The sequence below is a fragment of the Eublepharis macularius genome, chromosome 3, assembly GCF_028583425.1.
Source record: "Eublepharis macularius isolate TG4126 chromosome 3, MPM_Emac_v1.0, whole genome shotgun sequence".
Taxonomy (NCBI): Eukaryota; Metazoa; Chordata; class Lepidosauria; order Squamata; family Eublepharidae; genus Eublepharis; species Eublepharis macularius.
The window spans coordinates 68,434,647-68,487,111 of NC_072792.1; the positions used below are offsets into that span (position 1 = coordinate 68,434,647).

At 40.2% G+C, this 52,465-nt stretch overlaps 2 protein-coding genes across 2 annotated transcripts in view; one reads left to right on the plus strand and one right to left on the minus strand.

The window, feature by feature from the left end:
- Positions 1-444: 444 nt before the first annotated feature.
- Positions 445-33,976, minus strand: CLTRN (collectrin, amino acid transport regulator). Its single transcript, XM_054974382.1, has 7 exons — positions 33,914-33,976; positions 28,836-28,950; positions 28,180-28,238; positions 18,461-18,546; positions 11,765-11,881; positions 6,774-6,968; positions 445-1,592 (listed from the first exon to the last, which is right to left on the minus strand). The coding sequence occupies exons 1-7, from the start codon at positions 33,974-33,976 to the stop codon at positions 1,433-1,435; spliced, it is 795 nt and encodes a 264-aa protein (XP_054830357.1). The 3' UTR covers positions 445-1,432.
- Positions 33,977-41,368: 7,392 nt separating this feature from the next.
- ZRSR2 (zinc finger CCCH-type, RNA binding motif and serine/arginine rich 2) overlaps positions 41,369-52,465 on the plus strand; it is a 14,143-nt gene continuing 3,046 nt past the window's right edge. Inside the window, exons 1-8 of the mRNA XM_054973416.1 lie at positions 41,369-41,442; positions 43,662-43,741; positions 45,909-45,984; positions 46,904-47,012; positions 47,502-47,588; positions 50,156-50,194; positions 51,367-51,482; positions 51,942-52,155. Coding sequence (XP_054829391.1) covers positions 41,378-41,442; positions 43,662-43,741; positions 45,909-45,984; positions 46,904-47,012; positions 47,502-47,588; positions 50,156-50,194; positions 51,367-51,482; positions 51,942-52,155 — 786 coding nt within the window. The 5' untranslated portion in view covers positions 41,369-41,377. The remainder of the gene's footprint in view (positions 41,443-43,661; positions 43,742-45,908; positions 45,985-46,903; positions 47,013-47,501; positions 47,589-50,155; positions 50,195-51,366; positions 51,483-51,941; positions 52,156-52,465) is intronic.

A 52,465-nucleotide genomic window follows, 5' to 3' on the forward strand; every position in this document is an offset into this window, starting at 1 on the left:
GGTCCAATGTAACTGGAGTAGAATGAGCATGCAGGTACAAGAAGCACCCAGGAGATTTTTTTTAAAAAACCCTCATGTGATATGGACCTTCTAATAGCACCAATTCAATAACTTTCAATTTTTCATCTTGTACCCGCCCCCCGCTGGGTACAAGAGTTTCACCCTTTCTAAATTCACTGATGTCAATGGGTTTAGAAGAGTGTAACTCTGTTTAGGACTGTCCTGTTAGCCTTACTTTTTGGTTGTCAGGAAATTACTCTACAACAGTTCTCCGAAAAAGAGGAGTGTGAAATCATCCAATACAGTCACTGGTTTGAAACAGTTTTACAGTGTGATTCTAAGAAGAGTTACATCCTAGAACAGTGTAACTGTGCTTTGGATTGCACTCCCTCCCAATCCCTTGCACAGAAAGAAAAAAAATGCCTACTTGACAATTCAGAAGGCCAAGATGTTATTGTGTATTTTATTTATTTATTGTCCAAAAACATCCAACAAAGACTGTCACATGCTATATGGAAGAGATGATCTTTGTCTGAATAATTTACAGTCTGAAAGGACAAGACATGAAGGGGAACAAATATAAGTAGATTATTTGAGGAGGGTATAGAACATTTTAAAACTTGTGTTCAGTTATTAACCATTCTTTTATTTCCTAAGGGTATTGGCACAAGAGTGGTCACTGCCTCCATTTTCTACCTTTGGTTCCACCTTTGAATATCTTAGAATCAACTTCCACCCATTTAGACTATATGGATACTATCCAATCAGTTCTGATAACAGTCATAGTGAAAGGCTTCCAAGTCAACTGAAGCAGTTAACTGAGAGCTATTTTCTCATTAGATCTTGAAACATATAGAAATCTGTAAAAGCACTATGACCAGAGATGATGGCAGGACATTAAAAAAAAAAGGGAATGCAGAGGTCACACTGACAGCTCTATAATACCACTTATGCTCTCCAAAAAGCTATCCGCTGCCCACTTCTTAAGTGCAACAAATGTTTTTTTTTCAGCCTATAGCAGTCATGCACTATTCTCACAGACCTCAATGAAATGGATAATCTTCCTTATTAGTATAATAATGGAACAAAGTAAGTCATATTTTTTTTCTAGAGAAACTGAAAAGGACAAAGTGTAACTATGTGTTTAAATAGTAACACATCACAAAGTGCTTGATGGAAAATCGCCTTTTCCCCAATCCCTTGGCACACCCAAAGAATATATAACATTGGGTATTATATTTGTTCTTTCCATGATGAACTTTTGATGAAAACTGAATATGGAATATGCATGTTTACCATCTGCCAAAGTGTGTGTGCGGGGGGAGGGGGGGACACATTAGAGTCCTCTTCTTTCTGCTTGATGATCAGCATTATTAGCCAGATAAAACAGGGTGGTGTCTTGAAAAGGAACTAATGAGAACATAGTGACAGTTCATAAGGGTGTGAACCGTTCATCATCTGTTGCTGCATAGACTCCATTAACCTGGCCAGATTTCAAATCCAAGGCATCACAGGGGATTCCATTTTTTACTGTTATGGCAATTTCACATTTCTCCTCTAAAACTTCTGTTTCTTCAAGCTTCTTATTACGTCTAAAGTGGACAGAGCATAAAGCTGTTATTACCATCAACAAACACCACCTAAGAAACATGAAATAAGAATCCATTTGACTCAGTTTAGAACCAAACTACATGTTCAGAAATAATGCATGATGCAGGCCTTTCTGTAGGATCAATTTCTCAATTATCCTATTTCCCGTAGGCAAGATACTAAGACCACATCCTTCCCCATCCTCCCAGTAACTGGCACATAAAATTGCACTGCTGCAGACTATGCAGGTTTTTTAAAGCCATCATGGCGAATAGCTATACAAACCTTCATGCATGATGGAGGCTCACATAATGTACACATTCCCTGATGTAAACCTTCTGGACACAGAAAATAAGCATGTCAAGAGAAAGGTTCTGATCTTTTTATCTGACATGCCCAATTTCTATATGCAAGGGGTATTACCAGGGAATGTTCAGGCGACCTATGGGCTGATGTGGCAAAGTCCCAGGAAGGGCCGTTTTCACACTGCTTACCTTCCCTCACAACAACCCGGGACATTGTGCAAAAAACGCGGAAGAATGCGTTTTCTTGCACGAGATTTGCCCGATGTCGCGCAAATCTCGTGCAAGAAAACGTGATCTTCCATGTTTTTTGCGCGATATTCTGGGTCGTTGCAAGGGAAGGTAAGCAGTGTGAAAATGGCCAAGGTCTGTACTTCATCATGTAGCTCAAGGAAGGTACATGCACTTCAGATGTATGATACAAAGAAAGAAAATTAAAAGCCAACTGAAGAGCGAAATCTGGTACTGACATTACAATTAATGCTCAAATAATGGGCAAACTCCCTGACGAGTGGAATTTGTATCCCAGAATCCTGCAGTCTCACCATCACCACCATACAAAACTGTAATACAACAAAGACTAAAAGGTAAACTAAAAGGAAATAGGGCTATGATGATGAGTGAATTGGTTCTTATGATTAACTGGGTGGCACATTTTTTCCATAATGTAACTATTTTTTTATAATGTAACTATTTTTAATTCAAGTAATACATTTCATAATGTAACTATTTTTAATTCAAGTATCTACCAATGATTCAGGTGCCTGGCACTATCTTATGAGATGCATTCTCCTTTTTTCGTGCTTCTTCAAAGATGACACTCCTACAATATATGCACGTGCTATCTAAAAACAGAGGACGTTTCTTTTTGTTAACAGCTATTATTGTTACTTAAATGAAAATCTATACAGATCCAATCAATTCAAACTCATATGATAAAAGCAGCTTTTTGAAATCAGAGAACCAATTATGGATTTATATCACAATAAGAACTCAAACACACAGATCTCCACGTTGGATCCTATGATGCCATTCCAGTAAAATTGGATTCTATAACTTCCTTCCTCCAACAGAAAAAAGACTTTCTTCAACAAAGACTTCCTTATTTTCCATCAAAGGACAAAACTCTCCATCAGAGGAATATGATTCTCCATTGGAGGGAGCCTTTCTTCCTTGAAAGAATACTTAGCAGTCATAAGACCCAATTTAGCAGAAGGGATTCATAGGATCCATCTTTACCGAAGTGTGTAAACCATATACTAAGTGGAGCCTCCATATCCAGAGACTGTTCACGTCTGAATACCAGATGCTGTAGACAATTTAATAAGGCATGTCAGCTTCTTGTTTATCCACTTCCACTGGCATCTGGCTTGTGCTAAGCAACTTATAATTTCTTTTCAGATTTTGCTTCCTCTCATCGTTAACAAAAACAACCTCTCTGTTTTTGCTTTGTACACTCTGAACCTTCTTGACTGCATCTGCCCGCTACCAAGTCTTCTTTGACACAATTCCTTGCCTAGATTAGCTCATCTCCAATATAATTATAATAAAAGCAGTAATTATTCTACTTGTTGTCCTCAAAGAACTAAAATGAGCAAGGTTTGAGTTCAGCAGCACCTTAAAGACCAACAAGAGTTAGTAAATGCTGGTAAGAACAAGGAAGTGGTTAGAATGAGCAATGATTGTGCTTTTTACATTTTATTTACGGATTGGATCTTGACCTTGACGGCCACTGATTTATAGCCAAAGACTCTCCCATGCCATATATGATGCAGCATCAGCAACTTAGGAAAGATAATGAACTCAAAGGTCAGCAATAGCACTTTTTCAGCTTCACAATACACACTGCAATAACCTGCGTCAGGACTTATATATCAGGAATATTAACAGCCATATAAGTATATTGTCCTCCTGCAGATTCTTGGATGCAGAGATTTGCTAAGAATAAATAAAGGGTGGAGATGAAACTTTCTCCTTGATTACAGTGTTCGTAGCCAGAAAACAGGAGATTTGCACATTCACATCTCTGGAAGACTTGTTCAAATGCCTACCTTTATTATTATCCCCCAGGAACAGTTGTTCACCCAAGATTATCTTCATATGCTTGCTGCAGTTATTATATGATAATTTGAATGCATTGACCTGCATTCAAGTAACTCACTGTTACTTTTTGACATGATAAAATCATCATGAGCTGCTTTCGCCTTGCCAGTTTTTCACTTCTTAGGAATACCAAAGGGTGAAACCTGGCATACAGTATATCAGCAAAAGATTTGAGAAGAGGTGGAGAGGGGACAAGTCTCTGTGTGCAGACCACACTGACACTCATGGCCTCTCCCTACCTTCATAGTTGTCTTATATACATCAGTGGTTCCCACTGAGTCCTATGGACAATGCTTATGAAGCTAGATGGCTATAAAAGGAGGCCAAAACACATCCCACTTCCACCACGTCCCTGACAGCAGCGCCATTCCTTTCTCCCATAGAAGTCTATGGAAGCCATGCAGAGGATGTTTAGTTGGTAGGAAATATGTAGCACATCAAATTAACATGGTTACAACTCTCCAAGATTTTGTCATGAAACAAGGAATGTGCAGATTGGTCCATTATATGTCAAATAGCCAAGCATTATTTGTTATCTCTAGTCACTGTAACAAATTACCTCAAATTAGGGGTTAATTTGTACATCCAATTCACAGCTTTTTCATGTGATGATAATCTCATTAAGTGAGAGCTTACCTCTCGTTAAGGTTTATAGCTTCTGCATGATGAGAAGAGGATAATGTAGAGAGTGTAAATAAAAAGTCAAATAATCAGATCCTCAGTCAAGGCAGTCTTTATATACTATAATACAAGAAGAGGCTGCTGGATCAGACCAATGGCCCACCTAGTCCAGCATCTTGTGTTACCCATCGACTAACCACATGCTTTGTATGGTTTGCAGCAAGAGCATCCAGTCCAAAGCTTCCCCCTTTTGTTGCCTATATTTCTCATGAACTGGTAAAGAAATACTGCCTCTGAACATAAAAACCCATTTAGCTATCATGGCTAATAGCCATTGATGGACGTGTCCTCCAAGACTTCAGGCTAAGAACCTTTAACAGCCATGTCAAGATCAAAATACACATTGCATGTGACACAAGTTAGGTTACCATGTGGGAAACTAAAAGGAGTTTTGAACTGATGGTTTACTGAATTTATGTCTTTTTAAAAATTGACCGTGCTTGACTTTATGCTTTCTTTTAACCAACATGCAATGTTACCCTGCACCCAGTGGAACTGAATTTATGTGTTTCTTATTATTAGCTGATCTTTGTTTTATGGAATGCTAGGTATAAGCATGTGGGTACGTGTAGATGAGTGTGATTGTGTCCACTTGAAGGCCATGCAATGACAAGCTACAAGAAGCGAAGAGTGTCGGTTCCCTTGCTTGCAGCAAATGCAAGCTACAAAAGCAGAAGATACTTTTTTCAGTTTATAGGGAATTCAAGGGACATCGTGTGCAGGACTGCCTCCCCCACCCCCACCCTTCTACACTGGTATCTTGGCTATTATGTAGGCAACCTCTGGCCAATATACTGAAGATGTCCAACCTAGTCTCCAGAATCAGCCCCCTACAATCTTCTGATAAGAAGAGAAAGGAGAAGTTTTCACCAGGCTGTCCTAACAAGAAGGATCTTCTCCCAAGAAAGCCATGGCACCACCCACCTAGATCTGGCTGAATCCCGCCTCATTCCTAGAAAGCAGGAGGGCTCAAATGGATATAAAACCCAGCCAAGGGCAATGGGGTGGGAAAACAGAATCTCTTTCATCAGCTGTCAGAGTTCTCCAATTTGAATTGTATCAGCTGCAACTAAAGCTAGCCTAGGTATGTATGGAGCAACACCTTTGTATGAGTGGAAAACAATGAGGTGCATTTGAATTTCCTTGGTGTGAACTTAATAAACATAATTTCGGTATTCAAGAACTTAATGCCCAGCTTTTTCTCTGCCTCCCTCCCTCAGCCATGGGGGAAAATCCTGCTGGAGAAGAGTGGATTTGTGTGGAGGCCTGATCCTCTTCTAGCTGGTTTGCATTGGGCCTAGGCTTATCATGACCATGACAACGATGTCCAACCCAGCACTCAGTCACATGTTCATGCAGGGACTAACCCTTAAAAATGAGCTACTCCACATGGTGCCAAATGCTACAAGGGAGAAGAAGGGGTTTCAGGCATCCCTCCAGTGCTGTTTTCACCAGTGGAAACAACAGCAGGGGAAGGCTGCTTGCCCCTTTCCCATGGCTCTACCTATCCACCCCAGGATCATTTTGATCCCCCTCTAATGCCTTGATCATTTTGGTTGCTCTTTTCTGTACTTTTCTCGGAATGATGATACCCTTTTGAGATGGAATGATCAGAACTGTTTAATATATTCCAAATAGGGTCACCTCATAGATCTGGTCTATTAAAATGCCTGCAGGCATGACAGGCGTCTTTTCCTCTGGATATCTGTTTACTGTACCTGTTTTAGCTAACAAGAATTACACATACACCAACAGAGAGATCCTACATCACTATCATGACTGCACATTTTGTATGTGTCAAGAAGCAGTAGATCATGCCTCTCATCTCATCTGAAATGATGTGATGCTTGAAAAATCCCTTATGAAATATTTCACTTGGCATTGCAGATACTAAGGCTGTGGCTGGCTGTGCACTTGTGTGCGACTCATTTGCCATCAACCACTGGATATTTGCTTTAACTGTTTGAATAACTGTTGATGGTGAAATCCTGCTCTTACCTTTCTATAATCTCCTAGACTGGCCAGATTACCATTTATGGTTCGTTTTTGCTTTGTAATGCCAGACTGACACAAAACACAAAAGCGTAAGATGCTCACCTCTTGTGTTTCTGGATTCCTGATATAATAAGGAAAACAATTCCAGCCATAATGATGCAAAGAACAATCCCAAATACTATCAGCCAGACAGGCACAGTGTGTTCAGCTGGTGGTGCTAAAGTTGGTGGGATTTCCAAGAACTGTAGGGTGTCATCATTTAATAAGAAGGCACTGTTGATTCTGTTTCTATTCATTCTTAAAGAATACAAAAAAATGCATACTAATTAAAAATGCAGCAAATCAGGAAGTTATTGTTGAGCACGCAGAATAGATAAAGAATATGGGATAGGGGAAGACAATAGTCTTAATTAATAGCAAAATCCCCTACTCATAGCCCCACTGAAATAAATAGGGTATACCTTCCATTCAGCATGGCACAGCATAAAGGCAACAGGTTCACTACATTGAACAGTCCCCTACTGACTAATGGCATGCATTCCCCAGCTTGCCTGCTGGGCACTGTGGGATGGCAGGAGGTGTGGCACCAATCCAGGTGTGACAGGAGTCACTACCCTGGGTGAAGCCTACAATGGCCAGCATAGGTATGTACCCTTCGGCTTCCCCCAGATCCCTTAAGGGTACCCTGATAAGAAAGGGGGGGTGAGCCACCCAGCCAGCACATCTTATCTAAGTGGATCCACCCTATGCCCCCAAACTACACAACCAAGTTGTGACAAGCATCCCCATCAGCAACTAACCCATGGAGAGGGAAGGAAGGAGGGAAACGTCTGTCCTCCTCTACCATCCTCCATGAATAACAGTGAGGACCACACAGGGCAACTGGCACATCACCAAGCCCCTTATGTGCACCTCCCCTGCACTCCCCCCACTGGCAGTTCCCCACTTCTTCTGCTGCAATGTAGCCCTCTGGTCAGTCAACGAACCTCCGTACATACATAGGGCTGCCATTGCCTTTCAAAAGAAATTACTAAAAAGTATGTATGACCAGCATGTACATGAAACTCAGAAGTGAATAATTGTATCATTGACAACAATGTAGAATTCCTAAGTGGGGAATTCTATTTTTAATTCTTAGAATTCTAAGCAACAGATTCCTACAGATAATCCTTCTTTTCAGTGAATATTGGCTCATTATGTTTGCACAGTAATGCCTTCCATAAGGTCACTTGCTCAGATGATTTCCACATGAGTTTCTGCATCTCTCATGCAATTATTAATCTTAACACCAACAAAAACCAAAAAAGCACGCCTAAGACGGAAAGAAAATAAGCTGTGAAATATAGTGAAAGTCAGAAATGCAATATTTCATAAAAGTTACACGTTACAATACAAAATCCCAAGGACATACAAGGGTAAAGACAGTGTACAAATATATCAAATAAGTTCTTCCAAAGTCCTAAAGAGAACAAAACAGTGCTGCCGAAATAGTAATTGTCCAGCTGCAATCAATGAACTTCCCAAATCCGTATAACGAAATGGGGTATAGGCGCTTGTAGAGCGGCTGCGAAACAAAGCAGGCGCTTGTAAAGCCGCTGCAAATCGAAGGCGCTTGTAAAGCCGCTGCAAATCGAAGGCAACGAGCGTCAGCCGGCCAAAATATTCATTTTTCTCGTTTCAGACTGAAAGATCCTTCTTCAGGCCACCATATATCACAGAATCAAGTTAACAACTCATTTTCCAAAAGCCATATCCATATATGCCGAGGTCAGCGGCTCGGCATATTTGCAGCGGCTTTACAAGCGCCTGCTTTGTTTCGCAGCCGCTCTACAAGCGCCTATACCCCATTTCGTTATACGGATTTGGGAAGTTCATTGATTGCAGCTGGACAATTACTATTTCGGCAGCACTGTTTTGTTCTCTTTAGGACTTTGGAAGAACTTATTTGATATATTTTTACACTGTCTTTACCCTTGTATGTCCTTGGGATTTTGTATTGTAACGTGTAACTTTTATGAAATATTGCATTTCTGACTTTCACTATATTTCACGGCTTATTTTCTTTCCGTCTTAGGCGTGCTTTTTTGGTTTTTGTTGATGTACTAGTTGAAGATTATTAATCTTAAGGCTGTATAAAAAGTCCTATGCCTAGGATTGCATTGCATACAACATAGTAAAAGGAGAGAAAGACAGATACAGGGAAAGCACTTTGCATATCAAAATGTGAAAGAAATGATAGATGCAGAGAAGACGGGCTCATTTGCTTTCAACTCATTAGACAGCACTTCCAAGTGAACAAAGGTACTTGTGCTTTCCATGTTCATGTGGTCCAAACTGCATAATCTGAGCTTTGGAGAGTTCTAAATTGAACTGATGTAAGGGCATGTGAAGGACTCGTTATTACTTCTTGTTTGTACCTTAGCAATAGGGTTTAATTTCAGTACTGCGCATTTTTACAATTACGTATCATGTCAACAAGTAATGGACAATTGTTTGAAACTGAGATCCCACTGATGTAGAAAGTTAAATCTGCTTATACAAAGTGAATGTTTCAAAGAACTGCCAAAAATAAAAAGTGCATTCCACTATTATTACCCTGGTCCAAGAAATCAATAATCAGCTTCTCCTACTAATACAGAAAAGTTGGTTTTGAATTTCTCGGTAGAAAGCACTTTAATCTGCTCATAAGCTTAAAAATTAATCTTTCCCAAGGAATGCGTGCTAATTCATTGCCACATTCACATTTAACAAGAGGTACTGCATCTCTAAAATACAACGTGATTTTTAAAGACAAAGTACAATAGCAGGTTAAAAACAAAGAGCTATTTTTACAGGTATTATGCAAAAACTTTGCAGCAGACTGTTTATGGAAGTTGACTATGGAGCCATGAGATTTATTTTTCATCTTTCACAAGTAAATCTATCTTCTCTGAGCTATGGGTAAGTAGGTGGCATTCTTACAATGATGGGAGTCACAGAAATGGATAGTCACAATGAAAGACAGGTATGGCTTTCATGGCTGGACCAGCAGCAATGCTAACTGCAGGATTACCCATGGTCTTCTTCCATGCTGCAGCTTGCTGGGTTCAAGCCCCAAAGCCCCTACTATACTGTAAGTGCTGATGGGATTTGGCTTGGCTGGCTCCTGGTTGGGGGCCCACTGGGAACAAACTTAGTATGTTAAATTTGCCCCTGCACCCAGGCAGGAAGTGCACTGTGAGGAGGGAGACTTGCCCCAGTCCCTATTGTACAGCCTACCTTACAGGGTTATAGGATTATTGGGAGAGCTAAACATAGACAGTTTCATAAACAAAAAAAATAATTCTATGTTCTTTTCACAAAGGGAGCAATGGAGGTGTCAGGACTAGAGATGGGCATGAACTGAAATACGAACCAAAATTCATCACGAACCCAGCCGGTTCGTGGTTTGTAAACCAGTGGTTCGTCAGAGCCCATTTCTGATGAACCGGGACAAACTTTAGGCTGGTTTGTTTGGTTTGTTTTCGTTGGTCACTGCAGACAGCCTGGCGCTGATCAATCAGTTTCCTAGGCAACCGGAGATGAGCTTCCTGCAGAGGTGTTCACCAGCGGCTTTTCTGCTGATGGGAGGGGGATCCCCCATGAGCTGAAAAAAGCGGGCATTTGAAAGAAGAAACACTTCTCTTGCACAAGAAAAGTGTTGCTGCTTTCAAATGCCGGCTGGATCTTTAAAGGGTTTCAGTATCTGTTCTGCTTCTTATGTTTGTGGAAGTTTGTTTATTCCCTGCTGGCTTTAAAAGCCAAGAAAGAGCTAAATGGATGGTTTTCCCTTACTCCTTTGTGGTATGCACACACTCTCTTTTTTTTTCAAAGGCAAGAAAGTGTAGCAATGTTGTAACATTGGAGCATAGCAACACTGCAACATTATAACATTACTGCACTTTCCTCCTGGCTTTAAAAGCCAGGAAAAGATTAAATAGCTGCTTTTCCCTCCCTCCAAGGCATGTTTCAGGATTTGGAAACCAAGTGGCAGAGAAGCAGCAACCTTGTGAGGTAGGTTAGGTTGTGAGTGTGTGACTGGCCCAAGGTAACCCAGCAAACTCCCATGGTGGGTGTCCCAGATCATAGTCCAGATCATGGGTTTTTGTGTCCATGTCTAGTCAGGACAGTGAGCGCTATCCATCTGTACTAATGGCAGAGTACTGTGGGCTAGTATTCAGCATGGTACACAGGAGCTATCACACCACATTTGGGGTGGACAGGTACAACTATGGGCTATGTGGCATCTTTCTAGGGGTACTGATTCCTTATTTCTGGGTTTCTATAATAGTACTCAACTAGAAATGTAGAAAGTGCCCTTGTTGAAGTATCCTTACACTTGTGCTTTGGCATCATCATTCAAAGAGAGAACATGAGACATTGTCAGTACAGAAACTGCATTAACCTATCCCTGTATATCTCCAGATCTGTCCGTCTGGGCTTTGGCAGGTAGGTTGTACTTCATAGATTATATATTACCTACTACTATATGAAATCTAGCTTCTTTGTCTAGTCTTGTCCTCCTGCAGTCACATGTACCTGCATGAACCTATGTTCATATCTGTGCCTACATGTGAACAGCAACTCCTGAGAAACTAGTTATAAATAAGTTACTTTCCTTCCTGTTCTCAGTGTGTTTGTTGGTCCCTTATGCTTTCTTCAGGCAATGCTCATGACAAGAAGAGAAGCAGCATGAGGCAGCAGGTAGACTACTAGGGATGAATTTGGAAAACTTGGCCAGTGTGGTGCAGTGTGGTTAGATTGCTGGAGTATGATCTGGGACCTCCACCATGGGAGTTTTCTGGGTTACCTTGGGCCAGTCACACACTCACAACCTAACCTACCTCACAGGGTTGTTGTATGGATAAAATAAAGAAAAGGAGAAAAATGCCTTTTTCTCCACATGGGAGGAAAAGGCAGAATATACATGAAGTAAGTAAATGAATGAATGAATGAATGAATGGTTACTGAGAGAGCTAGAAATGCTGCTACAAGCTCTTTTGACAAGGTGCAATAAAATGCTACTATTTGGTCAGAACAAATATAAGTGATTATACAGGCAGCCAATATAGTACCTTATAGCTTCTTCCACATGCCTCCTGGGAATGGTTGTGGTATTTGTGGATGAATCAGTGATCACAAACCAAAATGATACCCGATCTGTTACATTGCAAAGCAATACATTGGAAGTCCTGTGGATAATTAAAAAAAACAAAGATAATCAGCAAAGACCAGATGTTTAATAGTAATTCAGGCATAAATGGTAAAAAGAGAACAAGCAGGGTTTGTGTATATTTTGGAAGTCATGTATTTATTGGTTTATTATTTTTTAAAAAAATATATTCTGTGTTCAAAATGTATTACACAAATCAGACTTCTTCACTTTCAAATTCTAAAAGTGCTTCTTTTTTATTCATTTCCTATGCTCTGGGTGACATCTGGCACTATAAATGTGAGTGTGTGTGTGTGTCAGATTAGACCGTAACAAAGACAATGAAAAAATGTTATATCCCACTTAGTCATCTTACCATTCTTCTTTATAGCACAGCCTTTTCATGTATATGGTTTGTTTTTCCTCTTAACTAGAGACAGGCAATTGGTGGCCTGTGGACTGATAATGTAAGCCTAAGAACTTTTCCTGGGAATAAGCTGCATTGCATAGACCAGATTAGGAAGTAGACCTGCTTAGAATTGCACTGTGAATCTATTCCCCATTACTTCACCTGCTTTCTTTCATGAAAGTCAAGACTGGCAAACCAACTGTGAGGCCCAACCAACTGTGAGGAGATTAAGGGGTGATTCTGGCAAAAACTCTATTGCTGCTCTGGGATGGTGGTGGTATAGAACCCATTGCATGCATCTTAGCTCATGCAGCACAAAATCTATAAAGCTGAGCTGATATTTCTGAACCAAGGAACAAGCTTCAGACCTTGCTCAATTTTTAAAAAGCCATCAAGTCACAGCCAACCTATAGCAACCCCAGGGGGTTTGCAAGGCAAGAGATGAGCAGAGGCGGTTTACCGTGGCTGACCCTGCTTAGCAGCCAAGATCTGGTAAGATCAGGCTAGGCTGGTCTGCACAGGACACAGCCAAACAAAATATGGCTCAATTAAAAACTAGCTGCCAACTAGGGTATTATGGTTATATTTTGAAATGCTCCACAGTGACATCTTCTGGCAGACCAACAGCACAGTATAATTGCTATTTTTCCTCCTACACTTCCTTCTATATATTATAGATTACTGGTTACTGAATTTTTAGTTAATGAATTACTTTTAAAAACTTATTAATAAAGTGATTGAATGTAAACATATTACCAAAAGTTCAGTACAAGTGAATTCTCTGTACTGAAAAAGAGTGAAATAATTTACAGTTCAGTATTTGCAACATCCCAACAGTGCCATACTAAGCAGTTACACCCTTTTAAATCCATTTTTGAGGTAATTGCAAATAATTCGAATTACTAGTAATCTGGTCATCGTATTCAGCATTATGACTTTAGCACGTGGATTATGAAACAATGATAATGTATAACAGCACAAAACAAAAAGGGCCATTTCAGATATGTTAGAAAGAAATCTTCAGTATGGTGTATCCATCCGAAATCATCCAAGCCATTTCAAGTTTCACAGTGGAGAGTTAGATGATTTTGGACTGATACGTTAAAGATGATGTCTTAGCATGTTTATGACAATCTCTTCTTCTTCTTCACCATCATCATCTTGGGATGGGCTTTTCCACCTGTCATTTCATAATTAACTTTTGATGTATCTTTATAATGTTTCAGATTTGTATCATTATAGTGTTTCCTTCTTTTTAGATGCCTTGAATGAATGAATGAATGAATGAATGAATGAATTCTTCTCATGGCATCAATTGCCACTTTAAACCAATCATCTTCATTTATCAGTGAACCCAATGGCAAACAGACTCTCCTACTGAGAAAATAGTATACATTTCCCTTTCACTTGAGACTGCTATGTACAATGACACTCCTTGTTTGGTTGTATTCATCCTAAATTTGTCTTCATTGTCATTTTTCACTGGAGTGAGGACTGACTCTTCATAAGCCAAAGAATAACTCAGGAACTGCATTGTGGATAAAAACACCAGAGTAGGTCAAAATGAAACCCCTGCATATTCACAAATCACTTTAGAGTATAGATTTCCCTTTTAAAACATCCTTTTAAATACCACATGTAAATAAAACATGCTTTTGAGTAATATGCAGTAATTCAACTAACAAACCCCTACAGTATGCAGGGGTTTCCACAGAAGAATTTTGTACCTTCTTTAGGCCATAAACATCTTTTTTTCTGACTTTTACCTAAGAAATTATCAGCAGGGTCATCAGGTATTTTATTCATTATTCACTTCATTTGTTAAACATTTCTCTACTATTGATCAAAGTAATTTACAACCCGATGTAAATTTACAACCTGGTGTATTTATCTGATGCAAATGTTCTGTTCCATTCACACAAGCTGGGAGCCCATAAACAGCCAGTATTGAGAGTATGATAAGCAGGCAGCACAATCCTGAGAGATTGCTGCAGTGGAGAGCAACTGCTAAAGCAAAAGTGGTGCCGCCAGTCCATTCCCTATGGACATCCCACAAGGGGAAATAACACCACACACTCTTCCACAAAGCCCAGACAGCACAGCAAACATGCCAGAGACCATAGCAACCCTGGCAACACCCACCAATCAGACAATGGCAGCCAATGACGCCCCTGTCTGTGAGTAGCACATACAGATGCAACCAATCGCCACCTGCTGATCCTGCCACTTTCCCTCTATATGGCTCTCCACAGTGAACCAGCAGACAAGGAGGAAAGATCCATCAACAGCACAACCCCAACAGAGACACATGGCCCAAGCACACACACACACACAGCTTATAGGGGACAGGCATCCGTGCAGCAGACCAAACACCTACCCCTTCCACGGCAAGGGTCTGACTGGCAGCAAAAGTGCTGCCCACATGCAACCATCCCTGCTCCAAGCCCCACACACCTTTTCTCCCCAAAAGTAAAAATAGAAATACTAGAAAAGGCAGGGGCCAGGCATGAACGTACAGCCCCACACCCAAGATCAGTATCCCAACCACTGGGCCAAGAGATTTAAAGGAAGTGTGCCATCAGGCATTAGGCACTCCACTGCAGCCCTGACATCACCAGCCACATGGGCCCAGGCAGAGATCACTGCACAAGCAGGCATGGCTCTTTGGGAAGGCACTGGGATAGCATGGCTGGAGCTCCTTGCAAGAGGCAGGCAAAAGCTCTGGAGCTGACAGTGTGCCCTGCAAACTGCAAAAAGGAGAATGGGGTGGCTCAGCCAGTGCTATCCATCATATTGGCAGAGATGCCACTCTGCAACTCCTCTCTGCTGCACCCATGACAGCAGCTCCATTGCGTCCACCCAGGGTCCTTTGCGCCTGCACTGCCAATCTGCGTGGTTTATCAGATGACAGCAATGCTGTCACAGAGTCTCCCCACACACACACACATCATGCAGGAGTGGCCACACCCACCCTGGACCACACACCAACCCATTCCCTGTGCAAGCTGCACACCGCAGCATAGGATGTGTATGGGAAGTGGGTGGGGACCAATATGGACAATCAGCCTTCAAGGCGTGACTAGACCTCTGTTATGTGTTGCTGCTGAACAAAACAGAAGTTCAGGAGCACCAGAAAGACCAACAAAAGACATCCCAGTATGGGCTGGCTGTCCCTGAGTCACAGCCCACCTTCTCAGACATGTGAAGGGACAGTTCTAAGGGGAAGTCACGGATGGGGAGGAGGTGGGGCAGGGAGGGATGCAGAGCCAGTCTCATCTGCTCACAAACAAATGGACAGGGACAGAGTTGTAGGAAAAAACCAACTTTATTGAAAAGAAAATTAAGAAGAGTTCAATGAACTGGGTTGCCAACGCTCTCTGACCAGGATGGCACCTATGCCTTTGAGAGCCACACCCAGGGACCATGGGGAGACAGACTGAGCTATTACTTGCACAGCATGCATCTGAGTGAAGCAGATGTGCTGGTCATAATGCTGCCTAAGGATGGATGTTTTGGTAGCCAGGCTGGAACTAGTGACTAAGCAGAGTGACCGGGTGTGGGAGAGGGACTTGGCTGCCGCTAGGAAGGGAGTGTTTGGTTGCAATTGTAGTCGGCATCCTGTGCTCCACAAGGACTTGTGAGTGGGATTGCATCTGTAGGGCCCTTGGCCTTTTCCACTGCATGTGTGCCTATGAGCTATGTCATAGTTTTTTGGGGGGGAATAACATTCCACCAGTTTGGGGGAGCTAACCAATGCTCCTGGCATGACAAACAGCCCTTCTCTCCACCAGGGCAGCAGTTTGCACCAGCATTGCTCAGTGGACATTGCTACACCAGCACTTGACCAGGGTGCAGTGCTTCCAGGGCACTCTGTCAGCATATCTCGCAGATACACCAGCGTAGTGCCTAGTCTGCTTCCTGTGCACTCCCTCCACCCTGCCCCGGTTAGGATTGCACTGACTATCACTGTCTCATGTGAACTGGGCAATGCATGGATTATCCATGTGAGTACAGTTTCCATGCAAATGAACCAGCATCCATTCCACATGGAATATCTGCGCGTCACAAATGTGACTATGCAGATCATACTCCTGATACGTGCAGCTGGCAAGCTCTTGGTTTGCGTGAATAGAACGGATCATCTCTAAGCAGCATTCTCTTCTGTCAGATGAAATCCCAGTTTCAAATTCAAACAAAACATAAACCAAACCTGAATAATAACAGTCAAATAAATTTTCATTAGTTAAATAAACGGGAAACAGGAATTTAAAACACATCCAGGTGATTAGCAGGAAATGTATTCTGAAAAGGCCAAATGTTTACTTCATTATGGAAGGCCATCACTACATGTAAGTTCCCGCAGATAAAACAGTGACTCCCTACACCCATTCCAGGACATAAAAATGGTGCAGGGGGAAGGCTGAAGCTGCATGCCACGGTCACAATCAGACATGGGCCTAGAATTGGCACCTCTGCCTTGGGATAATCCTGGAGATTTAGAAGTGGTACCTGGGGTGAGCAGAGTCTAAGGAGGAGACAGAGTTCAGCAGAGATGCAATACCATGGAGTTTGCCTCTGAAGCTCCCAGTTCATCCAGTGGAACTGATCTTTGTAGTCTGGAGTTTGGTTGTAATTCCTGGAGAACTCTAGGCCTCTTGAGGTAACCCTAATCTATCCAGAGTTGTGGGGAGCAGGGAGGAAGAGTGAGCAAAGAATTCCCAAATGAGGTTGCCAAGCTCCAAGTGGTGCCTGGAGATCTCCCAGAATTACAACTGGTGATCTCCAGAATACAAAAATCAGTTGCCCTGGAAACAATGGTTGCTTTGGAAGGTGGACTCTGTGGTGGGTATAAGGTCCCTCCCCACCCCAAACCCTGCCCTCTCCAGGAGTTTCCCAAGTTGGTGTTAGCAACTCTACTCCCATCACATGTTGTTAGCCATGAGGATTTGTATTATGCAAATTAGCCTTGTCAGATAATTCATTAGAAACAAAACTGGCATAGGCTGATTCTGTTCAACAGTAAATTTCTCCAAGATGTTTCTAACTTTATAGTTTGTACTAGTGTATTCAGTAAACACAATACTTGCAAATGGAAGTGAGGAAAGGACTGGTTCCCTGCTTCCATGTATTTTGCTGAGAAAATTGGATGCTTACATGTCCACATGCCGTTTTCATCCAATGTGTGTATTTTGCACTTGAGTCCATCCACTAATGCATTATTGTCAAGTGAAAAGAGGTCCTTAGTAACGTTCTAAAGCTGCTGTCAGTTCTGTTTATAATAAACAAAGAGAAGCCACAGGATACTGAACTGTTTACACATAGCTTCCATCTCTAAGCCAGAGATAAGTACTGGCCGATGACACATTTCAGTCCAGCAGTCTGGTTTATAGTTGTGGATTTATACCAGAAGAGAGGGGAAGGATCTCCCATTCTGTGAATGATATTATGTCTTTTTTTAAAGATAGTGTTCAGTTTTAGGTAGCTTTCAGTTTAAGCTTGATTCTAGCTAGAGTTCATTTTCCTAAAGACAGATATTAGAAATGTATACCACAATGATGACAGTAAATCTTTCAACTGTCACCTTTCTCCGATGATACTTCTGCTTACTTTTTTCAGTACTTTCTATAATTTTATAATCTGTCATGTGAAACATTAATAGTGCTATTCTATGCAGATAGTTTATACTGGAATAACTCTGCATAACATTGCACTTATAAGAGACATATTGGGCAATAGTTTCAAGCCACTAAACTGCAGATTGGTAAAGTATGCAGACTGCCTACTGTAATGGAGTAAATTATAGTGTGTGTATCATAAGTGATGAGAGTTCAGGGTCTCTGAAGAGAAGCTCCCAAACACTCCTTGACTGGATTCTGCTAATGGATGCATCTGCATGAGGAAATACATATTTTTATTTGTGGACATTAAAAGTGTGCTAACTGCAGGCCACTCCAATATGACCCTCAAATCGACTTTCATCACATTGTGCATTGAAACAGCAGAGAAACCATCACACAAATTACTTTATGACCAGACCAATTTCAAGCTTCTAATAGGGTGAGCAGAAAGAAATCACATCACACATTGAAAACTGACCAGCTGTGAAATGAAGCACTCACAGCTACTAATTATTTCCAGTCCTCTGGCATGGCATAGCTTCCATCTCACTTAACAGAAAAAAATATACAAGAAAATTGGGCACATACTTACTGGGTTTTTTCGTGACTGGAATATCTTCTCATAGCAAAAGACACCATTGCTTTAAATAGATATTCTTCGCTGGTATCCCAGGTATACTGTAAAACAACAAAGAATTTTTGTGGACAGAGTGCTGGAGGAAAAATGTTTCTCTAAGGCAAAAGACAGACTTACTATGTTATGAGGTCATGGAAATACCTTTTATTTTGCTGTACTAAAGATTTTTTTAAACCTGTTAGGATATATTTGGCAACACAGAAGGCAAAAAGAGATCAACCAAATAACAGCTAAAGTATTGTATACAGGATAGCTAGTTGCCAACCCCCAACTATACAGAATAGTCAAAGAGTAAAGGAAAGAAGTGAGTGCAAGAATGTATAATAGTATTTGAATCTATAATCTAGAAATTGTCACAGAATCCAAATTCAGCTGAACATTAATTCATTTTTTTAAATTTTCATGAGTACATCTCTGACCTTATATTCAGTATGTATTAAATATGTCCTAATATGTCTTTTGAGTATGTGGTATCTAGTTGTTTGCAACATCAAATTCCAAAGGGTTTCTAGCAATGTTTGAGAAGGGGAGGAACTAAGCAGAGCATATCACCATAGAGTCCACCCTTCAAAGCAGTCATTTTCTCTAGGGAAGAGAATTCTCTCTGTAGTCTGGAGATCAGTTATAATTCCAGATCTTCAGGCCCCACGTAGTATGCCAAATGAAACAAAAAAAGTCTTCACCCACTGTTGGAAGACAGCAATTGAGGGGGACAGACACATCTCCCTGGGAGGGGGTTCCACACTCTTAGTGCCATGACTGAGAAGGTCTTTTCTTGGGTTGCCACCTGTCTAACCTCAGGTGGCAGGAGCACCTGAGGCAGGGCTTCCGAAGATGAATGGAGTGGACAAGTAGGTTCAGATGGGAGGAAGCCGTCCTTAAGGTATGTGGCCCCTGTTGGGAATACCATGTCTTGTGTACAAAGAAGGCAGAAGACACAGAATACCTGCAGGGGGCAGCAAATTTGACAGTTAGATAGCAAATAAGATCCATCTTTCTGCATCTCCTCTGTCCTTCTTGTGTGTCTCATTCAGCATTCTGGCTGCAGCATTCTGCACCAACTGTAGTTTCTGAACAGTCTTCAAGGGCAGCCCCATGTAGAGTGCACTGCAGTAATATGATCTAGATGTTACTAGCGCATGTACTACAGTGGCAAGATCTTTCCTGCTGATGAAAGGTACCCTTGGCAACTTCTTCCACCTGTTTATCCAGTAAGAGGCCTGGGTCCAGCAGCACCCCCAAGCTACAAAACTGCTCCTTTAGTGGGAGTACAGTCTCATCTATAAGCTGGCGGAGCTATTCCGCCAGGCATATGGCTGACGCCAGGCGGTGCCCTCCCCCATGGAGGGGGGGATTAAACCACGCCCCTATGTGAACATAGATGCTGCTGTCCGCGCTTAATTCTGTCCACACTTAATACAGCATACATTTGCTCTGGAAGAATCGTTGTACGGAACACCAAATCTATATTATGTGCTGCTTTTAATTATTTATATGTAAATATACAACATTTATATATTTGCATAGTTGTAATTTTAATTGATTAGATGTAGTGTGTTAGATGTAATATTTTTAAAATTTTTAATGGCATTTGATATTTGTATTTCTGTTATCTGCCCTGAGCCTGCGAAAGCAGGGAGGGCGGAATATAAATGTAATAAATTAAATTAAATTAAATTAAATAATAACAGATAAACCATTCTCTGAGTCTGACCTTCCCCCTCCATTGGCACCTCCATTTTGTTGGGATTAAGTTTCATCTTGTTAGCCCTCATCCAAAACTACCTCCAGGACCTGTTTACAGTTTCTACAGCTCCTCTGGTATCTGCTGGTAGTGTGAGAGAGCTGAGTGTCATCTGCATATACTCAGCCCAGATCTCCAAATGACTTCTCCCTGTGGCTTTACACAGGTGTTGAAAAGCAGGGGGGATAAGATGGGATCTTGGAGCACCCCATAGGCCATGAGCCATGGTGCAGAGCGGCAATCCTATAACATCACACACACACACACACACAGTTTTTGCATGGAGAAAACAGCTTGGGAGAAAGGCAGGAGCTTTCCTTTCCCCAGCAGCAGCGTTTTGAGCCCATTTGCACTCTCCTTTTCTAAAAACCCATTCTTGAGAGCTGCTGTGTGACTGTGTGGCGTGCAGGTTGGCTTCATGGCAAACTCGCAAAAGAAGTAATATGCAGAGTGACTCTCAGTGGCATAACTTCATTTTTATAATGCTGTTTCTGTACCAACCCCTGCTGTTTTGATAGAAATCTACTGCAGCTCTGCTCTGAACTCTGGTCAGTTTTACCTGCTTCCCCAACCATACTTTTTGCTTATAGATTTTCTGTGTATGATTTTCTATAGTGTGTCTTTTAAATGAGAATTACTTGTACCTTTATGCAGGCACACCTGATGATTCTTTAATAGTATAGTAAGAGTTTAATAGTAAGTTTGAAATTTTTAGTAGTAGCAGTACAAATTCTTTTAGTATGATTCAAGTGAAGGCCTAGCCAGCTTTGGTGAAGAATTCCCTGCTCTTACCCCTTCTTCTCTCTCTCTCTCTCTCTCTCTCTCTCTCTCTCTCCTTCTTTTCTCTCTCTGTCTTCTCTCTGCTGTCCCTGTAATAAAAACCATTCTTGTTGAACACCCATCTGATTCTTTCAGAGAGTCCTCTAAGGGAACATTCCTTGCATACATAGGTGGAGATCCTGATAGTTACACCCTCTCACTGCTTCTCCGTGTACACTAATTCCTCCAACTCCTTTTTTAAAAAAATATTTTTATTCAATTTTAGAACTGTAACAATAATCAAACAACAAACCAATATAATACATTGCATTTACAAATATTAACACAGTGCTTCAACTTTAATACATCAACAATGAGTGGTGTGAAGAGGGAGGTTGCAGGTCTCTTGCTTCTATGTATTCGTAAAATGGGATCCATTTTTCCCAGAAGTTTGATCCCGAAGATTGATGTTCCGTCTGATGTAGATTGTCAGTTATTTTTTCCATTATAAAATGGTTCCAGATTTTTGTAAACCAAAGTTCTGTAGTAGGTGGAGATTGGTCTTTCCATTTGGTTGCTATTGCACTCCCAGCTGCCACCAGGAGAGAGTTGATAAGGTCTCTTCTAACGTTTGGGATTGATGTCTGATCCCACAGTCCCAAGAAGATTACTTTAGGTGACATAGGGACACTGTACCCTGTTATTTCCTTAATAATATTTAGTATTTCTGACCAAAATCAAGATATCAAGGGACATTCCCACCAACAGTGAGCAAAATTACCCTCGTTATTGCATTTCTTCCAACAAGAGGGAGAAGCTGAAGAGTAAATTAAGGAGATTTTTTTGGGTGTTAGGTACCACCTGTGTATAATTTTATAGCTTTGTATTTTAGTTAATATAGTTGAGGATTTATTTAATTTTGATGCCCATACTTTTTCCCAGTTGTCTAATGTCAGTACTTCATTAAGATCTTTATGCCATTTAGTTTGATAACTAAAATTGTTAGGGATGTTAGAGGACAATAGCAGGCCATATATTTTTGAAATCATGCCCTTTTTTTGATATTTTTTAGCATCCATGAATTGCTCAAATCTTGTCTGAGTTGCATTCATAACCTTTCTTATGTTTATTTGTTGGGTGACAGCTTGTAATTGCAGATATAAGAACCATGGAATTGAGCTTTGAAATTTTTGTTCTATCTCAATTTTGCTTATGAGACCGTCCTTCGTTGCTATATCTTTTAATGTGATAATATCTGTAGTTTTCAGTGTTTTTGCTATTTGAGTTTTAGTGTCTGTTGATATGTTTTGTACAGAAATAGGAGAGTGCCTCGACATGTCTGGTATTAATTTAGTTCTGGTGCGATCCCAAATATGTAGGATCGCATCAAGGAAGGTATTATTCTTTATTCCTTTAGGTTGTTTAGTAGGTGGGTTCCAAATTATTTCTTGTATTTTCCATTGGGGTGGTAACTTATTGCAAGTCGAAGTCCACTCTGTTGTTTCGTTTGAGTGCCAAAGCGAGAGGAGATTGGAGAGTCTGATTGCTTTGTTGTATAATGATAGATCAGGGAAATTAAGTCCTCCGTGATGATTTTTTAATCTCAGAATTTTAAAGGAAATCCAGGGTTTCTTGTGATCCCACAAAAAAGAATTTAGTATGGACTGCCATTGCTTAATTATGTTTTCATGAATTTTAATAGATATAGCTCTCATGACAAATATTATTCTAGGTAGAATAAATGTTTTTATCAAATGAAGTCTGTCGTACCATGAGATTTTTATCTTTTTCCATTTATTCATGTCATTTTTAATTTGTGTAATTATTTTAAAGTGGTTTGATGGTATCAAATTTTTGTTATTAGTAGAAATTGCAATTCCTAAGTAAAGCAGTTCCTTTTCTAACCAATGAAACTTGTGTTGTTTTTTAATTTTGTCTGTATCTTCTTTCATTATGTTAATTGGTAATATTTGTGATTTTGTTTGATTCATCAGTAAACCTGAAATCATACCAAATTCTGTGAGCAGTTGTTCTAAATAGTTTAAGGTGCAAAGGGGATCAGTCACATAAATAATCATATCGTCCGCAAATAGGCTCATCTTATAGTGATCTTTTCCAATTTGGATTCCTTTAATGTTATTATTTTCTCTGACTGTAATGGCCAGTGGTTCTATTGCAATGGCAAATAGAGTTGGTGCTAGAGGGCATCCCTGTCTAGTGCCCCTATCAATTGTAATTTTTTCAGAGGTCTGTCCATTTATTTTCAAATTTGCTGTTGGTTGTATATATATCCAATCCGATCCAAGCCACACAGTTGCATCCGACCCTCGGCTACTCCGTAGATCGTCCCCCTCCAGGCCTTTCTGTCCTATAGCGCGTCGAGAGAGATCCGCAGAGTCTCGCAGTGAAGTTTTTGCAGGGTAGTTCACCATTGCTTTCCCCAACCCAACACACTTAGCCATACGACAGCCACGAATGGTAAGTCATATGTTACCACCCCCTTGGCACTTTGAGCCGGTGTGGGATAAGGGGGTGTATATATATAGAATGTAGTATTTTCAGAATTTTTTTACCAAATCCCATAGCTTGCAGTACTTTGTCCAAGTATGTTATTTCTGAAGTACCGAAGGCCTTTTCAACAGGTTCCCTTGCTTAACCCTGCAGCAAGGATTCAGCAGCCAGAGCAGGAGTTTAAGGAGCTGGGAAAAGGAGTTAGGCTGTGAAAGCAGCACCACAGCCAAAGTGTGAGCAAGTGGAGGTGATGAGGGGTGCTTGCCAGGTTACAATGTAGAGGTTAACCACTGGAGCTGGCATTGTAAAAGTAGGGTTCCCATTCCCCTGGTGGGAGTGGGGGATCCCTGGCTCCCAGCCTCTGCCCCTGCCCCCTCTCACCTGGCCTGGGAAGCACAGGAAATGGGCATGGAAGGCAAGGAACCTCCAGGGCAAGCATGCAGCAGGCGTGCTCTTGGCAAGCACAACAATGTCATTTCCTCAAGTGATGTCATTGTGTCTGGCAGTGGGCATGGTACTGTGCTTAGCTGGTGCGATGATGTCACTTCCCAGAAGTGTTTTAATCACATTGCTGCCAGGAGCACATGCGCTCAGTGAGCCAGTTTGGTGTAGTGGTTAAGAGTGCAGGGACTCTAATCTGGAGAGCCAGGTTTGATTCCTCACTCCTCTACTTGAAGCCAGCTGGGTGACCTTGGGCTAGTCACAGTTCTCTGGAGCTCTCTCAGCCCCACCCACCTCACAGGGTGTTTGTTGTGGGGATAATAATGGCATAATTTGTAAACTGCTCTGAGCTGGCATTAAGTTGTCCTGAAGGGTGGTATGTAAGTTGAACGTTGTTGTTATGGGATTAAGCCTCCCACTAACTGCCGAGTCCCCTCACTCCCACCAGGAAGGTATAGAGACCTGACAACCCTAAGTAAAGAAGCCAAGTAATTAAAGTGCCACAGTCACATTTCTGACCTGTTGATTGGCATTATGGGAAGAAGATGGTGTCTCCACAGAGGAGTGTGGCTACTGTCTTTGACTGAACCAGTTGTGCAGTGTGTAAAGCAAAGCAAAGCAAAGCATTGTTTTGCTTTTCTCATTCAAAAAGAAGGTCCTGCAATAGCCAGGGTTAGTATATACAACTAGCTTGCTCACCTCCCCCACCCTTCCCACATTGGACTCAGAGCATAAATGTGTCTTATTGAGTCCATCCTTCGAACCCTAAACAGTGGCTCCAGGGTCGAAGAATAGGGGAAAATCTCACTTTTCACTGTTTGGTTCTGCACCAAGGACTGTGAAGAGACTCTGAGGAGGTCTGCCACTCGCATGCTCAGACAGGACTGTGGAATCAGCTTCTGTAGATACCCCCTGCTGATTAAATTCCATGGATATGTCAAGCAAGAGGACTGTGAGAAGGCCTGGTGCTTCATCTCTGGACCCCACGGGTCACAGTACCAGATTGGCACAGCTCTGTCATTCTTCCAAGGGGTAGAAGTGGAAAGTTCTTGACCAGGGCTTTAATAGGTTTGCTACAGCTAGTTTACACACTATAGAGTGGAAAATTGTGCTTTCTCAGAGGTGGGCAGGAATTCTCTGGCTGTTCTATTTAACATGTTGTATACATCTTGTATGCATGTTATATAATATAGCTAAACACTTGTGACTGGTTCTTTGTCTAGAACAGATGTCTGAAGTTGTGGCTAAAACTCTGGTAATGAAACCTACTTCTATTATATGCAATACCTAACAAGTTTATGGTTGATGATCTCTCCCCCAAGCAGTTCACAGTCTAGGAGATATTGGATGGATTCATCTATCACAGACCTAAGTAAACAAAGAGACAGTGCAGCTCAATAAGACAGCCAGCAATTTAACTGCACCATCTGGCTGCTTTGGTTGCTTTAATAGACTTAATGGGCTTTAATTTCATTCTAATGTATCACAAGAACTGCATCTGCTGCATTTTTAGGAAATGAGAATGAGACAAACTTAAACATCTATTCAGCATTGTTTAGAAGTGTGTATTGTGCCACAAAGGTAACAATGGAGGCTGCCTGAGGCTGCTCTCCCAAAGTAGAATACATGCCTAATAAACCAGCTTTTAAAAAATCATGTCATAAATCATACATTTTAATTGGCTTGGTCAATCCACCTGACAGTCTGCTCATTTTACGTGTTTCTAAATCTCTGGGCAGGTTTTTACAAGTGCAGAGGAAATAACCAATTCTGAATCAGAAAAAAACAGGCAAAATAAAGATATCATATACAGTGCAATCCTAAGCAGAGTTACTCCAGTCTAAGCCCATAGAAGTCAATGGGCTTAGACTGGGGTAACTCTGTTTAGGATTGTACTGATAATACAGCACTAAATTTTGTTAGGCTCAAGATGGGTAGATTTTATGATCTGATTCTTCTGGGACTCAGAATTCTTTACTTGGCTTTGCTTACTGGTAAATCCTTTTTAAGGAAGGCATTTCAGCTACAGTTACTCATGATTCCAAATGTAGCAAATTTTATACACATTTACTTTGGAGTAAACCCTACTTTTGTGGTGCTTACTCCCAGGTAGATTTACTTATGATTGCAGACTGAGTCTTATATAAAAGTATATTTTATGCTCACGTTCTGCTGGTCCGTGCTTGCAAGGGAGTCTGTGGACTAGTGAGCTGTTGTATGCTTAGATGCCACTGATCTCTGCCTCCAGTACTGCTGCATACCATCTGCCAATTAGAACAGGGACTGTCTTTTCCTGGGTCACTGCTCAGCAACAGTGGTTGTTCATTACCTGCTGCACCTTTTCACAATAAGTGCTGGATTCCACAGACACACATACCCGCCAACTTGGACCTTTAAGAATGCTTTAACTGGAAACAAATGCCAGTAACTACAGCAGCGGACAGAATTCGGTGTTAGAAGAGGGGGACCAAAGGATTTTCATGGGGCATCTCTCTCTCTCTCTCTCTCTCTCTCTCTCTCTCTCTCTCTCACACACACACACACACACACACACACCACTATTCCCTCTTTCTCTTCCCTGAAAGCTTCAGTAGCGTCTCCCCTTTTCCAGCTTTCTTCTCTCCTTCCCACCCACCAGCCAACCTACCCCTTTCAGCCCTTTTGTATTCAGTTTTCCCTCCTTTCTTCCTCTGGAAGCATCTCTCTGGGAAAGGCCTGACTCAGTTGTGAGGTGGTGGCCAATGGGAATCCTCAGGGACTTGTGAGGGGGACCTCACTTCCCCCTGTATCCCCTTCCCCATACTATTTCCTGGTTCACTCCTGGCAACACCCATATCCTTACCTTTTCCTGCTTCCTTGGCTACATCCCACCCACCATCCTACATTTAATCTGTCCCCCATCTTCAGATATACTTATTGTTTATTTACTTAATTTATATCCTGCCTTTCTACCCAGTGGGGATCCAAGCAGCTTGTATAATTCTCCTCTCCTCTATGTTGTCCTCAATCCTTTGAGGCAGGTAGGCTGGAAGTATGTGACTAGATGAAGGTCACCATGTGTGCTTCCCTGGCGACGTAGGGATTCAGACCTGGGTCTCTCAAATCCTAGTCCAAAACTCTAACTACCATGCCACACTGGCTTTTGTGGGGTGACTGCTGTTGAATAGTAGAGAGCAGTCGGGCCTGGGTGAGTTACAAAATTCACATGGTATCAAATCATTCAGTGGTTGCTGGATTCTTTCCTCTGCCTTTTGTTGACAGAAACCAAGTCTTGAAGGCTGGTAATACTGTTACAGATTCCTAACAATTCCTGTTGAAGGCATTAATTTCTTAAAGCTATAAGAATTCTTCAAGCTATAAGAATTTTTGTTTGTGTTTTAGATTTTCCCTCAAATCATTCTCCACCCCCGATTTGTATAAAGATTTGTCCCGTCTGTTCATGGCTCTAGTCTCTGGATTTAAGTATCCACATACTTGGCCATGTTCAGAATTTGATATATGGACGCTTAGTGCAGTACTACAGCTAACAATGGAAGTCATGTGTCAGGTTCTTCCCTTCTCCTAATTAAATATATTGGTCATCATGTTACACAGTGTCCCTTTTTTGCTCCAAAGTGTTGCCTGCCTTTGACAGGGGTTTGTGGAAGCATGCTGAAATGATAAGAGAGGGGACCATTTAACCGTTTTTGGTGGCAAGATGTGTAGCTCTACATTTTCTTAAAGGAGGTTCAGGATTGTGAAGAGTTAAATATGTGGCACTTGAGAATCCACTGAGAACTGGTAAGTGGTCAGAAGCTGGTTGTAGTGCACTTGTTTCAGTGGATGTTTACAGGATCACAGAACCTGATATAATTAATTTAATCCTTCTGTGGTCCCTCTCTGACTGTGCAACTGACATCCAAATAGCAATTACTGTAGAATGGGGGCTTTCTAAGTAATTAATAGTTTCAGGTAGTACGTTGCTCATATTAAAAGTAGGGACTTGAAAATATTTGTGAAAGAATGACTTTCAGAAAGTATGCAGGGGAATATGCTTTTCAAAGGATTCAAACATTCAATCAATGCTACCAGATCACAAAGAAACAACAAATGTATGTCAGAAAATTTGACTGATAATCTAAAGTTTTAGATAGTTTTATATCTCTTTAATGATGCCATTACTTAAGCTAGGTGGCCTTTTGTAAATATTTCACTAATAAAAAGAGATGTCTTCACTTACTGCATTGTCTCCCAAAGCTGTTTTGATACTAAGCCGCACTTTGACAGCATTCTGTTTGCCTGTAACCGAAAAGTTATAAAATTAGAATGTACAAATGCAGTTGAAACACATTTTAAGTCCTCAGCTTTCCCCCAGTATATCAGACCATACATTTGACATATTGGCAATTTATTTTATGGAATTATATGATGGAGATCCCAAATAAAATGATTTGGAAATCAGTGCTACAAAATACAGTGGGGTGTAGCTCCAAGTCAGTCTAACATATCAGGGTAAAAGAAGGAAGACTGCAAGGTGATTGGTCCTGATAACATAAACACTGGGGATATCACAGGCCGCTAAATGAATATCAGTTCTAATTTTTTCAAAGATTGCTTTTGCTAACAAAGGAAACATATTCAATGTAAACAGTCAGTCAGTTGCTGCATCAGGACCCTCAATATTGTTTTCATTCCAGTAATGGAATTCTCAAAACTACTTAAAATCATGTTATAGCCTGATTCTAAGCATGTTTACACAGAAGCATGTCCCACCAAGTTCAGTGAGATTATTTCTAAGCAAGTATGCAAAGGATTGCAGCTGTAGTCTTTCAGTTTGCCAGATCTTTAAAGCAACTGGTGAGTTTAAGGATGAAGCATAGAATGGAAGCCTCTTACCTGGTTTGCAAAGTTCAGTGTAAGCAACAGTAACCCAGGCAGAGGCAAGCAGCAATCTCCCCAACATCCTTCCAGATTGGAAAGCTTCAGGCAAAAAGGAAAAATAGCTACCACTCTAATGCAGTCTTAAACTTTCAGTGACCCAGGATTAAAGCATCAGCAGAACTAGGGAACAATCAAGTAGAGGGTTTAATAATTAACACCCCCCATGCTTATTTTAGCAAAAACAGTTATCTAAAACAACTCTCTTCTGCCAAGTACATCCTTTTATCTTTTTAGGCACCTCAGCAAAGAAAGTAAGAAATATTTTTTTCATATACTTTCCAGAATTTGAACACCTGTCCTTCCAGTTATAAACACACACAACACACACACACACACACACACACTTATGCCTGCCATTTTGCTTAAGCTTATTTATCTATTGTAGTGAACTTGTGCGGCCACATTGCAGACCAGTTCTTTTTTTTAGACTAAAATTTTCTTTATTTAAACTATAAACCACACACCACAAGACAATAAACAATAAACACAGAGAACAAGAAAAAACACACATTTCTAAACATAACACACTAACCATTCATATAGCTATAAAATTAAGAGGAAAAGAAAAAAGAAAATAAAAAAACACCTGGATGACACTACAAGTTGAGTTCCGATTTTCTCTGCCACAAAGATTATTCTAAGTTAGTCACAAACCCCTCTTTTTTCTGTTGTTCTTGTTTCTTAATCCATAAATCCGGATGTCATCAAATCCTTGTTACCCATTTCAAGCAAAAAGTCTATTAGCGGTTTCCATTCAGACAAGAAGTTAACTAAAGTCCTTTCTCTAATTAATGCAGTAAGTTTTGCCATTAACGCAAACTCCAAAACTCTTGTCAACCATTCCTCCGCTGTAGGCAATGTTGTAGTTTTCCACTTTTGTGCATAAAGTACTCTTGCAGCTGTAATAAAGTATAAAAACAGTGTTCTAAAACTTTTTTCCAACTGGCTGTCCATTATTCTCTGGTTTCAGCTGGAGTTTAATCTTCAAAATCTTCTGAATCTATGATTGTATCTGCAACCAAAAACTCTGCTTTCTCAATCAATCAATCAATCAATCAATCAATCAATCAATCAATCAATCAATCAATCAATCAATCAATCAAAGGGTTTATTACGGTCACAAGACCAGCCATGCTTTCTTACATGTCCACCACATATGAAAAAATGTCCCTTCTTCTTTAGCACATTTCCAACATACATTTGACACCCCCTTATACATTCTAGCCAATTTTTCAGGAGCCATATACCAACAATACATCATTTTGTAAAAAAATTTCTTTAATACTGGAGCTTAGTGTAAATTTCAGCCCCCTTATCCACATATTTACCCATTGCTCCATTAATATATCATGTCCACAATTTTTCTCCCACTTAATCAGGCATTCTTTTACTTGCTCTTCCTCCATCTCAAACCTCAACAGAAGTTTATACATTTTAGAAATAGCATGTTCATCATTTGTACAAAGGGCTATTTCAAATTCAGTTCTAGATTTCTCAAAGTCATAATGACTCTTGTCTAGTTTAAATCTCTCCAAAATTTGCATATATGGAAACCACTAATAGGCGTGCCCTTCTGCTGCTAAGTCCTCTCTTGATTTAATTTTAACTTGGTCCTGCGAGAATTCCAATAAATCCTGATAAGTTAACAATTTAAGTGGACTAACCATTTCCCTTCTAAAATGAGCTTCCTGCGATGACAGCCAAAGAGGTATTTTCGAATAAAACCTAAATTTGTATTTATTCCATACTCTCAGGATTGCACGCCTTACATAATGATTATTAAACTCTGCATTGGCTTTAACTTTGTCATACTATACATACCCATGCCACCCAAATTTTAGATCATGCCCTTCCAGGTCCAGTAATCATCTTTTTTTTAACAGTATCCATTCCTTCATCCAAACCAAACAGTTAGCCACAAAATATAATCTCATACCTGGGAGGCCCAAACCTCCCCTTTCTTTTGCATCCTGTAGAACCTTAAATTTAACCCTTGGCTTTTTGCCTTGCCATATAAATCTCGATATATCCTTCTGCCATTGCTTAAATGGTGTCTCTGTTGTCAATACTGGAATTATCTGAAATAGGAATAACATTCTAGGTAAGACATTCATTTTAATTGTAGCTATTCTTTCCAACAGTGATAATTGAGTTTTATCCCATCTTAGCATATCCTTTTTAATTTCTTTCCAACTCTTAATATAATTGTTTTGGAATAACATACAGTTCATATTTGACAAAGTAATACCCAAATATGTTACCTTTTTCTCAACTTTAAACCCTATGCTTTCAAGTTTCATTTGATCTTGTATTTTCATATTTTTAGTTAAGACTTTGGTTTTCTGCTTATTAACCTTAAAACCAGCCACTACACCAAATTCTTTCAATTTTGTCATTAGGGTTTCAATTCCTTTCAAAGGGTCCTCCAAAATCAACACCAAATCATCTGCAAAGGCTCTCTGTTTGTAGTTCTCCTGTTGTAGTTCTCCTTAATATCTCAAATTCTCTCATCTTGTCTTATGTCCCTATTCAAAACTTCAAGCATCAGTATAAATAACAAAGGTGACAAGGGGCAACCTTGTCTTATGCCTCTTTGTATTCTTCATGGTTTAGTTAACTTTCCACTCACGACTATCTGTGCAGTCTGGGTTGTATAGATTGACTTAGTCCATTTAATAAAAGTACACATTGCGGACCAGTTCTGATGCCTTAGGGACCCCATTTGGGTAGAAAGCTGCAAACAAATGTTATAAACAAACAAACAAAAATAAATAGAAATTTTAACTGTGTTTGCTAAAAGCATTGTATGGCTGGGAAAGCATTAGAAAGAAGTCAGTGAAATGACAGAAAAGCAACATATATCAGAAACATATTCTTCTTCCCCTTGTCCCTAAATAAAAGGCTATGCAAAAGTTCTTACTAATTTCACCCTAATCTTATTATTAACATTGTGTTCAAAGATTTGGGGATATTTTTGTTGACAATTCAGGATTCCATGAAAGTGACAGAATCCCCATGAGACCAGGAAATGAGAAAAGAAATTTTTATCTTAGTTGTAGATTTTCCGGGCTGTATGGCCGTGGTCTTGGTATTGTAGTTCTTGACGTTTCGCCAGCAGCTGTGACTGGCATCTTCAGAGGTGTAGCACCAAAAGACAGAGATCTCTCAGTGTCAAACTGTGGAGAAGATGTTAGCAGGTAATTTATATCTACTCAGGAAGGTGGGTTTGGGCTGAGTCATCCTGTAAGAGTTTCCCGGGGTGTGGAATGCTAAAGGGGGGAAGCTTCACTGTATCCTGAGGAGGTTCTTTTGCATATGGATTGGTGGTTGATGTGTTAATCTTATCTGCAGGGCTATTGTAAGATGTAGAGTATTTTGTTAGTCTGGTGTTTTTCAGGACTGGAAACCATGCCCTATTCATTCTTAAACTCTCTTCTTTCCTGTTGAAATTGTGCTTATACCTATGCATTTCAATGGCTTCCCTTTGCAATCTGACAAAGTCGTTGGATGTGTTGTCCAGTATTTTAGTTTCCTGGAATAAGATACTGTGTCCTGTTTGAGTTAGGCTATGTTCAGCCACTGGTGATTTTTCAGGTTGGCCAAGTCTGCAAGTCTTTCATGTTTTTTTATTCTTGTCTGGATGCTACGCTGTGTGGTCCTGATGTAAACTTGTCCACAGCTGCAGGGTATGTGGTATACTCCTGGAGAGGTGAGGGGGTCTCTACTGTCTTTTGCTGATCGTAGCATCTGTTGTATTTTTCTGGTGGGTTTGCATACTGTCCCTGTGGCAGATTTTTTCCCTCCCCTGCCACTGGGGGAGGGGCTTTTTGCTTTCATTTTAATTGGCAATTGAATATCATTATAATGATATAATAAGCTGTGTATCTGAATTCCCAGCTTTTGTTTACTTGTTTTATTTATACCCTGCCTTTCTCCCCAAAGCAGATCACATCATTCTCCTCCATTTTTTCCCTCACAACAGCCCTGTGTGACTGGCCTAAGATCACCCAGCAACTTCCATGGCAGAGTGGGGGTTTGAACCCAGGTCTCCCAAATCCTAGTCTGACACTCCAACCATTATACCACAAAAAAGTTACTAGCTCTTTTCATAGCAGAGATTCTTGAGGAAAGCATATCTCCAAGGGGCTAGAGACACTTTTTAAAAAATGAAATGAATTCAGGGAACCTGATACATAGATAGTTATATCATAATAATATAATGATATTCAATAGCTAAATATTTTTTAAAATTGAAAAAGCCAAGGTGGCATGAGGGAGCTAATGACTGCTGCCCGGGGATGGAATAGGGAAACAACTGTAGTGTACTGGGAGCTTCAAGCAAAGATCATTGTTAGAGAGGATTCTTGCAGCTGCTCTTAGATTGGCTGTGGTTGCTGAGCCGGCCAATCGGATATCGTGTACTGGGAGCTTCAAACGAAGACCCTTTGTTAGAGAGGTTCCTTGCAGCTGCACTTGGATTAGCCGGGCTTGTTGAGCTGACCAGTCAGGATACTCCTACGGACTACTGACTAGCAAATGGGGTTTCTGAATGCTGGGTGTTTGCTATTGGTTGATGTGAATTTGGGGGGGTGTTTTGGCGACGGGTTGTGGATATATAGTTGTGGCTTGCCGCATGTGTTTTCAGTGGTGTTCCTGCCAATAAAAGAGCTATGCTGAAATCACTCTAGCATCTGAACCCACTACTTTACAACAATAGTGTACCCTGCTATGTGGAAACCCTGTTTCTGTTGCATTGTGTTGGCAGCTGGAGCTACAGGGAAACTACACAAGCTTGTCCCTGTGTGGAAAACACTTGCAATTTCAAGCAGCGAAGAACCTAACTAGACATTTCATATGACATGACTTGGGTAACAAGGGCTCTGGAGTACTGGGAGGGGAGAAGAGGGTCTTCCAGCTACTCTACCACACTGTTTTTGCCAGTAGAAATGGACACAAGGGTGGAGCTGAAGAAAGAGATAAAGAACCCCCCCCCCCAAGCCGAACAAAGCAATAGAGCTTTCAAAGTAAATTACCCAGTTCTTCTTTGTGATTCCCTGTGACAGCAAGCTAGGAAAGGTACCCATGTCCCCACCCATGTCGTACCTAATATCTAGTTTGGCTCTAAAGTAAAGGATTACTTAAATGACTATTCTGATGCGTAGGAGCCTGCTGCCTGCCAATTCCCAGCCCATGGTCAGTGCACAATTATCATGTGCAATGTACATACATTTAACACTGACAGCAGAGCTGGCACACTCAGGAAGGATTTGCCAACACTTCTTACAGGCACTACACAAGTAATAGCCATATGAACAAGTTCTAGGCTCCACTAAAATCAGTGGGACATATTTCTTACTAGTGCTGAGATAACCATTACAGAATAATTAAAGAAACATCAGATCCAAGATCCGTTCATGTGGTGAATGGATTTCCTCACCTGTTTGTGCTTAAAACATCTAGGTATGCAAAAGAGCAATCAAATTATTCCTTCCTCATGTTATCAATTTGCCCTGCCACACACTGAAGGTCAAACTACATATTATGTTATCTGAAGTCCTCCCTGGTTCCTGGCAATGAAATATAATGCTGCAAGTTCTGTGCTCAAAACTCAGCTGTCTATGGCATATTTGGATAGGGATCAAGGGGTGTATTTAAGCCTTTCCGATCATGCTTTTTCCTGATTTGAAATGGCTCTGGGAGGGGGCACTATTGACCTGTTGAGAAAACCATGAGCTACACGTAAGTTTCCCAGCAAGGTAAATAGACCCCCCCCCCAGCTGTTTGTGGTCAGGAAAATGGTGCAGGGGGAGGCTTGAACACATGGATCTGCCTTTTACCGAGTCAGAACATTGATCTATCAAGGTTAGTATTGTTCACTCTCACTGGTAGTGGCTCTCTCAGGCTGAAATCTTCCACATCACCAACTATCTGAAGAGGGAAAGAAAAAAGGGGGGAAAGAGAATCCAGGTAACTATCAACCCATCAGCTTGACTTTCATACCTGGAAATTTTTTAGAACAAATCAGTCAGTCAGTCCTTACACATTTATAAAAGATGGTTGTAATTACTAAGAGCCGGCAAAGATACATCACAAACAAGTCATGTCAGACTAATCTCCTTTTTTGAGAGAGTTACTACTCTGTTACATCAGAGAGATGCTGTGGACATAGTTTACCCTGATTTCAGTAAGTATATGGTTCCTGATCCTCTTGGAGAGGAGTGACAAGTGGAGTGCCACAGGGATTTGTCCTGGGCCCTGTGTTGTTCAGCATCTTTCTAAATGACTTGGATGAAGGAGCAAATTCAATTAGCACATGAACTACATGCAAGCTCCTTGACTGAAGCAGATCAGAGAATAGAAATTTTGGAAACAAAACTCAGGAACAACAATCTGAGATTTCATGGGATTCCAGAAACATTTGGGGACTTGAACTTAGAGAATGGATTTCAAAAGTTAATACAAAATTACTTGGAAGTGCAAGGTGACTTCTCAGAGATAGAGCAAACTTTTAGAATCAATTCTAAGGATGCAAGTCTGAATAATGTACCTTGAGATATGTCGGTCACTTTTACTCAGGAAAAAAATTGAAGGATACAATTTTATTACAACACAGAAAGGAACTGCTGAAAATTGAAGGAAAAGAAATAAAAATATTTCAAGACCTGCCATCAAATATAATAAACAAAAAAACTGGAAATCTGAAGCAAATGTTGCAGCAGAGACAAGTAAGATACCACTGGAAAATCTCTTGTGTCCTAGAAATATTCCTGGCACAGGGCAAGAAAATAATAACAACAGGTGAAGAAACAAAAGCACTTCTACAAGACTTGGAAATGGAGAACAGTGATCAAGGTTCGAGCTCAGAAGCTGCAGGCCTTTCAACAAGAGAGAAAGAAGGAGTGATCAGTAAGAGAAAGGGGGTAAAAGGAGAAAAAATGAACAGAATTAAAATAATTTAAGTGAATTTGAATGGTTTAAATTCATATTCTAAAAGATCAAGAAACTTCAAGATTCAGGATGATCTTGACAGGCTAGAAAATTGAGCTAAAACAAAATGAATTTCAACAGAGATAAATGTAAAGTTCTGTATTTATGTAGGAAAAATAAAATCATAATTATAGGATAGGGGAGACTTGTCCTGGCAACAGTACATGTGAAAAGAATCTAAGGGTCTTTGTAGATCCAGGCCCTGCAGGGCCTTTTACAGTTCCGCAGGGCCTGTAAAATGGAGATGTTCCACCAGGACTTTGGCTGAGTGCCAGCGGGTGTCCCCTTTCTTCCATCTAAGACCATCCCTTTTTCTGGGACTGCCCTCGGCCGTGTGCTATGCCCATATGTGTATATGCCCATATATGGACTCCCAACTATTTATTTAAATAGCCTGTGCCTGGACTATTTTAATTGATTGTTTTAAGATTATTATTGATTTTATAGTTTTATGGTTAACTTGCTGTATTTTATGAATGTTGTTATCTGCCCTGAGCCCATTTGTGGGGAGGGCGGGGTATAAATCAAAATAAATAAATAAATAAATAAATAAATAAATAAATAGCTCATACACTGAACACGACTCAGCAGTGTGATACAGTAGCTAAAAAGGCAAATGGGATTTTGGCTGCATCAACAGATATATAGTGTCCAGATCACGTGAAGTGATGGTATCACTTTACTCTGCTTTGGTGAGACTTCACTAGCAGCACTGTGTTTAGTTTGGGGCACCACAGTTTAAGGTAAGTATTGACAAGACTAACATGACCAAAGGAAGGCAACTAAGATGCTGAGGGGTCTGGAGGCCAAGTTCTATAAAGAAAGATTGAAGATGCTGGACATGTTTACCCTGGAGAGGAGACGAATGAAAGGTGGTATGCTTGCCATCTTCAAGTATTTGAAGGAATATGGGACCATCTTTTATTTGAAAAAATTAGCGATGGAATCTATCAAGCTGAAAATTTCCCCAAAACAACAAATTGTATGGAAAAATGGTTCCCCCCTTTTTTCTTTTCTAAAGAAAATCTATATCCTCCCAATAAAATATACCAAACAATCCTAAATCTATAATCCAAAATATATCAGATCATTCAACTTGAATTTGCCTTTCCATGTTTTACCTTTCTGTTACGTAGTTTTCAACAATGTACTCATGTTGTATTTCATATCGTAAACAGTTAATAATTGAAATAAAAATAATTTTCAAAAAAAGAAAGTATTTGAAGGACTGTCACATAGAGGATAGATTTTTCTGTTGCCCTGGGGGCTGGGCCAGAACCAACGTGTTAAAATTAAATCAAAGGAGTTTTTGGCTAAACATTCCTGACAGAGCAGTTCCTCAATGGAACAAGCTTCCTTGGGAGGTGGTGGGCTCTCCTTTTATGGAATGTTTAAAACAGAGGCTAGATGGCCATCTGACAGCAATGCTGATTCTACAACTCAGTATACATTTAGGCAGATCATGAGGAGGAGGGCAGGAAGGGATGAACCAGAGCTTGGCTCTCATGACCCTTTTTTAAAAGCCCAGGGTAATGTCATTTTGAGATCAGGAAGGAATTTTCCTCCAGGCCAGATTGGCCCAGGGACCCTGGTTTTTTACCTTCCTCTGGACATAGAGAAGGGGGTCACTGGGGGAGAGGGAGGGGAGGTAGCTGTGAATTTCTTGCATTGTACAGGGGGCTGGACAAGATAACACTTGGGTTCCCTTCCAGCTCTATGTATCCATGTTTCTGTGAGTCTGAGGATTAAACCTAGGACCTTCTGCAAGAAAACAGATACTCTGCCACTGACCAATGCCTCTTTGGCTTAAGTCTCTTCTTATGCACTATGGTCCTCCTGATCTGAATTGGTCCTCCTGACACACTGGGAATGGAGTTCTGAGAATGAAATGTACAGTTAGGGTTGCCACCTCAGTGCTGCTGACACTTGGTGGGAGACTGTAGGGGGTTGGGGATTTAACTGATCAGCATCATACCGATGCTGTGATGACACTTACAGCATAAACCAGAATTGTCATCGTGTTGATGCAATGTTCTAGGATTCACCCCAAAACTCTTATTGCCAAACCAGAGAGTTTTGGATGAATCATAGCATCACAAACAGTGACAACTTCTAGTTTGCATTGGCAGTGATATGCTATTGGCATGACTCCAAACTTCCCCCCACATTCCCCCATCTTCCAGTCTAGCAGTGATGGGGGGGGCAGTCAGGACTCGGAGAACTGGCCACCTACTTGCAGCACATGTCTGATTGCCAGGCCTCTGGGAGGATGTGTGGGAAAGAAACAAAATCTGTAGCTTGGTCTCAAGTCTCACCATTGTATTATGTGACTTGGTATCTGGGGAAATCATACAAAAAAGCAGTAGCTGAATAAAATTAACATCATGCACTACTGTTTTAACAAGCTTTATAAAATCAAAGTGGAATTCTGATCTAATAACTATGGAAAGCACAAACAATATTATTGGTTTTGAAACTGATACTGTCTTTTTTCACTTCTCCTATCACTATAGAGAGTAAACATGTTGTGGCTAGCTGCTAATCCTGGATTAGCTGAACTTTGTGTTTCCGGGCTTTGTTGCTGAAGGAAACCTTTATTCCTGCATTCTGGAGCAAAAACCAAAAAGTTGAGCTGTTTTATTAAATATACACACCAGTTTTTAGGATAAAGGATGGGTGGGTGGGTGGATAAACAAAAACTATTAGCTGAATCTCAGTAATCCAAATCTCTTGAATCATGACCTTTTTTCAGACAGCCCATAACAGGCACGTGTTCACGGCAGCTTCCCCTACATACTCTCATTTCATGATGGGCAAAACATAGGACAAAAAGTAGAAATCCGAGTACTCAGTGAGCACATTCAACACACATAGTGAGCAGACACATGTTCAGTGTAGCCTTCTACATAAACCACACCCATTTCCCCAAAATTTTGGATTAACCAATTTTTTTCCCCCAGTCAGGCCCTGAACCAAGTTCTTTTTGTTCAGACCAGCTGCTATCTTAGGACAAACAAGAACAATTTAGCTAATGCTCCCCTTGCTTCTTTAAATGCCATTGGAGGTGGAAAGTTCCAGGACAATAAAAAAAAAATACTGACATACAGGTTAATTAACAGCTATATTCAGACAAGCTGAGCTGTTGAGTTTTGACAAATTAATTGTTACAAATTCTGGTGGAGTTAATCGCTAGTGCTTTGCTTTAAAAATTAACTTCCTTGGACCAAAAAAGTGTAAATATATTACTGCCACTGTTTAGTAACTCATGGAAAGGTAATGCACTTTTTAAAAAAGACTTGCCTTTTGCCTATTAATGCACTATGTTCTTCATGACACTTGTACACTCAAAGGAAAGGAAATTTCCAGCCAAATATGCAAGAAAATTACAGCTACTTACTTGGCGTATTTAAAAATTATTTGGAAAGAGTTTTATCAAGAGAATAGGTATATCAGTGGCTATTAGCCATAGAGATTCATGGGAACTTTCACATTCAGAAATCTCTGAATATCAGTGGCAGGAGACAACACCAGGAGAAATCTATGCCCTATTATTTACCCTCTAGAGTAACTGGTTGGCCACTGCATACATCAGGATACTGGATTAGATAGATACTGGTTTGATCCAGCAGTGCTATTCTTATTATGGGACTTTCTTTTGCAGAATAAACTGGAGTGGCACCTTAAAGACTTTATTCCACTATAAACTTATGTGAATAGTTTTGTGGGAATGTTATCCTATATTTAAGACGTCATTAAGACTTTTATTTGTGCTGCAACATATTATTAACATAGCAACTATCCCATTAGAGCACACACTAATGACATTAGGCGTTTGATCAAATGTGCAGAAAAGTTCAAGAGATTCCAGACAAAGTGCAACACCAAATTAAGCACACTGAAGACTATTGATTATAATGTATGTATGACTACATAACAGTTGAACTGTCATTTATTATACTGCAATCATGTACTATTTTAACAGGTTTACACACTAGACAACAAAAATATAAGGCTAGAAATTACTCTTATTAGTAAATTGTACCATTAAGTTATCAAAGGATGAACAATAGTACTTAAATTGCTTAACCATGTCTGTAGCTGTAAGTCTTGAGTTTGTGTGTATGAAAGAAAAATCAAAAAGCACTCCACTCCAGCTTATTCTTTCAAAAGTTTGATATATTCAATCTGGGCTGATTAAAGTAATCTTACAGTGCAATCCTAAAAGGAGTTACAATCTTCTAAGCACATTGGCTTCAATGGGACTTGTATAGTTTAACTCCATTTAGAATTGCAGTGTTAGTCAATTAAGTGTATGGTGTCAGAAGGAAAAAGCCAACTGGTATCATAGTTTGCATCATCTTAAAAGAAGTATTCCTTCATGTGCAGAAGAGAAAGGGAGATATTCTTCTGAAACCAGTCATTTATGGCTTTTGTTAAGTTCTCATGGGAACATAATTACACATCAAATATGTTTACTAATTAACAGCCACACTTCTTTTTATCAATTAAAAAATTTAAACCAATTTATCTGAGGAATTGACTGAACACTGCAGTCCTAAATAACAGTGATGGGTTGATTTGTGACTCGTCTTCCAAATACACAGTAAATCCAAAATAACCTAGGAGAGGGTATATATTTGCCCAACTACTGCAATTCTAATTCTCAAAGCACTTTCTTGGAAATCATTCATTTCTGCTGATCTTTGTAACTCACAAAGTTCAGTAGGCCTTACAAGTGTGTTTGGCATGTTCATCTTTGTCAGGAGCATTCTAAATACTAGGAAGATTATCTGAACAGTTAGCATGTTTGAGCGGAGGCCCTGCGGCTATTTGAAAGCAAATCCTGTTGAATTTAGCGAGACCAGTAAACTTTCATTTTCATAAAATGAGATTTTGGGGATTATAGTCTTGCCTCAACCTGAATTCATTACCGGCCACGGGCACTGACGATCTATTAAGCCTCCAGGTTAAATAGATAAGACCTTGAGGCTTTTCTATCGCGCACACACACCCGTCTCCGTATTAAACAACCAGCCTGATGAAGAGTTCCGAGGAGCAAAAAGGCTTGCTTATTACTTTGTGATAATTTAGCTGGGCCGAATCAAAACTAATTAAGCTGCTCTGCCTCAGTTGTTCTTTTCCTAATGGGCCAACACAGCTATCCACAGTTTTCATCGTAAAGGATGCTGAAAGAGGACTGCGCCAGTTGGCCGAGAAGGGGGCAGCTCGCTTGAGGACGGTCTCGCCCACACCACGGGAGAGCCTCTATGGAGGCAGAAGACTCGTCGCTCCGTCCTGAGGCACTTTTATGATGAAAACGTCTCTGTTTTGCTTCGGAAACTAAAGGGAAGCTCATCCACTTTTACATCCGATGACGAAACTGCAACTGCCGAATTTCCGTTACTATTCACGCTCTTCTCTCGGAGCTCTGTTCCGCCAGTCGCCCGGAAGTCACGCTACGCCATGTCCGGTGGCTTTTAATCATGTGACCAACCTAGAAACTGTGTAAGATGGCGGCGCCCGTGGCGCTTTCACCGCTGGAGCTAGTGGCTGCCGAAAGCTCAGCCAGACTAAGGTAAAAAGCGGAAGTGGATGGGCGGTAAAAGTACAGCGAACGGTTTCTGAAATTAGTATATGTTTTGCTGGCCGGATCCGAACTGATTTTGTTGCTCCTCGTTGTGCATGGTGCTGAGCTTGAGAGAGAGGGAAGGCTATGTGGCGGTGGATAACAGCTGGGAGATTTCCGCTACGAAACTTGCCCGGCGTCGGGTCGGGGGTGTTTCTCTCGGTATTCATGTCTAGGCATCGCCATCAGGCATGTTTTACAGAAGAGCAGAGACTTCGGTTCAAACAATGCGGTTTCTGGGCTTCTGGTGCACGTGGAGGAAAGCTGATAATACCAGGAGGTATTATCAGACGACATGTATGTTGCATCTCTAATGCTGAGCCTCCAGAACAGTTTCTAATCATAACTAAAACAATTTGGCTTCATTTAACACTCACAAAACGGCAATCGAACAGCTAGCAGCAAAATAAGCAGAGAACATCATTTCCCACCTTTTTGACCATAAAGGCTTTAAAGCCGCTGGTATTTTAGTACATTTTAGCCTCTAAGTAATATTTTTGTTCTTCTACTTCTGCCGTCTTCACTATGGGAATAACTTGCTTGCTTTGAAATGGCCACTGCTGATTGGTGTGCTTGTAACCCATTGCTCCCAGGATTAGAAATCTTTAAAGTCTTTGGGATTGTGCAGGGAGGAAGATTGGGTGGATCTGAACAAGAAATTAATATTTTCATATACGTTAATTAAAAGAGGATTGATTTGAGGTGGAGATTGGTGTTTGGGGCCAAATTGTATGCTACATTCCTACAGTTGGTGTCTTCTGTGAAATGGGTGTTGCAATAGCAAATGTAGGGCCAGATTTTTGCAAAAAGATCTTATTATTTGCTAAAACTTAAAGGGGATCTCTATGCTGAGAGCCATTATTGGCCCTCAAAGATTCCTGCTTTCCTCATTTTCAAATAAACTCAGAAGCATTTTAATTAGGGCAGGAATGCTGTTACTGCCACCTGCCCAGCATGTTGGAACCCTAGGATGGCCCAGCACACCAAAATTTTGGTTCCCCTTGTCCATTTCAGTTGTGATAGCACTGTCTGAAAAAAAAAGAAATATTGTATAATTATTTGGCACCATAAAGAAATCTTTAATCTTGGTTGCTAATTAATGTTCAAATGGCATCTGGAGTAGGACTTTAGACAATGATTTAATAAATGTGCAGGTTGATATGGAAGAAGCCAGTCCTTTGGTTTCCTTTGTTCCAGGCTGTTTAGGCAGATGAAGTGAGTGCTATAAGGAAGAGGACGGGGGTAGGTGATGGTGGTGGAAGAAAGTGGGAGATGTATGCTGCAGTTAAGCTATGGTGATGCTCTAAACAGAACAGAGTGGCTCAGAAATAAATGATAAGCCTTGAGCCTCATATTACTAAAACTGTAAGAAATTTGTATGGTACAATTTTAAAGATAAATTGTATGAAATTATGGGAGCTAAATTAATGCTGAATCAGGGAGGGAAGCAGCTTTGGCAATATGTTAATGGTGGCAAAATTACTATAGTTCCAAAAACTAGAAAAGAAGGAACATGCAGTTGAGAGCCAGTTTGGTGTAGTGGTTAGGAGCACAGGACTCTAATCTGGAGAGCTGGGTTTGATTCCCCACTCCTCCACTTGAAGCCAGCTAGGTGACCTTGGGCTAGTCACAGCAATCTGGAGCTCTCTCAGCCCCACTCACCTCACAGGGTGTTTGTTGTGGGAGTAATAATAACATACTTTGTAAACCGCCCTGAGTGGGCATTAAGTTGTCCTGAAGGGCAGTATATAAATTGAATGTTGTTGTTGTTATTGATAGAACTGCTTCAAGGACTCTGGTACATAATGTTTCCATGTAGCGCTAGGAAAAATTACACTCAAAAGTTTGTGGGACAAATGACATGCTGTGGAACCAGAATTATAGAACCGATTATACGGGTCTCTAGGTTTAGTTGGATGGGGTTTTTTACTTAAATGTGGTTCTCATTTGGAATATGTTTGTATTGTCTCTTTTCTTTTTGGTATGTTTCTATAAATGATAAAATATGAAAATGGTAAAGCAATGAGTGGTTTTGATTTTGACAGTTTAAAAAAACATTTTAATCTGCTTAAGAAAATTCTGTTGAATATGTTTATGTGGTTAAAATCAGACAAACTTTTGGCTGGCCATTTACTGTAAAAATAAAAGAGAAACTTTTTTGTTTTCAGCCATAAAAAGTACAGAGCACTTCTGAAGAAAGAGAAACGAAAGAAAAAAAGGCAATTTCTGGCAAGACTGAGAGATTCAGGTAAAAATTCTATTACTGTATATAGAAAAATAGATTTTTTTTTGCCTTTTTTGTTGTGAAGCATGTACTAAAATATTGGGAGATAATTGTCACTAGTGGCTATTAAGAAAAGTATTTCAAAATCTTAAATGTTTTACAAAAAGAGAAATTACTAAAGTTGTAGCTGCACAATTGCAGTTTATCAGAGTTCCTAAATATTGATTTGGTTTACTGTTTGACTAGGACCTGTGTGTTTCTGTCTCCTCTCTAACATCCTCTGGCATGATTTAAAAGTCTTGGGGAGAGAGGCAGGAATTTCTTTCTGCTGGGCTAAATAGCTGAAGAGACTATTGCATGTGTCTTACATATTCCTGAAGTTGCCTCAGTCTAACCTTTGGTCTATCAAGGACACATCTGTCCACTCTGACTGGCAGTGCCTCCTCAGGGTCTCAAGTGAGGTGTTTCACTCCGCCTACTTTTATCTGGAGGTTGAACCTTGGCCTGTTTGCTTGCAAAGCAGATGCTCTATGACTGACCCCAGCCCTTCTTAATCAAAACTTGGTGTAGATGAGAGATCTGGAAATGGGTGTGTGCAAGTGCACATCATTTTTGCCAGGGGCAATTGCCTCAGCAAGCTTGTGAGTAGATTTGTTGCTGCAGGCTATTTTGTATTTTTATAACTTGTTTCTAACATGTGACACAAACAAACAATAATTCTGATACAGGAGCTGTGGGTTGAATCCAAGTATGCCGCTCCATTCACTTATTTGAAGCCAACCAGTAGTCCATTCATGGAAGATTACTCCCCATATGGAAAGACTCTTTGGAGCCAGTCCTTGTTGTTAATGGAGTGGATCCAACTATCCTCTAAAAAGTATTCCTCCAGTTTAAGATGCCTTTCAATTTAAGTGGCTCTTCCTCTTTCAATAGAGCCACTTGAGTTGGAGGAAGTCTCCTTAAGCAGAAGGAAGGCTCCTTGGAATATACTTCTGTTGGGAGAAGGCTCCCCGGGCTGGAAGAAAGTTTCAGACTTTGCTAAGTGGGGTGGTAGGATGGGGTAGTATCTGCCATAATCAAAATGAAACTCTGCTATAACTCTGCTTTATGTAATGAGTTCATAGCTTGGGTTAGTCCTGGATCCTCAGTTATGCCTTGGAAGCTTAGGTTGCCAGTTTGCTGTGGTGGTTAAGAGCAGCAGGACTCTAATCTGGAGAACCAGGTTTGATTCCCCACTCTTCGGTTTGAAGCCAGCTGGGGGTGACCTTGGGTCAGTCACAGTTCCTCAGAGCTCTCTCAGCCCCACCCACCTCACAGGGTGATTGTCATGAGGATAATAATAAAACATTTTATAAACTGCTCTGAGTGGGTGTTAAGCTGTCCTGAAGAATTATTGATGATGATGATGATGATGATGATGAACAGCACTTGCTGCTGAGTGAGAAGGCTGCAGGGTTTTTAATCTGATCTTGATCTGACAAATGGAATTCATGAGCCAATAATCTTGAGAATGTTTCGCCTGATATAATTGCAATACTTGCAGGACAGGAGAATTTATATTCTGGGCCCTCAGCTGTTACATGTGAAGTCTTAGCATGTCAGAAATTGGTAACTGGGACTAGTGCTGTGTTGGCATGTTAAATGTTTCATACATAGAATGTTTGGAAAGGAAAGGATCACACACATGCTTATTCTGTGAACCGAGGCAGATCATGAGAGGGAGGACAGGAAGGGTTACATTAGTGCTTAGTTCTTGTGGCCCTTTCTTACATACCCAGGGTAAGGCTGATCGCTACCTTGGGGTCAGGTAGCAATTTTCCTCAGGCCAGTTTAGTTAGGGATCCTGATGATGTTTTGCCATCTTCTGGGCATGGAGCAGGGATCACTGCAGTGGGGGGAGGGGAGGTAGTTGTGAATTTCCTGCATTGTGCAAGGAGTTGGACTACATGACCCTAGAGGTCCCTTCCAACCCTCTGATTCTATGCTTTCGGTTCTATAGGTAGATTATATGAGAAAGTAATTTTATCCTGCCAGCATCTCATTTAAATGAAGCATTAGAAAAGACTGTAATATGCTCTATTGTATGGCAGTAATGATCTAGAATTGATAGATGTATGGAATACAGTAGCCAGTCTCATAACTAGGGAGAACAATCAGAGTTATAAACCTAAAAATATCATCCTCTCTTCAGAAGGAGCAGAGAAAGATGCACAGGTTTCTGAAGAGGAAGAGCTGTCTGAAGAAGAAAAACTGCTTGAAGAGGAAAGGTGAATTTAAAAAGCCAGAAATATAATTTGCAGTTGATCCCTCTAATAAGACCCTGCTGACTGTTCCTTCAAGTAGAAGGGGGTGTTATTCTGGGCCTATGTTTTTTTCAGTCATATTGCTGATTTTATGAAATGGCCTGGTGAAGGCCCTATCATTGTTGGGGTCTTGTGCTGGGGGAGGGGGCTTGGAAAGCCATTCTTTTTCAGATGTCTTTCTGTTAAAAGTCAAGCTTTGTGTTTTACTGTTGACTTTGATGTTTCACCCAGAAGCCGCCCTGAGCCCATCTGTGGGGAGGGCGGGTAAAAATCAAATCAAATAAATAAATAAGTTGCAATTGATTAACAGGTGGTAATTGAAAATGTTTTTAGTTTGGCCTGTTTTTAATATGCGTGAGATTTTATATTAATGATACATCTGCTGACGTAAGTGTTTAAGCCACCTTGTCTTATTTGTGGGAAAGGAGAGAGATACATATTTTAATAAATTTTAAAATCTCTGCATTTATTCTGAAGTAAAATCTATCAACCTTAATGAAATTTTCAATTTACTATATGAATAATTGCAGCTTTACTTCCCCATATGGGGACATTGGCAATAATTCATTATGTTTGTATTTCCTTAGAGTGCCTTCCTTGGGAAAAAAAACCTGACTATAATTGGAGAAGGGAATTTCCTAGCCTCTTCCTCCCACTGCAGCCTGCCCCTGGGGACAGAGGACCCTCTGGAACACCTTGTGAGGAGGTCTGCAGTAGGAGGACATAACTGATGAATGGTCTCCCCCACCCCGCCTTCTGCTTGCAGAACTGCTTCCATCATCAGAAAATGTTAAGGATCCAAAGCATTGTCTCCTAAACATACATAAAAACCTAGTAATTTAATATTCAGTGATAGCAGAGAACCAACTCATTGTATTTGCAGGCAACGACTACATGAGGAGTGGTTGCTGAGAGAAGAAACAGCTCAAGAAGCTTTTAGGATCAAGAAAGAAAAAGAAGAGGCAGCAAGAAAACGCCAGGAAGAAGAAGAGGTGCAGCATATTCTTTGACACAATTGTGGCCAGCCATTGGGGCTGAGGTTCTGAACACAGAAAATAGTTCAATTCTACCTTACCTATCTTTAACTACTTATGCAAAATTAAAATGTAGTAATTAAGGCTGCAGTACTCAGTGCTAATCAGTTTAACCTGTAGATCAGCTAAAGCTCTTATTGTTGAGGTCTGCCAGTTAAAGGCTTCTGATAAAAACTCAAGGTTGGGTTTGATATAGATAGTGAGTAGAAGATTTTTAAATAAAAGCTGTTACACTTTGTTTACTAGTTCAAAAGGTGTACCTGGACTGAGGTTTTGATAGAGGGGAAATTAATTGAAATGAAGCTGACTGATTTGTTAAAAGGCAAATAACTAAAATTTCTTTCATTGTGTGATATCCCTAATTTAACATAACGGCTTTCATAATCATATCTTTGAACTCAGTTTTCACTTTATAGTGACTGAATAGTTTTCCTTTTTTTAATAAAGCAAAAAATAAAAGAAGAATGGGAAGAGCAACAACGAAAAGAACGAGAAGAGGAGGAGCGGAAACAGCAAGTGAAGAAAGACAGAGAGGTGATTCCTACTCTAGGAGGATAAACAGAGTGCATATCCTCTCACAGTAATCAGAGTAGAACTCCTAGGAAAGAACAAAAGGATCTTGTCTTAGTACACCTCATTATGAAGTCTAAATAACTTTGAGTCTGGGGCATGTATTTGATGTTACCCTCATAGATAGTAAATTTTGTGTTTTCAGAATACAGTGCTCTGTAATTGCTTATATTGGTTAGCTAGTTCTGTTGTGATTATTGTTGCTATATTTATTTATATATCCTGCCTTATCCTTAATGCCCTGAGCAGTTTACAATATCCCAGTTTTTCCCTGTGAGAAGGGACACAAACTCGCAGTAGCTGTGGCCAGCCTCTCAGTTTTGCACACTCAGATAATTGTACGATACCTGGCAGGATGTAAGAGTCAGTTCCTGCTGCTAGACAGCACAGGTGGAATTCTTGCTAGGGGTGTGGGGTTACCGACTGAGATAAGAATGTTTTTGTTAAATGTGACTATGATCAGCTGCTAAGAAACTGCAACAAATGTAGTATAATAATTTTTGAGCTCTTAACTTTTGGAATTATATTGCTGCAATTCCTTAACCACTTTTTCACTCAATGATGTTACAGCTCATCTTTACCAGACTCATTCATCAAGACGTATCTTTTTCTGTAGCTTGTTGGGTATGGGGAAGAACATATTAGTATACCCGAACAATGCTTCTTTCCAGGATCTTTTGAAATTAGGAGATTAACAGACAGTGGATTATTGTTCATTTCTTACTTTCTCATCAAAAATTGTGGAGAGCTGTCCATGTCTGTTACTACTTTGAAAAGCCAGTAACCATGACTGGAACAACAATTAAAGTACAAACCTGCTATTCTAGGCAAGCACTTCGCAAAAACAGTTGGGAAATAGTAATTCAGATCAGTAGAATGGAAAGGGGTATGACAGGTGTGTATAGTTAAGTAAATATTGGATGCGATTTCCTTCGTTGTTCTATGGGGTCAAAATCCATGTGAAGTGTTTGAACAGCCCACTTCTAATCAATGCATCGTTAAATATTGCTATCACACAGGGTCTCTGTTGATTGATTTTGGTGTTGTGTGATATGGCTGACTTAACAAATAAAATGGAAATGAAGGGCTTTTATGAGAGAGAGGTGAGGGTAAGCACCAGATAGAAACAAGCAGGGCTTTTTTTCTGGGAAAAGAGGTGGTGGAACTCAGTGGTGGAACTCAGGACCGCACAATGACATCACTTTGGGTCAGCTGGAACAGGGGGGGGGGGATTTTTAAAACTTTAAATCGCCCTTGTCGGAAATGGTCACATGGCTGGTGGCCCCACCCCCTGATCTCCAGACAGAGGGGAGTTTAGATTGCCCTCTGCGCCACTGGCGCGGAGGGCAATCTAAATTCACCTCTGACTGGAGATCAGGGAGTGGGGCCATAGGCCATGTGACCATTTTCTAGAGGTGCCGGAACTCTGTTCCACCACGTTCCAGCTGAAAAAAAGCTCTGGAAACAAGAAAGGAATATATTGAGAGTTAGTGCAAGCTAAAAATGTATTCAGTGCAAGCATGGAGAACTAAGAGAGAAGGGATCATGGCTAAATATTCAAAAGTGTAATCCTAAGTAGAGTTGCACTCTTCTAAGTATGCTGAATTCAGTATGCTTAGAATGATACCTTTGTTTAGGGTTGCACTAAACCCTTTGTTTAGGGTTGCACTGTGAATGTCCTGAGACTGCATCTCAAGAGCTGCTTTCAGTTAATTTAGGTGAAAACTAGTAGCTGTTTAAAAAAACACTTGAATGCCTCTACCCTCCTGGGCAAAGTTCCTTTTGCATAGTCTTTGGCTTTCATATACTAATATCTAGCTAGAATACCTCCTGCAGTTATAAGCTCCCTATTGTGTAGCCACTGGGTTCCACTCATCAAAAATTGTACCATGTTGGTGCAGTAGATGGAGCTGGGCATGCTTGGCCTATGGATATCCCTGAGCAAGTGTATCCTGTTTCTAAGCTGATGTTCCAGGCACGTTACTCTATACCTCAGTCTGTGGCAGCAAAGCCTACAGGAGGAAATCCGAAGTGTTAAGTGCTAGAAGGTTAATTTTGCCAGAGAATTGGAAAAAGGAGGATTTTTAGGAGGCAAAGACAGTCATTTTTTTCCAAGATGTATTCATATACCATAGAATATATGCTGTGTGTAAAGTCACTAGCAGGATTGGTGTGCAATGACAATTTTGACTTGCTATTACTGAAGATGGAAGCAGAATATGACTTGTCTTCGCTTCCATTTAATATCTGTTTTTTTTCTTTATTGGTTGTTGAGGAATGAAATATTGAGTACATGCAACATTTGGAGATATTGTTTAAATATTATTCAAGTCTTTTATGTTTTTGAGCTGAATTTCTTACTTACATGAAAGCTATGTTTTCTTACTTGTGTTTAACAAAACGAAGCCAAATTTTTAAAACTCTTAGAGAATGCGATCTTTAATGCCACATATTAGGTTCTTAACTAAAGAAACCAGATGAGGTGTCTTCATTCAAAGTTTTCACTAGTCCTGTGTTTGCACCATTTATAGGAGGCTGTGCAGAAGATGTTGGACCAAGCTGAAGGTCAGGTATGTTCATAAGTCTTTTAACGTAAAATGGTTGTGCAAATAGAAGGCTGAATGGTTGTTTTGAGCCAGCCTCTTCTACTATATGCCATCTGCCATACATAATGCAAAATATCCTTATAACAATGCAGGTATTTGTTGAAATAGTTGAAATACATGACAAAACACTATTTCTGGTGGGACTGAAACTAAACAAAAAAAATTTAAATGCTACCAGAATATAGTAAAAAGGAAGGTTTGACCACTTGGATCATGAGCCAAAAAAGAGCACAAAACAATATTCTGAGTCAAATGAGGAAATACAATTGCATTGAGAAAAAAAGTTGTAGAAAGAGGGAACAATGTTGATTACTGCAGGTCTTCAGTTTTGAGATGTTTTTGATTGTCTAGATTTCTGTACTTAACACTGCTAAATGCAGCATTTTCTGAAACCTTTGAATGTGAAAAAATTCTGTTTCAGAATACTTGTATCCCTGCCCCCCCAATTAAAATAAATTAATTTAATTCTGGTTATTTCTCTCTACCACAATAACTACTACTGAAATATCACAATTTCCAGTTATAGAAATAGTGGTAAGTGGTTCAGTTGTGAATCTGCATTGTGCTGGTTCAAATCTCACTACTGCCATGAGCTCACTAGGTGGTTACTGCTATCAGCCCCAGCTCCCAAGATCTGTTGGGATAATAATATCACTGACTTTGTTCAACATTCTAAATGGGGCACTAATCTTCTAGAAGAGCGGTATATAACCGCAGTTAATACTGGATGAATTTTGAAATGCAAAGTTTTGTAATATCCTGAATTTTTTGCATGCAAGTCTTAAAATTCAGTATGTAAAATATTTCATCTCAAAAAAAACCTCTCCAGTCTCAGTTCTAAGAACACAAAGATGCTAGTGAATGGTATTACCCTAGGATTACTGATTCCTGGATTTTAGTTAACATTTACAATCAACTCTAGAAAATACATTGAACTCAGCAAATGGGTATCCATTCATAATGCAAAAACGTGGCTATTTTGTAACATTCTAGAACTTCTAAAAACCTTTGTTTAAAATCCATTGGCATTTAAAGAGGAATTTATAAAACTAAGCATAATAATGCAAAATTTATTTGATCTTTCCTTTTAAAATGAATTTTAAACTTTAATGAATAAAATACGTTCTCCAAAACAGCTGGAAAATGGGACTACATGGCACAACCCAGAACCTCCAGAAAATGTAGGAACAGAGAAAGATCGAGCCAATTGTCCATTCTATATTAAAACAGGAGCTTGCAGATTTGGAGACAGGTAATTGCTAAGTTATAATCGACCATTTGGAGTGGATTGTTTCATTTAGATATGCAAAAAGCCATTTTTACTGTTGCAGCTAATCACTTGAAATGTATTGTTTCCATGAATTAGGTAAATGAATCAATCTAATTTCATTAATTGTATGACTTTTCACTTACAAGTGCGCAAGTTCAAAGAAGTGTAGAAATTCCTGCAAAATATCACATTTGTAGGGATGCTTCTGTTAGAACGAAATGGTCATCTGGTATGAATGACAGGGTCTGATTCTTAAAACTTCCATGTACGTCATAGAAATCAGTGGAGACAGGGAGATTAATGGCAAAGAAAAATAATGAACTAATGTATGTATGAAATTGTCTGCATTCAGAACATTACATATGATAATTATATTGTACATGCTTGTCCCTTTAGCAGGTGCCAGTGAGAGTGCTTTCTTTTTTCTTTCCCCTTTTTAAGATGCTCTCGGAAGCATAACTATCCAACCTCCAGCCAGACTCTCCTTATTAGGGGTATGTTTGTTACTTTTGGGATGGAACAGTGTAAAAGAGATGACTATGACACAGATGCAAGTCTGGAATACAGTGAGGAAGAAATCTACCAACAGTTCTTGGACTTCTATGAAGATGTGCTTCCGGAATTCAAGAACGTGGGAAAGGTTATTCAGTTCAAGGTATGAAGATGTAGTCACATTTTGCTTCACCGGGGGAAAAAAAGCATAGAACAGTTCAAATTCAGTTCTTTTAAGCCATTCATTTATGACTGTCAGTTCATAAAATACTTTAGTCACATGTAGTGTAGAACTGGGGATTGTGGTTGTAATGGGGGATTGGTGATGGTGTCTACCTATGATAGCATCTCTCTCCCCCCTAACACACACTGTGTTGATGAGCAATAGCAGAAAATTGGGAACAACTCTGCTGTCCCCCAAGACCCACTCTCCTACAACTGATGTGTGCTGAATATGCATGTACTGCTTTCAT

Bases quoted from the DNA above. Each gene is read 5' to 3' on its own strand.
- CLTRN (XM_054974382.1), bottom strand. From the start codon at position 33,976: ATGGGTGGGGACATGGGTACCTTTCCTAGCTTGCTGTCACAGGGAATC. The intron at 28,951-33,913 runs GTAATTTACTTT...AGACTGCATTAG, and splicing joins GAATCACAAAGAAGAACTGG to AGTGGTAGCTATTTTTCCTT. The intron at 11,882-18,460 runs GTAAGTATGTGC...AATTATCCACAG, and splicing joins TCCAGTCACGAAAAAACCCA to GACTTCCAATGTATTGCTTT.